Source organism: Pinus tabuliformis, chromosome 8, assembly GCF_031772625.1.
Source record: "Pinus tabuliformis cultivar Carrire ecotype Pingquan chromosome 8, CPIR1, whole genome shotgun sequence".
Taxonomy (NCBI): Eukaryota; Viridiplantae; Streptophyta; class Pinopsida; order Pinales; family Pinaceae; genus Pinus; species Pinus tabuliformis.
The window spans coordinates 741,564,974-741,637,062 of record NC_142294.1 but is presented as its reverse complement, the minus strand read 5'-3'; the positions used below and the strand labels follow the sequence as shown (position 1 = coordinate 741,637,062).

The 72,089-nt window shown below is 38.1% G+C and overlaps 1 protein-coding gene and 1 pseudogene across 1 annotated transcript; both read left to right on the top strand.

Annotated features, from left to right (window-relative positions):
* Window positions 1-35,317: 35,317 nt before the first annotated feature.
* LOC149237705 (uncharacterized) lies at window positions 35,318-35,764 on the top strand. The gene has a single exon (XM_089369359.1). It carries the CDS (start codon window positions 35,318-35,320, stop codon window positions 35,762-35,764), a length of 447 nt encoding a protein of 148 aa, XP_089225485.1.
* Window positions 35,765-37,633: 1,869 nt separating this feature from the next.
* On the top strand, window positions 37,634-39,192 carry LOC149237704 (protein NRT1/ PTR FAMILY 5.7 pseudogene; annotated as a pseudogene).
* Window positions 39,193-72,089: the final 32,897 nt, after the last annotated feature.

The following is a 72,089-nucleotide window of genomic DNA, read 5'->3' as shown; positions in this document are numbered from 1 at the left end:
TTTTCAACCTAGCCTTGACCTTTTTTGGATGCCATGGTATGTTGGGATGTTATCTAGTTTTGAGATTTGGTTTTCTAGATGGATTTTAGAATCCAATCAGAGGTTGTCTCAAGGTTCATTCCCAAAGGCCTAGCAATCCCTTGACTGGTTTTGGCCTAGTGATCTAGGTTTGGATTACAATAAAGCCTGAGAGACTAGCCATAGTTTAGGACCTAGTGATTTGGGATCGGATTGCAGTAAAGCGTGAGAGACAAGGAGACAGAAAATTCCTCAAGGGTAGTGATGGACTCTAGATGGAATTCCAAGTTTGGTTTGGTTGTGATTGGAGCACCGGTTTTGGTGTGATCACGGTTTGGTGAGGGTGGAGGTGATGTAACCTCTAGATTCCCTTAGTTGTTCTGGGATTGTTTGTTCTATGAGATCCCACATTCATGCTTGGAATATAGCATGGGGGTGACTGGCTGAAAGACAGGTTTCATTCAGCCATGTCTATGGTCAGGTGGTACGTAGAAGTCCCGAACTTGGTTGATTTGCCTATGATTAATAAAATATAAGTTCTCTTACTTTTACACCATTTTATATGTGGATTTAATGTTTTTCATATCTCTTATATTTATATGGTTTTATGTTGGTTATAAGCATGGCAATATGACTAGTTCATGTCCTGGTTATTTCATGTATTTAATTGTAATTATTAAATGGATGGATGCAAGACCTAATTGATGATATAATAGTTCAATGGAGAAGGTGGTAATCTTTCTGGTTATGTTTCATAAGTTCTTTCAATCATTCATGTTCTATCTTATATCCTAGACCTGTAGGTTGCATTGATGCTAAGTGTTTGACAGAATGCCAGTCCTGGTTAGGGATGCTCAGGTCTAGTCCCGAGGTTAATTTTTAATATTTTTATCCTGTCATCATGCCTTTAATGGATTTTGGAGGTTGTAACAAGTTTTGGTCAGAGGCCAAGATTCTGGGCTAGAAAATTGGCTCAAAACTTGGGGACGTTGGCACAAGTCTATTGAAAAGTGTCAAGGGATGTTGGAACAAAGGCCTATGAGAGTGAATTTTTCTTCTTGACACTGTCTTTCCTATATCATGAGACCAACTAGGGGTTAAAAGGATTAAAACATTAGTGGGACTCAGGGACAAGATGTCTGATTGGATGACATGTTTCCTAAGGGTGATGTTTCCATTGTGGATGGGTTTGTTTGAGGTTTTTCGTCGATTCCATTTCCTTAAGGTCACCAAGGAGGTTGAATCCCTTATAGTAGCCTCTCTCGTCTCATTTTTACCCCGACTGGCTAGTTGCTTAGGTGGACCTAGGAGGAGGGGGTCTTACATATTGGTATCAAAGCCAAGTTTCACTCTCATCTGGTGAATTTTTCATGCATGGATGTTAGTTGCATGCGTGTCTCTTACACTTGCATTCCATGTGGTTGTTGGATTGCATCATGTTGATCATGATTGTAGTAAGGTTGTCATGAGGAACTTGATGTTGATTTTGTGGGATGCAAAGTTAGAAGTATATGACTATTTATATGATTATATGCAGCTTGATTATAGCCTTGTAAAGTTAGGTTGCATTCTTGGTTGTTTTATTACATGTATTAGTCTTGTAGGTTGGTTACAAGAATTGATTTCTTTTGCTCGACTACATGCATTTATACGTATGTGTAGTTGATTAGGAATTGCTTATGCATGTTGATAATTTCATGTGGCTATGTGTACAACAAAGTAATGGTTGTTGTCATGCATGAGGTCATAGCGTTGTATTGTTGATATGGTCTTGCATTGATGACGAGACCCTTACTAAAATGATGTTTATGCGTTGATACACTTATTTGACATACCTCCATATGTTGTTATGTTTATGTTCTACATGTATCGCACTAATTTCATGATCTTGTAGGCAAGGTATCCTCCTTGAATTATACTAAGGCACATTGGTTTATGGTGATTTGATTTAGCTTACATAATATTCCTTACAGGAAATAGATCAGATGGCTAGCAAGGTTATAGACTACATAGAATCTCCCAATCCATCAGATGGGGATTGTGGTGTAGGGCACTCCTCTGACGTGGAAGACACATTGAGAATCCTGAAGGAAGAAATAAGGAATTGCAAAGTCGACAATGACAAGATCATGTAGGCACAATAGAAACAAGAAAAGGTGAATGCGATACTACTTTAGAGTTTGTCATATTTTCAATGATAGGGGCCACTTCGGATCAACCACGGATATGAGGACAGAACTAATGGAGGATATGGTAGTAGGTCTCCTAGTAGACATAGGTCGGATAGATCTGACATGATCAGAGAATGGAGGTTGTTGGACACTCCAAATAGAAGAGGTGATAGACAGGTATTATTCTATTTCTGTTTCTGACAAGCATCATGATCATCATCGTTATCATCCTTACAGGAGGAGTGATAGGGGATTCTTTCTGGATTACTTTTATAAGGAAAAGCTACCTACCTTTGATGGAGAGATGAAGAAATCGCCGTATGCAAAGGCATGGTTGCTTGGTATGAAGAAATTATTTCGATTGCACGATTATTCCAAAAACATGAAAGCAAAGATAGCCACTTTTAGTCTCAAAGGTAAAGTGGATTTTTGGTGGGAAGACATGAAGAATGTCAAAGGGATACATAAGGAAGATTTGAATTGGCATGAATTTAAGAGGATCTTCAAGAATAAGTACTTGTCAGAGAGGTATTATGATGCCAGGGCTAAGGAGTTTTATGAGTTGCGAATGGGTTTTATGATAGATGAGGAGTATACTAGCATATTTTTGGAGTTGTTGAGATATGTGCCTTACCTCAAGGGGGATAAGGCCAAGGTTCAGAGATTCATCAGTGAATTGCCAGTAGCATATAGAGACCATATTTATTTCGATGAGCCTATATCGTTGGAAGAGGCCATCAAAAAATTGAAGCATTGTTACGAGAAGTCGAAGCGCAAATTGAGCCTAAGCATGACTTGAAAAGAAATGATAAAGCTAAAGGAAAATGACTACCAAAGAGAGGAAGACCTCAAGATGCAAGTGAGAATGAAAATATAGTTCCTTACAAGAGATTCAATACAACTGAGAAGGGACATGGCAAGTAGAAGGTTAGAGGTTGTGTTAAGGAACCATTGAAGTGTTGGATATGTTGTAAGGATCATCATAAGAGGGATTTTTTGCAGCATTAGAGTGGTGGTAGACCCATATCTACAGTGCTCAATAGACGCATACAGTTGGTGATGTTGGTCATAGCATTCCTTAGATCTATGCAACTGTGGAAAACATGTAGGTGGATCATCATGCGTTGATCATTGAGATGGATGGTAAGCTTTGTGATCAAGTTGTTTCTAGTTTGATTGATTATGGATCTAACTATAGGTATATTAATCCTGACATGGTGGATAAATGTGGTTTGAGAAAAGAAGTGCATGAAAAATATTGGTTGGTACAGTTGGCTACAAGTACGAAGAAGAGAGTTCACCATTTGGTGAGAGGTTGTGCATTTGAGTTAAATGGTATGACTACAACAACACACTTGAATGTATTTCCATTGGGATCATATAGTATGCTTTTGGGTATGGATTGACTATATCTTCCCAGAACCAAAGTGGATTTCTTCAACAAGGCCATTGAGTGTGTGGATGATAGTGGGGAAAATAGGACTTTGTAGGCGAAGAAGAAGCCTACATAAGTGAGGATGTGTTGATGGCGCTGGATCTGCCAACATTCAGTGGATCTCCTCGGTATGAAGTCCAAACTAGACCTCACATTGTTTGGTGTAGGAGTCCCATATGGTATGATGGCTCGCTTACCATTATCTTAAAGATTTGCCTTAGATCTTGCTTGTCATCACATGGGAGTGGTTTAATTTGTCTTTGAACAATGAGGTTCATGTGCCTAGTGAGTGCTTAGTGTCACTTGTATCAAGGTTCTTTCACTACAAAGGGAGAGGGTGAGAGTGAGTCTCAAGTTGGAAGGGAATAGTCCCAACTCTGTTAGAGACATAAAACACAACAAAACATGTGTAGCTTCCAGCGGAGTAGTCCACACGAATGTGGTAGTGTTATAGACATTTTTGTGCCTTACAACTCCAAGCATGAAATGTCCATAAACCAAGGGCTCCTAAGTCCCTAAAAGTGTTGTTCTAACCCCTAAAGGAACAAGGTCAACAAATTACAGCTTCTCCCAGAAGTTCTCCACCAGAAACTGCTCAGAATAAGTCAAAACAGGATCATTTCAGCTGCTCCACTGGCTAGGTGCGTTGCATTGCACCTAAATACACTGGCTAAGTGCATTGCAACGCATCTAAATGCACTATGAGGGTGCATTGGGCGAGAAATGACAAATGGCAGTGTCATTCCGCGGGGTGGAGAGACAATGGAAGCTTCCAAAATCTTCTCCTATGACACTTGCCTCACTGAATTCGACCAAGGATGAGTAAGAGGCCTTCAGTCTCCAAGTGGAAGCAAGAACTGACAGAGAGAAGACACTAATCAAATCACAAGCTGACTCATCCTCTTTACACACATCTATATATGGATCCCTCATCTCAGAGATCCAGAGGCTGGAATTTTGCACAAGTAAGGAATCGCTGTTGGTTTTGAGACAAACATTAGAGTATTGGGTGATCTATGCTTTGTTGGAGGTGAAGAGGGGCTTCTTTGCTGGGAGGTTGATGCTAGGTCAGGAACCATCGGTTGTAACTCCTCCTGGATCTTCTTGTTTATCAATAAAAACTATTTGAGTTTTTCCTCCATGCTTTTGTATCATTGATGCTTGTTACATTTGTATGGTTAACTTAAATCTGATCCTAAGTTGTTTATGAATATAGATCCATGTCTTTGTATAGTGTTCTTCTTCTGTGATCTTACAGGTACTTGGTGAAGCTGGGTAAGTAAGGGAGCAGGTAGCTGGAGACTGTCAAAGAAGAGAGGGATTGGATCAAAGGATTAGCGCAAGACATAGGTCGGTTCTTTCTATTCCTCTCTATCTATAGTTCATAAAGGAAATACAAAAGTAGTTTTTCTCTGTTTGTTTCTAAGGCAGCTGTCACACCTTAGTGGGATAGAGCAGTTCTAAATAGACACTTTTCCCGGTAACAAAATGGCGACTCCACTGGGGAGAATGTCTAATTAGTTTGTTTGTATATTTCTTTGTTGTTTGTTTCATAAACTTATAAGTAGCATTCGAACTGCATTTGCCATATCAAATGTAAAGTAGACATCTGCTGCTTCAATCCATTCACTGGATTTGTTTATGATTTGAACAGCTAATTCACAAACTATCTGATTGCCCTTGTGATAGCTCTTAGACCCTCCTTAGATCTACCACTGATTGTGCATTACTGGTTGCTTTTACTCGGCCAAAAACCAAAGACTGAACTGCAAACTGTGACCCAGAACCTGGACAGATTCTCGTTTCTGGCCCAGCGCAGGTACTATTAAGAGACCCTGCATTTCAGCGCACTTCCCGAAAGGGAAACCTGCGCTGCAATCCAGTTTCTCTGTGTTACAGGTGCGCTGATCAGACTAGCCCTGTGCAACTGAGGTTCTTGTGCTTCATTCTTTCTAGTTCTGTCTCTGAATTTCGCTGCCTGTGATCAGTATATGTCTGTTTAAGACCCCTTTTCCTTGCTGTTATTCCGCCTCCTTTGTACAAAAGAACTGTAGATGTTTTTGTGTGTTTGTTGAGTCATTTACAGTTTTCCATTGCAAAAGTAGAATAGTCGTACTGTCGTCCTTTGATTTAGATCTATCGCAAGTGTCAATTTCGATCATAGGAGAAAGTTTGATTGCTGTTGATGGTCGATTATACTTTTACTATTGCCTTTGGTCTGAATTTGTGATTTTCTAGTGTCAAAATGAGTATTCATTTCAAAATCGTAAAGTGTCGTAATCATCTCTATCTTTTGATTTCGAAAAGAAGCTTGTTTGTGTTTGTCGCTTGAAAGCAAATTCAGATTTGTACATCAACTTTCTTTTTAGCATCAATACTAAGAAAGTGGAAAACAAATACATGCATGTGCATTTGCATATAGACAGTCTGTTTGGCTTGATTTAGGAAAGTGCATTTAGAGTGTGCTCTTTGCTCTTTGTGAAAAGATTGTGTCTTTCTTTTCCTCTAGTAGCTAGGATTTTCATTGCACAAAAGAGATAAAAGTTTGTTTATCATCTTTTAGATTGCATTTTAGGAATTACATCTACATCTCGTGGTGAACCCAAAAGGCAAACTTCATAAGCAAGATCAACTTAAAATAAATTCAATGAATCTAACAATGCTTTGGAACTTAACGCACAACATTTAGAGGTCTAGGCTAGAGACGTATTCCGGCGTCGTAAAGCCTGGTAACTGTTGTCCTCACTGATGGTTGGGCGATTCCTCCACTTTGAGATGATAAGTGCCAGTACAGACTTGTTCTCCCACGTACTGTCGAGTATATTTTGGGAGACCCCTATAGGCTTAAATCCTTTATCCATAGGAAGTCGTGTCTGCCGCCCTACCGATCGCAATGCACTGAACACAGCATTCGGGAAGATTGACTGCCGTACGATAAAAAGTATTCTGCAGTTTTGCGATTGGTTTGGTACTCCCTCTACCTAGATCTCCAGAGCAGTCCCTTTCATTCCTTTTCAGACTCCTTAACTGAAAAGGTCCATTTGAGCACTTGTCACTTCAGGCTCATTAAAAATCGAAGGAGACTAGAGTCATCTTTTGTTTTTTCTCGACTCTTAAAAACTGAAAAAACAGGTTGTGTCAAAGCGTCTAAAATTCATTTAATTTGGAAACATACCTTCCCTTTATTTTAGTTGATCAAGTAATCCGCAATCGTGGAAGAAAGTCAATTGAAACCCCGTCGTTCGCGGAGGCTTACGAGTCAACTGTCTTTGTCTCCAGAATCGAAACCAGTACGGACAAAGCGAACTCGTTTAACCGGTTCCAAATCTCCTATCAAAGTTTGAACAAGTGTTCCAACGACATTAGAGACTCTGGTTACTCCAAACATTTCTAGAATCCCTGCCTCTACAGAAGAAGTTCAACGGCCACAGAAGGACAGTGATACTGATCTTAGTTTGAGAATAAACACTTGTGTTACCGAACCAGTTCCATCCACAACTGGTTCGGAGAGTCTTACTCTTCAAACATCTATCGCTGCCGATTTCACACCTTCTTCGGCACCAGAAATATTTTACGGACCTGATGGTCTTCCCCTTCCACCTGGTCTGATTGCAATAGAAGAAATTGTAGAAGATCCTCAAACAAGTACTCCAACACACTTTGGAGTCGGGATCACTCTATATCCTTCTTCATCAAAAGTTAGTCTACCACCAGCGAAACCTCCTGTAGAATCGCTAGGTAATATTTTGGATAGACTACAAATGTCTGAACAACCGTCAACATCTAGGACTGTGTCATCTGACACAGCAACGACAGAACTCCCTGCTATCACTCTGACAATGTTCGCCGGTATACCATCTGTCTCGACTAGCTCTCGACAGTATGGCCCGTTCCTGTTTATTCATCCAGAATAATATTCGGAAACTCTTATGTTGAGTCTTGACAAACTGATCCATTTGGAGGTCAATTTGGGCAGTCCGTTCCCCAAGGGCAAACAATTCCCTTGAGTTCTGGATTACCACCGTATGGGGGGCAGTATGCCCTTTCATTATCCCCTCCGGGAGGATATCCATACGGAAGTTCACAACAACATTCAGGTTACACTGGAATTACCTCAAGTGGTTGGGTACCTATACTACCTCAACAACCAAGAATTGTGTATTCGATGCAACAATGCATACCTATGTCGAATATCCTGACTACGCCAACTATTTTGACGATGTCGCAAGTTCAAATGCTGCCTATTGTATGCCAACCTCAAGTTTCTCAGGTTGTAATGCAACAGCCCCTTAACCCTGCGACTCAACCACAATCGCCGACTAGTGGAGCGACACAGGTCCAGACGGGTACAATTACCCCTCACCTTGGTCAAACGGTTAGTATCACGTAACAGCACATGGCTTCAAAACCATGGCTGGTGCAATACCAACAACCGCAATTCCAACAAATATACCAAGGTTCTGAGCAGCAAATCTTTGCGAACAGTGGATAGCCGTACATTCAAAACGGTCAAAGTCAACCATTTTACAATGGTCATGTCCACCAACCTTACCAAACATACCAGCATCAAATGCATTATGTCGGTATGCAAAGACCAACTGCTTAGGCAATCCCATCTTATCTTGGGTATGCTTCACCTAACCTGAATCAACAGTTACCTTTCGTGGCAACCTTAGAGTTACCTGATTTAAATTGGCTAAAAAACGATCCAATTGCTTACGCCCCTTGGTGGCCAGCGATTCCGCATAAACTTCCATCAGATATTCCTAAATTTAATGGAAATCCAGGTGAAGATCCATCAAATCACATGATGACCTTTCATCTATGGTGTTCATCAAACACCCTAAATGATGATTCGATAAGACTTCGCCTCTTTCAGAGCATGTTAACGGGTCTGGCAGCAAAATGGTACATTGAATTGCCTAGAGCTTCGTTCGACAACTTCAGTGCCTTAGCCACAACCTTTTTAACCCATTTTCAATTACCAATAAGGTACGAAATGGGAACAGAACTTCTTACCAACTTCAAACAGACAACGGCCACTCACATATCTGATCATATACATGAGTGGCGACGTCGTTGTAGGATGGTAAAAACATACGTCCCCGATCTGCTCTTAGCTGAATGGTTTATCAAGTCATTACTACCTTCCATCACGGAAGATGTGGCAAAGGGGGAGTCGTAACAGAAGAGCAAGTTATCGCTCGTGCACAATATCTGGACTTGATTTACACTCAGTCCGGCACGCTCTACGACAAAATACCTGACGCCCCTAGACCAGAATTCTCAATTCCTCCTCCTCCTAAATCAAACAATGACTCTCATGCCAACGATGGCGTGATTGGCACGACAGACACGAAATCGACAAAGGCTACATCCAAAAAGGCCCGTAATATTTCAAGTCAAATGCAAAAGACGAGCTTCTTGCTTCGGAAGTAAATTCCGTATCGACAGACAAAGGAAAAGAAACCAAACAACCAGGAAGCAATAAGAAAGGCAAAGGGAAGAAGAAGAAATAGGAGGAATCATCACCTGAAAAATCTTCTCCAAACCCTCCTGGAAATAGGAAACAAAAAACTCCATGCTTTATATGCGATGAGGATCATCGGACCATAGATTGTCCACACAAAGCTGAGGTTAAAAAATTCTTCAAGAATTCAAAAACCTCCACAGTGTTAACTGATCCGTTTCCAACTCCAGGAACGAATCTGGTTGAAAGTGAAGATGCTTCCGGGTGTCAAGTGCTAATGTTTTCGGTTTCAAAACAACAAAATGATGCTTTGATATCGACAAGGAACAAGGATTATGGGAATCCACAACTGTCGAACAACGAGGATAAAGATCAACCAAGTAGTTCGACAATGACTTCGACAGAAGTTGTGCCACCTGTTAGCGCTTGAAATTTCACCTCAGGTTGAGAAAGGTAAACCTCAAGGCAACATCAAACCATTTAGCCTCGTAAATAGCCCTACGGGGCAGGAGAAGGCTCTCTCCGGTCTATCTCGGTAAAATCTTCAATGGATGAGATGACCAATATGTTAACACTGATTTTAGGCTAGTAAACTGATCAAAAAGGGTGTTTTGGGATTTTTAGGGTTTTTGGTGGCAATTTGAGGGGATGGCAATTTTGGGTGCGGGGATTGGACACAGTTTCTGCAGGGGGTTCTTTGGGGCGAGGTAGGAGACAGTATTGATGCCTTTGATTGAGGTGGATGATCAGGAATGACAGGTGAGGAGCCAAGGAGAGCAAACAATAACTTTGAATTCCCCTTAGACAGTAGAAAACATTGAAATTAAACAAATTTAAAAGCAGAGCATGGCAAGCATGAATTCTTACTTTAACACTTCATTTGTTTAATGTGCAGAAGTAAAAGAAAGGAAATGATTCACATAACACACTTACAAGAACATTGAGAAACACACCATCAACACATGAGTCCACAAGAATCCCAAAAAGGACTGCAAAACCCTGGTCTTCCTTAGCCAAAAATTGCAGAGATACAATGAAATAATACAATGATAGCTTCTCCCTCAAGAGTCCAACCATGAAAATGAGCAAGAAAGTACATAATATAGATGATCTAACCTCTTTCCCTGCCTCCATGGGTCGAGCTCTCTATCCTAGGAGCTGTTTCAACCACTTCTAAACTAAGCACTACAAACTAGGCAGTCAAAACAACTTGCCTCTATAAGCTAGGAAACCAATTCATTCATTTAATATTTACCCTTTTCATGAATGAATCTTATAGAAATGTTACATAAGAGTAAAAGTGTCTAAAAAGTACAATAATTACATCAAAGAGGATCACAATTCATCCCAAAAAGTCAAACTGGGTCAAACTGTGCTTTTCCGAGCTGTACAGTGCATTTTTGGACAAAACTGCCTGACAGGTCACGCGCCCCTGCCTGACGGGTCTCGCGCCTTTGGAGCCATCTTTGGGGCACTTGTAGGTGGACAAATTGAGCAAAAGTAGGCTTGTTGGAAAGGTCCGTGAGTCTACTTTCCAACCCAACTAGAATTTCGGAATTTGGAGTTCGTTTGCCCTGTCAAAAATCAAATCTCCCAAGACTGCTTTCTGCAATTCAAAAAAGTGGTAGAAAGTCAATTTTTACTAGTTTTTTGACTTTCTGGAGGCCCAAAACTTCACCAAATCTCAAGTCCATCCATGAGAATATGTAACTTTGCATGAAAAATCTGGAAATGCTAAGTTTTGGTCAAAAGGAGTTGCCCTGATGTAGGGTCGCGCGGGGGGTGAGACCCGTTAATGGGAAAAACCTGCAAATTGCCAAAAAATGCCAAAATTCTCAAAATTTCTTGGGATTTGTGCTGTGGCTAGGCTATTTAGTGCCTTGATCCTTGAGTGAAGCCTCAGCCAAGATACGGAGGGGATTGGGCCTCTTTCTCTGTTTCAGTGCCTCGGTCAACCGCCTTTGAAACATTTTCATCTTTGGCTTGCACACATGCATTCTTGCCCAGTAATGGTTCTTCATGTTCCTCAGAAATTTCTTCTCTTGGTTGGCCTTAGCCAACAGCCTCTCCATGTGTGCATTTACTCGGATGAGCATGGACTCTCTCTCAGCAGGCAATAGGTCATCGGGCCTCCTTCTGTTCAAGATTCGGTCTCCTCGAATCCTCCATAGCTCATCAAGGACTTTCTCATCCTCCAACTGTTTGTTGCGCTACTCTAGGTATGAGATTGTCCATTGTGCTCCCTCTAACCTCCTCTGCAAGGCATCATTTTCAGCTCTGAGATGCTGAATGATCTCCTTTGCCTCTCGGCTAGGAGAACTGGCCTCAAGATCCACAAGCTCAATATCTGGAACTCCTGATGGCCCCTCATGAATCATGGGCTGCTTGCCCCTTCCTGGTACCTGTGCTGGTGAAGAAAGCGAGGCCCCTTCCACCTGATGTGGAGATAACAATCGCTGAGCTGATGATGAAGGCGAGACCCCTTCCACCTGCTGTGGAGATAGTACTCGCCGAGCTGCTGCAAATAAGGCCCTTGGGCCTTTCTGATAGGTAACCAGAGGTGAGGAGTTGACATGTCTAGTGACAGGGATGTCATGCTGCTGGGATGGTCCTCCCTCCTCATGAATAACCTCAGGATGTGGTGATGATGGTGCTGTGAAAAATTCACGAGAGATGAAGTCCTCCCATGAGATGCCCTGCTGAACCAACTGATGCAATACTACAAGCTGAATCAAGCCATAATGGTACAGGCTCCTATACTGCTGTGCCGGGCTCTTCCTCTGCAACGTGGGCACCATCCTTTGAATGTTCTAATAGAAGAAAACAGGGATGTTCATCATCCTCACTCGGGTGAAGTGCATCAGGAGGCGAATATGATATGAATATACCTTTGAAAATCTGCCCTCATAGGTAAAATAGTGCATGATGAGCCTCATCATGGGAGCATACTCGCTCCTGAGAAACCTGAATGGAAACACACCTGCCAAATGTCTCATGAATCGTGGCCGGACAAAAGGCTCAAAGTGAACATTATCCAGCACCTTGCGCTTGTTCCACACCTCCCCAACATTAGGTATCCCTGTGGCATGTGAGATCACCTCAGGTGTCAATGTAAAGTTTACCCCTGCAAGGTTGACATGTCCATCATGCAAGTGTAAGACAAATAGGCGAGCCAACTCTCTGTGGTGCTGAATCCGTGAGATCCTCTCACAAAACTCATAGCAAGACATATACTGAAAACATGTGACTGCCATAGGACAAGCCTGTAACTCTGCTAAAGAGGTGGGCTCCTCTCTCTTATGATGTCCACCCTTACCACCCTTATGAGGCCTCCTCTGTACCTCAATCTCTGAAGCTGATGACTGGTCATCACTTTTCTCATAGGTTTCGGTTTCTGACATTGTTTAAAAGAGCAAAGTGGACAAAATGTACTGCTGCTTCTGCTTTATAAAATGCTGATTTATATGCTGTTTCAAGGGGACAAGGAACATGAGGGAAATGTTAGGGGAGGGACATTTTTACAAGGAAAATGGGAATACATGTATATAACAGGGAATTTAGGGAAAAAACAATGCAAACATCACTGCACATGCATCATCAAATTCATGTGTTTACATGGGTATTATGAGGGGTAGGGTTTAGGGCTTGATTTTTTATTTTTTAGGGAAAAGGGGTAGGGTTTATTTTCTTTACAAATTTAGGAAGGAAATTTATATGGACATACAGGGAAAATGAAAAGGGAATGAGGAAAAATGAATACAAGGGAAAAAACCATTGAAACAGCAACAAACCCTAGCATCTTTTTGCAACTTTACTATACAAGCATATGGAGCGATTTCTCATGCACAATTTGATCATTAAAAACACGCTGATGATGTCCTTCACATAACCAGCAACCATTTCCAAGTTTAGAGAACCTACCTCAAGCAATTTGATAATTTAGAACGTGCTTGAGCAAATTTGAAATGAGTTTGAAGGGAGGTCGGCTTGACAGGTCGCGCACCTCGCCCAACAGGTCGCGCGGGCCTGACGGGTCGCGCCCGTTATAGAAATGCACTGCAGGAAACCCTTTGATGGGTCGTGCGCACCTGACGGGTCGCGCGCCTAGCCTGACGGGTCGCGCGCCTGTCCTGCACCCAATCTCAACCAGTTTCGCCCAAATTTTCTTGGAAGCTCACCCAATCTCTCTTGCAAGGGTTTTGGATGCACAATGAGAGTAAAAGGAGGGAGATTGGGTATTTATAAATTCCATTTGAAAAAATTTCATTTTCAAACCCACTTTCTAATGTTTCTCTTTGACACTTTATAAAATTGACTTTTTGGTTTCCTTTGTCCTGAAATTTGACTCATTTAGTGCTTTGGCTTGATTCTTTTTGCAGGGAGATCATCGGAGGGATCTTGGCAAGGGGACCAGGGTTGCATACTGTCCACTGAAGTCTTTTGAAATTTCATCACTTTTTACAAAAATTTGAAAAATGACCTTGGCTTTAAAAACAGAGTTTTTAAATCCAAGGTGAGAATTAACTGTACAAGATAAAAACTTTGAAGAAACATCTTTACAAACATCCCTCTGGCTTGCTGAACACTCATTGACTTTCAGACACATGACCTTGTAAACATATTTGACCAAAACCCTAGACCTAGGAAATTGACCTCAAGACAAGACAAGACAAGCTTGAAAGAGCTTAATGACTGAAATGACCTGATCCAGCAATGCCAAGAGGGGTATAAACACACCAGCTCCTCCATCAGGGTTATGGCATGCCTAATGGGATGCAAAAATTGACACTGATGAGACACCTACTTATGCAAATGCAAAGAGTTTTGATCGCTGATGGAGGGCTCAAGACCGACTCTAACACCACCCACCATCCCTGAATTGACGATAAAACACCAAAGGGAGTAGTACACAAGTTGACATTTAATCCCCATGCTAGAGCGGCACAGCATTATAATATAGTGGAAGATTTGGCCCAATCGCCATCTGCTATTTCGACTCTTGAAGTACTACAAAATTGCCCATCCCAAAGGCAGGCTTTATTATCGGCCATTAGTGGGATTGACCCAAAGGATTCCAATCTTGTATCCTTCGATCATGAAGGATACGATCCTCAGTTACCAGCTCAACTAGCTTTCCTTGTTCAAGTGAAAGCCCTCAACAAAACTGTTCATCGAACAATTATTGATGAGGGGGCATCTACATGCATTATGTCGATGAGTTGCTGGAAAAATTTAGGATCTCCAACCTTGTCGCGATCTTCGACGACATTAAAAGCATTCGACGGAAGGACATATACCCCATATGGTATCCTAAATAACTTGAAAGTTGAACTAGGAGGGAAAACGGTAGAAATAGATGTTGAAGTCATCGATGGGAATCTTGATTACAACATCCTACTAGGACGACCATGGATATATGCCATGGTAGCTGTTGTGTCGACCTATTTTAGAAAGATTGCATTTCCCTTTCAAGGAGGGATTACAATCGTCGATCAACAAAACTTCCTCCCCAATGGTTCTCAAGTTACTGGAAGCATTCCCATGATCCATGGAAGCACCCATTCGCTTCAGAATATTGGAGTAGGCCTACTAAAAGATCCTACACTAATGGGAACTTTCTCTCTTCCACCTCCAATCAATCTGGCGGAAGTAGCATCGATAGGAACCTGCAACATGATATCTTCTACAAAGATCTCAAAAAACAATATCGACATGGATCATGCAGTGGTTTTGCCCCCAAGCCCAATAGAAATATTATAGCAATCAATGTTCCTAGCATGGGAGGCAAACCCAAATCAATGCTCATCAAGCGTTTCGATAGATAGGTCTAGAGAATATGGTACTCCTTCAGATCCTTGGTCACGAGTGCATGTCACCGACGAAGGAATTGTCCAATCTATGGTAACTGAAGGAGCACCATGGAATGATTCCCACCATCGTTCTCTTCTTCCGGATTGTGGAGAAGATACTCAAAATGACCTTTATCATCCTTCAGTCTTTGATTTTCTGTCAAATACTGTAAATACGATGGATTATGAGTGAAACTTGTCCAACATTGAAGAGACTATACCATAAATATCTCGACCAAAACAAATATTGTAGAGAATATTTATGTTGGCAAATGTTGTTCTCCATCAGAACTGGAAATATATAATGCCCTTTTTCACGAGTTCAGAGATGTCTTTGCTTGGTCATATAATGAAATGCCAGGCATTGACTCGAGTATCGTTGAACACGAAATTAAGATGTATCCGGATGTCAAACCAGTACGACAACGGCTACGGTAGGTGCACCCCAAGAAAGCCGCTGCCGTTAAGGCAGAAGTTGAAAAACTTATCCATGCTGGTTTCATCTACCTGGTTCCTCTAACCGATTGGGTATCGAATATTGTCCCTGTTATGAAAAAACAAGGGACAATTAGAGTGTGCATCAATTATAGGGATGTAAATCAAGCTTGTCCAAAAGACAACTACCCTAAACCCTTCATTGACCAGATAATTGATGAATGCGCCGGATGCGAAATCTTTTCATTCATGGATGGATTCTCCGGGTATAACCAAATAAATATCCGCCCACAGGACCAGTCAAAGACTGCATTTATTTGTCCGTGGGGCACATTCGCATATCGAAAAATTACCCTTTGGTTTAAAGAACGCAGGGGCGACGTTTCAGAGGGCAATGAATTATGCCTTTTATGACATCAAAAACATCGTTCAACCATACCTCGACGACCTTCCGGCTCATTCGCGAAAGCGGACTGATCATCCGCGGCATTTAAGAGCGATATTTCTACATTGCCGACACTACAAGATACGACTCAATCCGGACAAATGTGTATTTTACGTCAGTTCTGGTCGTTTACTTGGCTTTGTAGTCTCCAAGGATGGGATTCGCCTCGACTCGTGTAAGGTCCAGGCAATCATAAATTTGCCTCCACCTTTGAATTTGCTTTAGATTCAGAAACTCCAAGGGAAAGCAAACTTTCTGAGGAGGTTCATTCCAAATTATGCCGAACTTGCTAAAGGTTATACACGTCTTTTGAAAAAGGAGGTACCCTTTGTCTGGGATCAGGTTGCGCAAGCTTCCTTTGATGCTTTAAAAGATTCCCTAATGAAAGCATCATTAATGTACGCCCCTGATTATCAAAGAGATTTTAACCTGTATCTGGCTGCAGAAGATACGACCATCGCAATGGTTTTAGTTCAAGAAGTCGATGGAATTGAGCATCCTATATATTATTTAAGTAAAAACTTAAATGATACAGAGAGCAAATATTCTTACGTTGAAAAGCTAGCGCTTGCAGCTGTTCAAGCGATACAAAGATTTCGACACTATGTCCTCTTTCGGAAAGCTACCATTCTGTCATATTGCAACCCCATGACTTATATATTGTCGCGACAGTTACTGGGGGGCAAATACTCAAAATGGATAGCAATCCTATAAGAGTTTGATCTGGAATTTGTAAAATCCAAGTCAAAGAAAGCTCTAGTTTTCGCAGAATTATTGTGTGATCTCCCATCGTCATCCAACAATGAAACATCCGAAGAATCAATCGTGGATGAAAGTTTGTTTCTGATATCTACAAGCAATGAGTGGTATGGGGATATAATCATTTATCTACAAACCCAGAAATTTAGGCCAAACACCTCCCACTCTGAACAAAAACGTATTCGATACCAAGCAAAAGACTACATGATCGTCGGTGATACACTTTACCATCGTGGTATCGATACAGTTATGAGAAGGTGCCTCGCCCATGAGGAGGTCGAAAAAGTCCTGAATGAGTGTCATTCAGGCGCGTGTGGGGTCATCAATCTGGATATGCTACAGCACTAAAAATTTTACGAGCAGTATACTTCTGGCCAACAATGTTCAAAGATTGCATAACCGTAGTCAGAAGTTGCCATGCTTGTCAAATTTTTGATAGCAAAACCAGAAGACCACCCGCACCTCTACAGCCAATAGTTGCTGTTGGGCCATTCGCCAAATGGGGCATCGATTTCATGACATGCAACCCCACCTCGACCGGGGGGCATGGGTATATCATAGTTGCAGTTGACTATTTTACCAAATGGTCCGAGGCGATGCCTACATTAGATAATACTGGTGAAACAGCTGCCCTCTTCTTTTTCAATCATGTAGTCACCAGATTCGGTGTACCACAGGCTATAGTCACAGATCATGGATCGCATTTTCGCAATCACATGATGGTTGAATTAGCTGCCAAACTAGCGTTGTCTCATGACAGCTCTACTCCATATTATCCGCAAGCCAATGGACAAGTTGAAGCGATCAACAAGGTCCTGAAACGCATGCTGCAAAGGATGATCGGAGTTCACAAAAGAAGATGGCACCTAATCCTGTACTCAACTTTGTGGGCTTACCGAACATCGGTAAGGAATGCAACCGGGTTCACACCCTTCCAACTGGTATATGGCCTGGAAGCAGTCTTACCAATCCAGTGTGAAATCTCGTCTCTCAAACTTGCAATTGATCTCCTCCCCAGAACTTCAAAAGAAGAGGCTCGTTTCTTGGAATTAATCCAATTGGATGAAACCCGTCGTGATGCCACTTTGGCTAACGAAGCCCATAAGAAACGAGTCAAGGCGCAGTTCGACAAAAATGTCAAACCCCGTGTCTTCTCAGAAGGTGACTTGGTCTTGCTTTACGACCAAGAATCCGATAAATTGGGAGCAGGTAAATTTAAGTCTTTATGGATGGGCCCCTATATTGTTAAACGAGTGTTAGCAAAAGGAGCCTACAAGTTAATGGATTATGACGAAATTCCACTGGCGCAACCTCGTAATGGGTTGTACCTCAAGCGTTACTATGCGTAATGGTAACCAGTGTGCTTTTGTTATGTTTTTGTTTTCGCTAAAGTGTTTATTTTGGTCAAGTAATCCACTTTTTACATTTATTGCAGATGTCAAACCTATTGGAGCCATGTGTTGGATATGCCGACGGAGCGAGTCGTAGTTCGCGGAACCTGTCCTCCGCAGCCTGGGCCATTTTTGATCCAAGCGGCGAGTTAGTAAGTTTCAGAGGTGTATGTATTGGTCGATCAACGAATAACATCGCTGAGTATAGCGCGTTGATAGAGCTTCTCTCTGATGCCATCACTCATGGTATACACCGACTAATTGTCAGGCTAGACTCACATCTCATAATACTACAACTCAATGGTATATATTCCATCCGAAACCCAACTATTTATCACATGTTCCTAAGGGTTAAGATTTTGGAAAGACAATTTGATCTTATTCAATATCAACATATTTCCAGAAACTTAAACAAATTAACTTACTCATTAGCAAACTATGTGTTAGATAGACATTTGCAACATTTATAAAAAGAAACACATCATCAATGTTTTGCATGTGGATCATGTAGCTAAACTAAAATAAAACTCCGAAAATCAAAAATATAAATAACTGTTTATGGTTTACACATAATGTTCTGTAACCAAGACAAAATCGGTCAAACGACCCAAAAACTCAAAATGCTAGGGTGCACCCTAGTCTAATGATGCTCGTGATAGAAAGTCACAGCCTGTGCGATCATGCGTAGGAGACGAGTCCATCGTCTGGGCACACTAGTAGTATGCCGCTGTAACTGCAAAGGTAGCTTGTCGGTCCTCACATCTGGAATACCGAGAGTGAGGCCCTCAACCTGCTCCTGCAAAGCTGTGAGAGTCTCGGCCACATCGAGGTCACGAAAAATAGCCCTTCCGACGGGCTCTCCTGCTGGGGCAACAACTGGTACTCTCAGGTGAACTACTGGATGAACGGGACCAACATCTGCATGTACACATGAGTTTGATTAAAGTCTTGATAGAATAAAGCACAAGGACATTATAAACAAAAAACGATAAACAACAATATGGTCAAAGACTTTACCAATGGCGCCCCACTGCTCGCCATCCGGCAGTACTAAATTTGGATCACCCCGGAAGTCCATGCCAGCGTATGGATACTCAGAATAAACCATCTCTTGACGATCAAACCACCTGAATAAGGTATCAGAAAATGAAATCTGAGACTGGCCAGCATGCCTAGACATATGGTCAACCCATCTCTGCATACGTGGTTCAGTAGGAGAAGGTAAATCGAGTGCAATGTATTGCAGCTGCATCAGTGGTATCTTCTCCAAGGCAAAAGTGGTCAAAATAGAACCATACCCAAAGTTCTTCAACCTCCCGTTCTTTATCTTGGTCAACTGTTCTTTCATCACAAGAAGTACTGTGTCGCACCAGTTGAACACCTTCGGTTGGAGGCATTCCAAGGCATGCTGCATATAAGATCGATTGGCTACATGAAGAGACGCACTACCGGCCATCCTACCAAAAGTAAACAGAATAGTCCTAAGGGATCTGTCAATGACATCACGGATGATGATCTTGCCGTCTTTACTCGGCTGCGGTCCTTCTCTGCAGTACTGGTGGACATAATCTCTCACAGAATTGCCTCCTCGGGCCGAACCTGACAAAGAGATGGCGGCACCCTGCCTCGACAAGCCAGTCAAGAAATAGATGTCTACTGCAGTCAAGGGGATAGATTTTCCCCTGATCTGGAAAGCCTAGTTGGTAGGATCCCAAGCATCAAGCAAATATTGCAGTAAGTTGATCTGCTGTCTCATGCTAGAAATGCAGAAGAACTTCAGCAAGCCACAATTCCGCAGCGCATTCACTGTAACTGGATCATGTAGGGCAAGCATGTCCTCTTCTTCATGCTCACGTTCTCGCCATGTAATGGTCATCTTACTCCAAAGATCTCTGAAAAACAAACAAGAGAGGAGTTAGGTCCTGATTTTGGTGAGAAACAGACAAAAATTCCATCAAAAATTGTGCATCAAATTCCCTTTTTGTGCCCAACGCACCTGCAGCAGTGTTTTAGGTGCGTTGAATGTCAGATAGCCTTTAGACAGGCCAACATTCAACGCAGGTTTCGATACACTGAGGGTGCGTTGATGGCAGAACGAGTTCCTTAAACCCCAGGGGCTCAGAAAAGCTAGGAATCAAGCTCAAAATGCAAAATGGAAACCATGAAATGAAAGAGCTCAGGTTTAGCTCCTACCTGGTCCAGACGGCGCCGAGAATCGTCCACAGAATCTCCCGAAATCAACTGATGAAAAACGAGGGGGAAAAGCGCCTCCAAAGCTCCAACAAACCAAGTTCAAATGAAATGGTAAAATGAGAGGTAAAAAACACTTTTTCATTACTTGTACATAGTTCAAAGTTAATATTAGCATTTTAACTCATTTTCAAGCAAAAATTGTTCATTTCTGACTAGTTTGATGAAGCAGTTGAAAACACAGTACGATCTCTGAAAGGACAAAGCTATTTATGGTAAAATCAAAACAAGACCATCTAATCGAGCAGTGTTACCGCAAGGTTCAAGCTCATTAAAAAATAAACCCGCACCGAGCAAATGTTTCCACCCGCGTTTAAGCTCGTTAAAAAATGAACTATTCCCTGGTAAATAACCACCGTGAATGTAGTACTTCAGCCATTAAAGCCTTGGTCGTGTTTGCACTGTCACCTCCACTTTTTCATTGGCCGATCATTCACCTCCATTTGATTATTTACCCATTTTGAGGAACAGCTACGAAGAGTGATTTCACTAGCCATCCTTGTGACACTACCATGATTGGAAAATTCCAAACCTTACCTGGAATCAACTGCTACCCGTTTTATCACTCGTTCCTCAAAAGATGAGTCTTCTTTAAGCTCTTTTCAACTGACTCGTAAAATATGAAAAGATTGCCGAGTCCTTCGCCTTCCAGCTCATTAAAGGGACAGGAAGTGCTATCCCTCATCTAGATTTTAATCTTTTTGGACCTGAGGGATTATTGCACAAAAAGTTCGAGCGCTTGTTTTGTTCGGCTCGTTAAAACTATCGAAAATTCATCCCTTCTGTATTGTTTTATACTTTTTCGGACTTAAGGGATTAGATGACGAAAAAGGAATTTTGGAGTTACCTTTACGTACCTTTTCAGAATCTCTAAAAATGAAAAGGACCGAGTTATCTTTGTCGTTAAACTCGTTAAAAGATTAATAGCGACAAACTTGTCTTTAGACGAGAACGAGTTTCACTGTCGCTAGGCTCGTTAAAACATAGCGATGGGTTTGCCCAAAGGGAAAATTATAGAACAAGCATATGTTATCCTCCTCAAGCTTGACAAAAATAAGGAGGTACTGGTCAACAATGACTCGGGAAAAATTGGGAAGAAAACTCAAAGAATCTTTATTGGTAGCAAGTCGCTCTTGAACATGACACTTCCACTCTGTGTCGGAGTCGGGTTGGGTTGTTTCATTCACCGGTCACATCGCCATGGTCACACCATACCATCCACATTTGGGGTTAATGCTACCAATCCATCACATCAGTGTCACCGACATGTTCAAGAGAAGTCATCCAGAGAAGCCACCTGTGTCCCACCCACTACCATACATTATACTCCATTCTTTCATGACCGCCACCCTGAACCGTATATCATCAGATCGTTTTCACCTCCATCAAAATCATTTGCTCCGTTTCGTGTCATTGATGTGGGATTCATTAAGGCCCTCCTGTGACGGATCACTTCTTGTCGACATCAGCTCATTATCCAAGAAGTTGGTCTAGGAACACCCCATTCAGTACTTTGAAGCTTGCATGCCTCAATGGCAAGTTTCTCACTTCCGGCGACAAGTTTACATCAATGACCTTCCACCGAAATATTTTGCGTTGTGTTCGACACCAAGTCCTTTATTCACACCACGTGAATTGTACTGCAGTACCTTGAGGATCATTATCATTATCGGTGATTCCTCTTGCGCTTGTTAACAGTTTACATCATTGACTGGTAATCAAGCGATGTCTTTCCATGTTCGACTCCAGAACATTTCTCACATGGATCGACTTGTACTTCGAGTGAAGATCGGAAGAGATTGAAGACCCCGGATCTAGTTTCATCCATCCGGGCTGCGATATATATACAGGGAAATAAAGACATTAAATGTACAACATTGCAGCACAGATAATCATCCTACCAAAAGGATGATGGCTCTATCAGAATCATCAGTCTACAATCAGACGATTGTTTGTCCTATGTACATAAAAATGAATTTATAAAGCTGAGCATGGGAATGCCCGCCTCAGCTAGATCATGAAAACAGAATGAAGATAATGTATTGTATTGTATCTTATTACAGGTCTCCTCCCAGCATTGAAAAAACTTCGGATCCTCATAATAAAGCATTTCACCTGACACCAAAAGGTTAACGGCCTCATACTTTAGGGGGCAACTGTTATAGACATTTTTGTGCCTTACAACTCCAAGCATGAAATGTCCATAAAATAAGGGCTCCTAAGTCCCTAAAAGTGTTGTTCTAACCCCTAAAGGAACAAGGTCAACAAATTGCAGCTTCTCCCAGAAGTTCTCCACCAGAAACTGCTCAGAATAAGTCAAAACAGGATCATTTCAGCTGCTCCACTGGCTAGGTGCGTTGCATTGCACCTAAATACACTGGCTAAGTGCGTTGCAACGCACCTAAATGCACTATGAGGGTGCGTTGGGCAAGAAATGACAAATGGCAGTGTCATTCCGCGGGGTGGAGAGACAATGGAAGCTTCCAGAATCTTCTCCTATGACACTTGCCTCACTGAATTCGACCAAGGATGAGTAAGAGGCCTTCAGTCTCCAAGTGGAAGCAAGAACTGACAGAGAGAAGACACTAATCAAATCACAAGCTGACTCATCCTCTTTACACACATCTATATATGGATCCCTCATCTCAGAGATCCAGAGGCTGGAATTTTGCACAAGTAAGGAATTTCTATTGGTTTTGAGACAAACATCAGAGTATTGGGTGATCTATGCTTTGTTGGAGGTGAAGAGGGGCTTCTTTGCTGGGAAGTTGATGCTGGGTCAGGAACCATCGGTTGTAACTCCTCCTGGATCTTCTTGTTTATCAATAAAAACTATTTGAGTTTTTCCTCCATGCTTTTGTATCATTGATGCTTGTTACATTTGTATGGTTAACTTAAATTTGATCCTAAGTTGTTTATGAATATAGATCCATGTATTTGTATAGTGTTCTTCTTCTGTGATCTTACAGGTACTTGGTGAAGCTGGGCAAGTAAGGGAGCAGGTAGCTGGAGACTGTCAAAGAAGAGAGGGATTGGATCAAAGGATTAGTGCAAGACACAGGTCGGTTCTTTCTATTCCTCTCTATCTATAGTTCCTAAAGGAAATACAAAAGTAGTTTTTCTCTGTTTGTTTCTAAGGCAGTTGTCACACCTTAGTGGGATAGAGCAGTTATAAATAGGCACTTTTCCTGGTAACAGGTAGTCACAAAACACAAGGTGGATAAATAACACATACATGATTATGAGCTCAAAATTTGCTAAAAAATTCAAAGTGTCAGAATCTTGATAAGCTTAGCTTCAGATCGAGGAGCTCATCATTCTGAATCCAATGGTGTAAACAACACTCAAACCCCAGCTCGTATCCAAAAGTTAGAGCAAGTCAAAGTTCATATTTGACTTGTCTAGGTGGCAAGATTGGATGGCATGGAAAAGGTCCCAGCAAATCGGGAGGTTCCAAGTGGCGAGCCACCATTGGCCCCTGCATGTCACAAATCATAATCGTAGGTATGTCGACATTAAAAATCAGCCCCCGAGTAAGGAAGGGTGTGATGCGATAAAGGCAAGAGAGAAGGTATTTGGAAATCGACTAGAGTTGCGATTGCGATGGATCAAAATTGCACATCAGAGAAGGGAACAAAATGAAGAATTGGCCCTGACACAGACAAGTTGTGATGCGATTGCAAATTGTAATCAAAACTTGTAGGAAAACAAATTCAAGCATAAACAAAACCCTAGGGCATCCACTGATTATGATTTGCGATAGGGTGTGGATGTGATAAAGTATGGGCTAAAATTTATAATCCCCATCGGGTCCGTTAATACTGATACGATAGAGCACCGATCCAATATGAAATAGGATTGTGATTCAATGTTCTGCTATCGATCGACGATCTACGATCACGGTTTCCGAAAATTGTTCCGTCCATCTCTCAGTCGATAGTCGATTACGATTGTGATATCTAATAGGATACGAAACCATTGCCTTTACTACCGAAAAAGGCACTTTGCATGTGACCACTTGACCCTTAACCATGATATAGGCGGGAAAGATGGTGGGGCTGCTGATTTTAGCAAAACTTCCATTTTTAACTACGGATAACGAATTTAATTGGCAGTAAGCCAAATATGGAGGAGAAAATTGTGGAAAGACTGACAGAAGTCAAAATTTGCCAACAAATTCAAAGTGTCAGAATATTGATAATATTAGCTTCATATTGAAGAGCTAATCATTTTGAATCTAATGGTGTGAACGACACTCAAATCCAAGCTCGTATGCAAAAGTTAGATCAAGTCAAAGTTTAGGTTTGACTTATCTAGGTGGCAAGATTGAATGACATGGCAAAGGCCCCAAAGAATCATGAGGCACCAAGTGGCAAGTCGCCATTGAACCTCGCATGTCACAAATCAAAATCACAGGCATGTCAGCATTAAAAATCGGCCCCCGAGCAGGGAAGGGTGCAATGCGATGAAGGCAAGCGGGAATGTATTCAGAAATCGGCCAGATTTGCGATTGCAATGGATCGCAATTGCACATCAGAGAAGGAAACAACATGAAGAATCAACCCTGACGTAGAGAGGTTATGATTTGATCACAAATCTCAATCGAAACTTGCAGGAAAATAAAGTCCCACATAAAAAAAAACCCTAGTACATTTGCTGATTGCGATCTGCGATAAAGTATGGGTTGCAATTTATAATCCCCATCGAGTTCGTCGATACCGATGTGATAGAGCACCAATGTGATATGAAATAGGATTATGATTGCGATGTTCTGCATTCAATCGACGATTAACGATTGCATTTTCTAAAAAGTGTTCTATCCATCTCTCTGTCGATAAGCGATTGTGATTGCAATATGTGACAGGGTGTGAAACCATCGCCTTTACCACCAAAAAATCCACTCTGCATGTGACCACTTAGCTCTTAACCATGAGATAGGTGCGAAAGATGGTGGGCCATCGATTTCATCGAAACTTCCAGTTTTAACTATGGATAATGAATTTAACTAGCAGTGAGCTAGATTTGGAGGAGAAAATTGTGGAAAGATTGACAGAAGTCATAACTAAGGCAATTTTCAACCAAATGGGATGCAAAAAGGGGCTAGATAGACATTTTTGGGAATTCTGAATTGAATGGAATAGGTTTTAGGATCAAAGGATCACTTCTGGATAGGATTTTTGCAAAGTGAATCCTATGGGTGCTCTGGTCAACTAGAGTGTTGATTTAGTTTATGGAGGAATGTGAAGATGGAGATGACCTTGCAGGGGTCTTCCAACCTCCATGTGGTTTCTACAGTAGCCATTACAACAATGTTGTAGCTTTATTTATTCTTTTCTCTATATGTGTATGGATAAAGAGACTTGTTTAAGTACTTCAAGTGGATTGTAGTATTGTCTATGCTCTTGGAAGTTGGAGTATGGGGTCTTGATTTGAGAGCCATTAACTTGCTAATTGTTTCATGACTAACTGTAGGTTTTCATGTGTTTAGAGTGAGATTTATTTGCAGAGGAATGTTTGATTGAAGGGAAAACTAGCCACTCTTTTTGTCAGCACACTTATGTACTCTTTATTACTGAATAATTTTTAGTATAATGAGAAGGGATCATGCCTTTAGAGCTGATCCAAGGAGATGTAGTCAAGGAGGGGTGAACTCCTTTAACAATGGTTGGTGTATTACAGTTTGATGCATGTTTCCATTCAGTGTTTTGGTTTCATATTTTAAGTTTTCTTCATGAAACTAACTTAAGTAAACACATATAAAAATTCATTTTTTTACTTGCTATTTTGGAGTACAAACCCGAGGATCATTTATATATTCTGAATGAGGAAATAGCACAACATTACTAATCTGATCCATTTCAGATCAGTACAACACTGAGCAGAATAGTCCACACAAGTGCGAGGGTCATTATAACAAGTTTACGATAATGAACCTATTGAGTGTCCGGTGGAATAGTCCACACAAGCAAGACAACGTTAACAACTGATACAACACATTTCCAATAACATATGCACTAAAACAACCAAAATAGTTCAACTATATTAGTACAGGTTAAAGCAACATGCATTACAAGCGTCCAAAGAATACTCTTACAAACGAACATAATACATGTGTGAAAGCATGTTGGCCTATTAATAGGCTTCTGAATTAAGAGAAAGTTCCAAGACACATCCATACACCATATATCACCAACCTCAATAGTGGGGCATTGGAGTCACTTGTCGCTCCTCAAGGAAAATGACTACTGACTCTCAAGATTATGTGGGAGGAGCCGAGGTGAATTTTTTTTTTGATGTACAAATGAGGGGAATATATAGCCAAGGGTGAACTTGACCCTTGTGACTCTTCAACTTCCCTCATGACTGTTTGACATACATTAATCTTCAACTGACATGAATCTTCAACTTTACATGTGGATCTCTTGGACTTAAATGTTACATTACATTGATTACAAAAATATGGCCCGCAATAGTGATGTGGCCGAGATGCCTGATAACATGACTGAACATGACAGTGCCGATATGTTCATGCTCATGGTGGTGTCCATGTTGAGATGTAGTGGTGTTGAGTGATGAGTCTGCTCTTAGTGTATCATATCTTCGCCTTCACATGGAAAGATGTGTGGAGTCTTCGATGGTCTTGGTGCTCACTTGATGTTGCATGTGCATGTATCCCCTTCACTGATACTTGGCATGCTTCATGTGTTCATTTGTTCGCGAACAAGTCTCCTCGCATGCCCTCCTTGTTTATCCCATTTGTTGTGGTGCCATGTCTCATCCATGTACCTATATCTACAATCACTCATGATGAGATGACATAAAATCCAAAAATCACCTAGTCTACTATGATGCATCATCTTTCTTTTTCAGGTCTAGGTGATCGGGAGAGACGATAAGGCTCTAAAACTGCACAGAGCACATTTCAAGCCGGGATGCGGGCTTCGGGGTACTATCAAGGAAAATTGCATAGAAGTCACAGGGAGGCTGAGATGAGAAATCTAGGACGACAATGACATTATGCAGGATTTGGCTCAGCTAGGAGGTAGAACTACAAAAAAATTTCAGGGAGGCAGTAGGGAAGACACTGGCAGTGAAAACTGCGCAGATTCTCAATGGAAGTCGGGAGTGGGTTGTGGGAACTTGCTAGCCAAAATTGCACAAAACTGGGAGGCATGGATACAGTACATGTCTACATAGTTTCCAGGCTGAGCAGGGTGTCAAGCAACAGGAGGACAATATAAGAAAACTGCGTAGTTTTTAGGAGGAGTAGCAAGCTGAATGATAGGGCAATTGGCTGATGGAACTCCATAATTTCTAGAGACAGTGTAGTGACAAGCAGTAGGTGTTTGTCCCTCTTGTTTGTGCAATTTATTTAGTCAATGGAGGCTTGCATACTGACAGATTCTACACAAATTTTTGGAGGAGTGAAGCCCAGGGTCACTATTCGGTAAAACTCTCTGGTTGACCAGTAGTAAGCTTGATAGATGGGCTTGCAAGCAATGCAGATTGAGATGGCTTCTTGGGCAACTTCTACATTGTTATGGGTGACAGTTAGTCGGGTCAATGCTAGGATTGTGCAGTGAAGACTGCCTAGGAGGAAGCCTCAAGCTTTGCGCAATTTTGGGCAGTACTACTTGATCACTGAGTGTTGAGACTACGCAGTGCATCTCAGCAGAGGTCCGGCTGATGGAGGGTGGTTCGGGCGACAAATTTTCTGCAAAATAACTAAGTGTGTGAGTAAGTGGGGTTGTGTATTCATGACCTCGTGAACAAACACTCAACATGACTTGATGATAAGACACCTTGAACCAACAAGACAACATATGCTTTTTCTGATTGACCAACAGGTGGAAGCGACAAGTGTGACACTTGAGATAGATCGTTGAATGACCATGACGACACTCGCGTGACATTGCATACAACATCATGTATGAGTGTGACAATTGCTTACATAGCAAATAAAACTTGTACACATGAAGACAAACCTTCAACATAGCCAAAACATGACTGCAAGCATGACATTGTGACCAACACGCTAAAAGACATCCAGTGAACGGTCAAGTGATGAGGGTGTAAGGACTCAACACGAGCTCATGGAATGAGCCCCAGTGTTTGCAAACATCAAGGAAGAAAGCAAGGAAGGCTCTGAAATTGGAGGTAGGCCAAAATTTTGGAGGCTGTTGTAGCCACTGCAAAACTTGGTGACACACTGATTGAATACAAGCTTCTGTGTTTTGGTCCATTGACATCGCAGGGCCTCAGTCTTTCATGGAGTATTGAATTGCTATGCGGGTTACTTCGGCTTCCCCACTTACACCATGGACAAACATGGTTCACCTTTTTCCAACTCAGTCAAACACAACAACCAGTCCCATCTTGATCACATTGTTTCAAAGTTAGGAAGGGTAGTTTGGCTCGTGAGTTTAAAATTTTCAAAGTATAAGTTTTCATCTCTAGTGTTGCTCCACTGCTAGTAGGCTTGGAGAGTACTATGATAGAGTCACACAGGAACACACGCATTGCTCCATTGCCAGTGAGCTTAGTTAGTACGCCAGTGAAGTTGCATGCTTCACCTCTCTACGCAGGAAGCCTTTCTCTTCTTTTGCTTTATGTTTTTTGGAAAGAGGACTTTGCATAGGCACTTATTTATTTTTGGGGCAGAAGAGGGATCCTGACTTATTGAGAACAAAAGAGGTTGTTCCTTCACAAAAGCATGTAAGACCTCTGATTTAGGTTTTCTCGTTTAGATTTTCCCCTTCTCCATTTCTACTAGTTGGATGAACTTGAACACACAAAGCAGAAGACTGAGTATAGGCATGGGGTTTCCTAGTGTGGACATAGGTTCATGGTTGGACTAGAGCTTCCCGTGCAGACGACTCATATTTTCTGTCAAGACTTCATTGGCTGAAGGTTATAATCGAGCACAGAAAAGACGGCCATGACCAAAATTTTTGTGACATGTTTATCTATATATATATATATATATATATATATATATATATATAACTTATTCTTATAATTAATAATAATAATAATTTAAAATAAAGGTTTAATTTAGTCAATTTTTCTATTTTTTTAATTTTGACAATTTGAAATGTATCATAAAATGAGTATTTTGATGCTTATCATAAATTGATATCTATCCACATTTATATGGATGCAATAATATATATTTTAATTTTTATATATTACACTGAATCCCCTTATATCATGATTATGTTAAAGGAACTTTTATTGAATATATTATCAATTAAATCTGAAAGTAACTAAATATATTACACATTTTTTTTATATTATATGTTTATTTTATTTTATTTTTTATTCTTTTTTTATTCTAACTTTTTAACTTTTTAAAATTTAAATAAATTTACAATTATATATATATAAACTACTACTAGATTTCTACGCAAATTTTTTAATCTTAAAAATTATAAAAAATAAAACAAAATTATAATTTAAAACATTTAAATTAAATTTTAAATTTATATTTATACAAATTAATAAATTGAGTTAATTTATTTAAATTAATTAATTTTAAAATAATATTAAATTTATGTATTGGCAATAAAAAATAATAAAAAATCATTTTCAATAATAAAAAAAATTATTATATCAATTTAGTATCTAATTTATCTACAACCTTAAAAATATATTATTATTATAAACATTTTAATAAATTATTATTATTATACTTCATAGGTATCTATATATATATATATATATAAACTTTAATGAAAAGTGTAATCCAATTTGTCTCCTATCTCTGATTAGATCTATGAAAATATCCTCTATTACATGTAAATTTTAGATTGGTCTCTTACTTTAATTATTTATATTTAAATAATTTATTTTTTTATTTAGAAAAAAATAATGATAATAATATTAATATTAATAAGGGATAGTGTACGATTTTATTTATTTTTATTTATTTTTTATTTTTTACTTTTTATTTTTTTATTTTCTTTTCCGCTGCTGCTTAGGATCGGAGCTCTGGCCCGCGCACGCCCCCCTGAGACTGCACCTTCTCTTCGGCTTCACGACCGCCTGGGCCTTGGCCTCCTGCCATGGCCCCTTCGGATTCTCCTTGAGAGGGAGTCAACCCACAAAGAGCCTTCTCAGATCTAGTGAAATCCCTCCCTCCGCAACACCCCAGACCTACACTATCGAAATTTGTTAAGAAATTGGATGTACTTCAGGAAGTTCAACTACCTCCAGCCCTGACTCACATGGCGGCCTTATCTCTTGCTGAAAAGGTCTTATAGGTCAATTTACAGGCCTTTGGCCCTCTCCTAGAACAGTTCAAAGATGGGTTGAAAGAAACTGGTCTGACAAAATCCAAGGGAAAATATCCATTAGGTTTTGTGGAAAAGGGTATTACACATCCCATTTCGAATCCAAAGAGGATAAGGACTTAATCTTCAGAAATGGGCCCTATCTCATGGACTCCAGGGGCCTCTACCTCAACAAATGGACCCCTGACTTTGACCCTGAACTGGATGTCCCCAATATTGTTCTGGTTTGGGTCCATCTCCCTCATCTCCATCTCCATTGCTGGGGTGATGAGTCTGTTCGTGCCATTGGGAACGCTGTTGGCAAATATATTGATCGTAGCAAACCGAAGGACAACATGCAGGCTTGCGCAAGGATCTGTGTCGAAGTGGATCTTGGCAAAGGACTTCCCGAAGCAATAAAGCTGAAAGTGGACGAATGGAGCCATGTCCAGCAACTGGACTACGAGCAGATACCATTTAAATGTAAGGTATGTCACGAATATGGACATTTTGCCAATAGATGTTCTAAACTTGTTGATGCAGAGAGCGGCGAACAAGAAGGCCATTGGGAAACAGTCAAAAAGAAGAAGTCTGCCCCTCCTTCCAAGCCACCCTTGGAATCTGATCCTCCTGCTCCCTCTGCATCGCATCCCTCTACTTCCTCCCCTTCTCCATCTACCCTCCCCCCTCCTGATCCACCCCTCCCCCCCTCTTCTAACCCCTTTCTAGCCCTTTCTTCCCTAGAACCTCCTTCAGAGGACCCCTCCTTGCCCCCCTTGGTCTTATCCGAGCCTTCTGATCCCCACCCTTCCGAGATCATCTCATCGCAGGCCTCCCTTGAGCCCTCCCTCTCCAGGATAACCAGAAGCTCTTCTAAAGATCATGGAACTTCCAATAAAACTTATAAAAAACCCGGACCTAGTAGAAAATCAGCCAAGCAGCATAGAGATGAGTACGCTCAGAAAGACATAGCCATGGGAACGCAAACTCCAATAGAATCTTTCATTTTGGGGCATCAAGAGAAAGAGACAAGTCACAAAGACCAAGAGAGGCGAGCACCTCTCACAATGCCAAGTACCCAATGATGAAAATCTTGTCTTGGAACAACAGGGGTTCAGGGCACCCCTCCAAAGTCGTAGCCCTTAGAGACTTAACTCATAATGAAAAGCCAGATATTTTGTTAATACACGAGACAAAACAAGACAAGCAAGAAATTAGAAGAATAATAGATCAGCAGAAACAATACAAAGGATGCACCAGTGACTCAAGAGGAGCCTCTGGAGGAATCACCACCATCTGGGACCATAGTAAATGGAACTGCACTTCAACAAATCTTCACTAGCATTGGATCATAACCACTCTAGACAACAGAATAGACAACCATACTGTAATCATCTATAATTTTTACGCCCCCAACCATTACAAAGAAAAGGAAATTTGCTGGGATGATCTTAAGGCTAGCATCGATGGGGAGTTAAACTTAAATATCATAGTGGCAGGCGACTTCAATATTGTCTTACATGCCAACGAAAAAAGGGGAGGATGTTTCACTCCAGATCCCTTCAGAGGCCGATTGGAGGCTATCAGTCAAGAATATGAATTAGTGGATGTTGCTCCTAAAAATCGTAGGTACACTTGGAGTAATCGTAGGATTGGCATTGGCAATATAATGGAGAGGTTCGACAGGTTTTTAGTCAATATTTCATTTCTATCTTCTTTTTCAGTATGTTATGCCAGCATCCTTACTACCTCAGCCTCCGATCACTATCCTATAACTCTCACTCTGGAAACTCATTGCCCCCTCGGCCCTATACCGTTTAAATAAAGCCCCTTCTGGAATTGGGTACCAGCAATCAGAGAAATTGTTCAGGGGACTTGGAGCCAGCATGTAGAAGGCTCACTAGGCTACATTTGGGAAACTAAACTAAGAAGAACCAAACAGGCGATTAAGGAATGGAAAAAAGAGAATTATGAGGAACTTGAGGAGGCTAAAAAGAAAATCAAGAATGAATTAGAGAGCGTCCAACGAAGGATAAAAGAACATGGCCTTTCTCGGCAAAATAAGGAGCAAGAAAGTGCTCTCTATTCACAGCTGAGCCACATAAACAGGAGGAAGAAACCAAATGGCGTTTAAAATCTAGGCAATTATGGCTCCAAGGAGGAGATAAAAATACAACCTTTTTTTCACAAACAGGCCACTGCTCGAAAGCTCAGGAACAATGTAAGCTCAATTTTTGATAATGAAGGAAATCTGCATAGCACCCAAGAGGCCATTAGAAAGGCTGCCTCCGAGTATTACAAAGACCTCTTAACTGAAACTAAAGGAGAAGAGGATTATGCTGATTTGCTCCAACACTTACCTAAAGGAATCACTATGGAGATGAACGACAGCCTAAATAAGGAAATTGAAGAAGAGGAAATCAGAAGAGCGATTTGGAATTTGCATCCTGATAAGGCTCCTGGGCCTGACGGATTCCCCATTTGTTTCTACAGGGCGTTTTGGGGTTTAATAAAAAATGACCTGATCAAGATGATCAAATGGATTCAGAGAAAGAGTAAAATAGGTGGTTACACCAATGCCACCTATCTCGCTCTCATCCCTAAGGAAAATCAGCCCACCTCCTTCTCCCGATTCCGGCCCATCTCCCTCTGTAATTCCTCCTATAAAATTTTGTCCAAAATTTTAGCATCTTGCCTTAAACCCCTCCTCCCCTCTTTGATCTCTGAAAATCAAGGAGGTTTCTTGCCCAATAGGAAAATCACCGATTCCATTCTTCTAATGCAAGAAGCCATTCATTCGAGCCTCTCTAGGAAGAAGAAAGGGTTTATCCTCAAACTTGACTTGGCCAATGCCTTTGATAGAGTTAGGGATTCCTTCCTTATAGCTGTCCTAAAAAAGATGGGGTTTGAGTTGCCCTTCATTAGTCTTATCACTGCTTGCATCTCTGGGCCCTGGATTTCTCCCCTGATCAATGGTAGACCTGGTGAAGCCTTTCAATCCTCCCGGGGTCTTAGATAGGGCTGCCCCCTTTCCCCCTATCTCTTTATCCTTATGGCGGAATCTTTCAGTCAAGCTCTGGATTACAACAAAAGAGTGGGCCTCATCACTGGAATCAAATTTGGGAATGGAGCTAAGAACATCAATCACTCACAGTTTGTCGATGATACCTTGTTAATTGGAAGAGCCTCCACTACAATAGCAAGGAGGTTCAAGAAACTTCTTGATCAATTTATGGGGTATTCTGGAGGCTTGATTAACCAGCTTAAAAGCCATATATATGGATGGAACACTTCAAATCAGGTCATTCACAATATCACAAATATTTTTGGTGTCTCCTGCAATCTGGATTGGACCCATTTCTCTTATCTGGGCATGCCAGTGAGCCTAGGACCTTTGAAGGCTGGAACTTGGGATAGTATCATTGACAAGGAGAAGTGGAAGGTGCAGCAATGGGGATCACTGTGGCTCAACCCAGCAGGCCGCCTTATCCTCCTCAAATCAGGTATCTCTTCTCTCCCCCTCTATCGTTTCTCTCTATACCAAGCCCCAGCTACCTTCCACCACAAAATGGAAGTTGTTCTCCGCCATTTCCTATGGCAAGGAGGGAAGAACGACAAAAGGAAGTTCAATTTAGTTAGCTGGAAACATGTCATTCAAACCCAAGACAGAGGAGGTCTCGGTATTAGGTCTCCTAAGTTCTTAAATCTAGCCTTTGGTGGGAAAATTGCTTGGAGGCTCATAACAGGTCCCTCTTCGTGGTGGAAAAGGGTGCTACAAACCAAATAATTAAATTTCCCTAGACAACAATTACTCGACTCTGATATTCCCAATAGAGACTCTTCAAAAATCTGGCGATTATGCAAAAAAGCTATTCCATTCATGATTCAGAATACATCCAAAGTCCCCATGGAGGGAGCTAGTATCAATATTGGGGCTGATAAAATCCTGGGACAACAACCAATAAACAGGCATGAAGAAACCATTCCCATTCTAAATTTTTTCAACAACAGGGGTATCCATTATCTGGACCAAATCTCTAACTTGGATCCACAATCTCATATCTGGCTAGGGTGGTCCTTCCCGGTTATCCCCAGTGAACTTAATCCTAGTCTATGCTCTCTGCAGTCTCTCCTTCATAGTAAAGCTCCCATTAAGAAGAATGAGAGGGATGGTTTTCGTTGGGATTTAACCGGATCAAATTACACAGTCCAAGCAGGCCACCAGTATCTCTGCAACAGCACCTTCCCCATGACTTTATGGAATCACTGGAAAATGGTTTGGAAGTCAGAGGCACTTCCAAAAATTAAATTTTTTATATGGGTTCTGCTAAAAGAGAAAATCTTAACAGCATAGAATTTGCAAAAGAGGGGTATCAATGGTTCATCTTGTTGCCCCAACTGTTACAACGCCGAAGAAACGATGCATCATATTTTTGTAGATTGTCCCTTTGCTGTTGAATGTTGGAAAAATTTGTCTCTCACTGATAACTTACCTTGGAACTCTCAGCATTCTATAGTGGAAGTGATCCACATCTGGAAAAAAATGTTGTCCCTGGAAAAATAAAAGGAGCAATCTAGTGAAGAGAGTATGGAATACTCTCCCCTATACCATGCTATGGCGTATTTGGCTAGCAAGAAACCGGAAAATCTTCAAAAACAAGAGCTCAGCTACAAGAATAATTTGTAATAAGGCCAAAAATCTTGCCCTAGAAACTATCTCTATCAAAACCCAACGCTGTATAGATGCAGCAATGTATAGTGTGGAAGAACGAGATTTCATCAGTTACATCCTAGACAAAAATAACAACGCACAGAAAGGCATCATGGCGAATGATCAAAGCAGTCAGGAATCTCACTCTTGGAAAATCAGGCTAAAAGAGGAAGAGTTTGTAAACTGGATGCAAAAATGCAACAACTTCTATCTTTTCTTCGATGGGGCATCTAAGTCAAACCCAGGAATCGCCGAAGCAGGGGGATTTATCCTGAATGCTAATGGGGAATGCATCCTATACTATGAATGGGGTCTAGGGAATATTTCGAACAATAGGGCGGAAGCGTTAGCCCTATATCAGGGACTAACTCAGCTAAGCAGATTGGGAATAAGAACTGCAAGGATCTTCGGAGATTCTTCGGTTGTCATTAACCTTATGGTTCATCAGAAAGAATCGCCCAATGTTCTTCTCCAGCAAGTCATTCGGAGAAATCAATTGTTGTATCAAACAATGGAGAACCTGCAATGTTACCATATTCTTCGCACTCTCAACAAGTAGGCCGAGAGACATGCCAACAGGGCTTTCGAAAGGACAACAGGCAGCTTACGTTGCAATGCCGAGGAGATCCAACAGCCCTTGCCATGATCCGAATCAATCCTCCCTGCACCAAATCAGACAGTTCTGACAGAAAGGAGTGGACTCAGAATTCTCAAATCTACAGCAGGATCACTATCCGCATAGGGATTTGGCACAGATATTATCCCCTCAAAATTCTACACATACTCAGTAATCCCACCGGTTTCTATCTTTTCACTCTTGATTATCAGGCTTCTCTGGACAGACATCTGACCTTCCCACGCCTCTCTCTGGATCCCCTCTCATTCCTCGTGACTGGTCCTCATCCCTCCCGCCTCTCCTTATATTCCCCCCCCTCTTCCTTCTTCCTGCGCTCCTCTTCCTGTCTGCTTCTCATTGCGGCCTCTCTCGGCACATTATCCCCACCTCAATATCCCGTCGGATCCCTGTTGCCCGCGCTGTTGTCCAAAACCTCAGGAAGCTCCATTTTTCCCTTATCCGCCCTCTAAATCTCCCTTCCCTAGCATCTGCAATGGCTCGCAATGAGGATTGCTTGCACTGCTCGGACCTACAAGTTGAGCTGGAAGAAATCAGAGCCCAGCAGAATATATTAGACAATCAACAGAGGATTTTGGAAGCAAGAATCGACAACCAGAACCGCATCATCAACGACAAGTATCGAGCAGAAATTGATTTGTTCTTGCACAGGGTCTCTTCTCTTCATGAGCAATTCAACCATTTGTCAAACAGGTGCAGCCATGCGGAAGAGTCCATAGCGATTCTGAAATACATGATGGACAAATGCAACAACGTAGCCCCAAGCTCTTCAAGCGCCAAGCAAATAGACGGGGATGAAAAGCCGGAGGAATCCACAGCAAGGGACATTAGTCACATTTACATAGATTAGATATGTTTTGCAAATGCTAGTTTCTATTGCTTCAATATGTAAGAGTTTACTTTAGTCAAGAATTTCAGAAAATTTTGTTTTGTAACTCCATTGATCCTAGCTGTCCTCTACACTTAATGTACCTCAAGAGTCCAAACTCCCTTCTTTTTTTCAGATATTAATACAGCAACCAACTTTGTGAAAAAAAAATATTAATATTAATAAAAAATACTATATTTTTATTTGTTAGAACTTTTATTTGTAAAATAAATAAAGAAACAAACCATAATTTTACTATATATATATAATAAAAATAAATAATAATAAAAACATTATAATTAATTTTATTTATAATTAATTATAATTTTTACTTTCCTACATCAATTTCATAAATATTATGTTTTAAGCCCTCTTTATATATATATAAGGATGATAGAAGTGAAAAGCATCTACACTGTTTTTGTAATTTTTTGATATTTTTCAATCAATCTCATTCATAGATACAGGACTAGATACAAGACTTTGTCGCGTTTAAATGAATTATTAAAATATTTGTTTATTTTAAATTTTAATAAAATATTATTAAAATTTACGAAAATATATATATTTTATTATATATATATATATATATTATTTTTATTATAAAAATAAATGATAAAAACAAAAATTTATAATTAATTATAACTTTTATTTTCGCACATCAATTTCATAAATATTATGTTTTAACCCGTTTATATATATATATATATATATATGAGAGGATGATAGAAGTGAAAAGCATTTACATTGTGTTTTTAATCTTCTAATATTTCTCATCAATCTCATTCATAGTTACATACGGTTTTGGACTTTACCGATTAATATTTATGCATTCAAATCATTTATTAAAATACTTAAAATTCGTGTAGTTAAATTTCAATTAAGATGAATATATTATTATTAAAATATTAAATATATGTTACGAGATGAAAGAATTGCTCTTACGGTTAGAAGTGGTTAGAATTTTGGCAAAACAAATTCAAAAAATCTTGTAGAGGCAATTTTGAATTGAGTTTGAGTTTAGAATGCTTAAAATTTTGAAGTTTAATAATTATAACTTGGATCTAAAATGCCTAAAATTTTCAAGTTTAACACCTATAATTTTGATTTACAAAAATCCTTGCCAAATATTCTCTGTATACTACCAATATTTTTATAACTTTCTGAATAACTCCTCACATCTTTAGACTACGCATTTATAATTACCTTTTAAAATCTGTGATCGCTGAGTAATTTTTGGTAATTGAACACTGAGATACTTTTCTGATATGCTATCAGGTGGTTGGACAAAGCAGCTATAGCAGTAGAAGCCGACGATAATGCCGATGATACCACAGGAAGAAGAAGCATTAGATCGCAGGAACCAAGTCCCTGGAGAGTTTGCACAGTGACCCAAGTAGAAGAAACCAAGCTTTTACTGAGAATGGTGCCTATCTGGTTGTGCTGCCTCGTCTTTGGAAAGAGCTTAGTTTAATGAGCTGAAGAGTTTTGGAATGAGCTTAGTTTATCTAGGTAGAGGAGTTGTTCAAAAAGTTATGGAAATTCAGGTTATATTTAGAGAAAATTTAGGAAGGATTTTTGTAAATCCAAGTTATAGTTGTTAAATTTTAAAATTTTAAGTGTTTTAGACGTTATTGATGGTGCTAAATCCATTTTCTTCGTGAAAAACGTCATTCAAACACTACTGGTATATGATTTTTTGAAATTTTTTTAATGAAGATTCCGACATTTTTTAAGGTCAGGACAATTCCTCTACCGCGTTAGAGGAATCCTTTCGAATGTGCATATCCCAGCCAACAACATTCTTCGTGAAGCAAGGCGTTACCATGGACAGAAGAATGGGATCCCATTTCGAAATCCCACCAGCTTCTCTCCTGACATTTTCTGCTGGTTCTATTATTATTTTCGTGGCAATCTACGACAGGTTTCTGGTTCCAGTGGCAAAAAAATCACAGGCCATGAACGCGGAATAACTCTTCTCCAGAGAATTGGAATAGGCATGTTTCTATCTATTCTCTGCATGGTCAGTGCAGCTCTGGTGGAAACAAGAAGAGTGGATATGGCAAAGAAATACCATGGAGTTAAAGGGGCTCTTGTAAGACTCCCTATAAGTGTTTTCTGGTTGGTTCCTCAGTTTGTTTTGCTTGGAATAGCATATGTTTTTACACTGGTAGGGTTGCAGGAATATTTTTATGACCAGGGCCCAGATGGCATGAGAAGCTTGGGAATTGCCTTCTATCTCAGCGTTGTTGGAGTTGGGAGCTTTCTCAGTACTCTCCTCATCACCATTGTTGAGAAAGTTACTGTAATTGGAGGACATGAGAGCTGGTTTACTACCAATCCCAAGGGACTTCACTGGGATTATTTCTACTGGCTTTTGGCTGTTCTGGGTACTCTGAATCTGTGTGCTTACGTCTGTGCTGCACGAAGATATACATACAAGAAAGTAAAAGCAGTAGAAGAGAGCGTGACTGCCAAAGATTGAAGCCATTAAGAGAGGGCAGAGGCCGATGCAAATTATATAACCAGGGTGAGTATAGAATATGCAGCTTGCAGCTTTGTTTTGGCTATTGATTATGTAGTGTGATCTTAATAATATTGAGACCCAGAGGCATTTGATGATGGTATCTTGTAAGTGTTTTTGGTGAAGTGATTTATCACAAGGGGTGTTTTGAATCAGTGATTTATCACACGAGTGTTTTGAATTTCTAATTTTTAATCAGAAGTGTTTTAACAATACACTTATTTATAATTAATTTAAAATTAATTAAACTAATATCCTATAAATTTTTATTTTGTAATTTTGTTAGCTAAGTGACTTAACCTAAAAAGTGCTTTGAATTAGTAATTTATAACAAAATACTTTAACAATGCACCTATCCATAATTAATCCAAAACACTATAAACAACCTCCTATAAATGCATGGCTGAAAATAATTGGAGTTCAATTCGTTTGAACGAAAAAGTGTCAATCTGAGTGTATGTGATCGAGCATAACTGCAAAATATGTTTGATTCTCAACAATTATATTGTCATAAAAATACAAATGAATATGGAAAGGAAAAGTTGAAATGATGGGAAAATGTTGAAAAGATAGAAAAAAGAAAAAGACTTTTAGTTTTTCATTATGAGATGGATATTCCGATAAAGTTGAAAAGCTAAAAGAGTAAATGAAAGTTGAAATTTGAAAAGACAAAAGGGAAAGTTGAAACGAATGATAAGAAGTGTCCGTTTGCTCGGTTAAAATGAATGATAAGTTAACTCGGAAAATGCCTGTGAAAGAAGGGTATAGCTTTTAATTTTATCGACCATTATTGATGGGCCATTTTTAAAGAAGTGTGAGTATATATATAATTTTTTATTAAATTTAATAATTTTTTATTTAAATTTGAATTTATAATTTTATTTAATTAATACTAATATTAATCCTAAAACTTTAGAAATTGTGATATATTATAAATAACTCGTATTAACATAATTTTAATTAAATAACATATATTAACTTTAAATTTTAGGTAAAAGATTTTTTTAATAAGAAAATAAATTTTCCTGTACATTATTTTATTCTATAATAGAAAATATCCTTTAAATATATATATGTTTGGTATATTTTCTTAAATATCTTAACATACTTTATGTAATGATCTAGAGCCATAAATAATTTCTTGAAATATATATATTTCTCATATAAAATATAATAATAATTTATATATATATATATATATATATATATTTAATTTAAATAATAAATAATTAATATATTTTAAATTAAATTAAATTTTAATAATGGTCCACTATTAAGTCATGTGAAGGCCATTTGAATTTAGACACAAAAATAATGACTCTTTCAGAATTTAAAATTAATTTTTCCATTTATACAAATCATTAACTTTTGTTTGTTGTATATATGATTGCGGTTATTATAGCTATTGGTTACACACTATTATAACAAAGCTTATTTACATCACATGGGATGAATTTGCAGAGATAAGAATCTTGTTACATGTTTTTTTAATGTGTATATTTTAAAATTAAATATTAATTTTTTAATAATTAGTAATGCTATTGATTTAAAATAAAGTTTTAATCTAATTAACTTTTAAGATTTTTTTAATTTTCACATTATAAGATGTATCGTGAAATGAGTGAGTGTTTTGATATCTATCTACTTTTATCAGTGATTTAATTTATATCGTTACACTAGCTTATATATATATTCTTTATCTCAATATATATATATATATATATATATATATATATATATATATATATATATATAAATATATATAATATATATATATATATATATATATATTCTTTATCTCAAATTTATATTATGATAGCTTTAATTAGATTTGTTGTGAATTTAACTTTTCTTAAATTATTTTAAGAAATACTTGTTATCCTTTCACACAAATTCAATTCTAACAAACAAAATATTAAAGATATTATTGTAATAACTTTACATCTTATTAAAATAAAAATAACTAAATATATTACACATTTCTTACACATTCATTATATTAGATTTTTTATTATATTTATATTCTAAATTATAAAATACATTTAACTTTTTTTAATAAAAAGCAAATTACAATAAAATATTGATATCATAAAAAAAATATTTATATAATTATTTTTCATTCATATATAATTAGTATTATTTTTTATATTAAAAAATATCAACATTAAAATATAATTATAAATTAAATGTTTAAATTAATTTATACAAATTAATAAATTACTTTAATTTTTTTTTAATAAAGTAATCTTAAAATAATATCAAACTTATATATTATTTAAGAAATATAAAAAATAAAATATTTTTAAATTAAGTATTATGCAATAAGTTTAAAATAACATAGCTTAATCCTATGGGCATAGTTGTTTGACCTCGTGGCTTCCCAATGCCAAGGTGCTTTTATTTCCTATCATCATGTCACTCACAAGGAATTGAACATAAAGGGGATATAACAACCATTCTACCCAACCACATGAGATAACCCCAATTGATTTTTTTATCTTATATATAATAAAAAATAATGTTATAATAAAATTATGCTTAAAATTAGGTACTAAATCTTTTTTTTGATAATGAATTTACCTTGATACAATGTTTTAATTGAATCTTTGAAAATACACATATTTTATCTCTCTAGATTTCACCTCACTTATAAAAACATATATTTTTAACCATTAAACTTATTATACACACATTTGTATTATAATGAAACACCCCGAGTCATTACAAATTTTGTTGAATTACTTTTAATTATGTTATTGTTTTAAAAACTTATGATTGTATGACTAAATGAAAAGTCGGATATGAATATTGTAAATAATAAAAAAAAGAGTAAGCTAACAAGTCGATGAAGCACCCTTCATCTTTTGTGCCCACTTGCCATTGGCGAGGCCCTTCTGGCAACCCCCTCTGCGATGTGGATCCCTATGTCCCTTTCATCTTCAAACAAAAACTTCCAAACTTCTTTGTTTCCCTCTCCATCTGGGTCCCGTCATTGTCAACGTAATGCCAATGACCATTTGCCAGCCCGTTCAGCGCCAGCTCCTTGAAGTGACTATTGTCAGAGTTCATCAATGACAACCCACCGAATGTTTACGGAGTAAGGGAGATGTGTACAGGTGGTGGCATAAATTTGAAATTTGAATACCAAAATTTATGGCTTTGTACAGTCGATGATTTGGAAAGATCTACTGTGCGTGGGAGGACAAAGCTTCTCCTAGAGCTTTTTTCCACCGAGATTTTCTCCAGAAGGCCCATTTCATTTCGTCGAGTGCCCAACAAAAGACCCATTTAGTTCAATGATACCATTCTCCATTTTCAAGAACTTGCCTTCCATTCTCCATTTTCAAGAAGATGCCCGCAATTTCCATCTACAATTAGAGTTGTCATTTTCAGAGAGGAAACCATGCATGGATTCTTGCCGCATTTTCCATCTACAATCGGAGCTACAATTTTCAGAGAGGAAACCATGTGCGGATTCTTGCTGCAATTTCCATCTACAATCTACCATGCCCTGGAAGCCCTGTTTCATTTTGTCGAGCTTTTGCCTACTATTTTCATAAATTTCTTGAGTTCATTTCTCCTCTGCCGAGCGAGATAGAGAAAATTTTCTTTGAATTTTGTAGAGTAGGCTCAATTGATGACAGTGTTATAGTTTTACAGAGAGGGTTATTACTTTCAAAGGTAAATTTACTATTTTTAACAAATTATTTGAACTTTCTACAAATTATCTACAATTATCTGCATTAGTTTTGCTCCTGCTAACAAATTTGTGGGATTTTGTTCCATGAAGTTGTCACATTGGTGACAAGCGAGTTTCCGCAATGGTGACCCGTGAGTTTCCACAATGACACTTATCCGGATCGTTGTTGCAACAACTCACTAGTCACCATTGTAGCAATTCGTTTGTCACCATTGTTTGCAATTTGTTGGAAAATTTTGTTTGTAATTTTATTATTAAATACAAAATTACAATCCAACAAAGTTTGAAATCATATAGGTATTTTTTATTTATGTTCATTGAGCCATGTAAATGTTTGCAAACACACACTTACACCATTGCAACATTGCCCCCATATTGGGAAGCACACGTTGACTCAATTATGATGAGCTTATAATTAAATTTTATAATTACAATAACGTAGTAGTCATAACATTATCAAACGAGGTGTCAGAAGCCTCAAACTAAACAAGATGACATGTCCATGTTGACTGCATCATGCAATAAATAGGATTTTGGATGGTGTTTAGAATGGGATATTTTGTTCCATATGCCTTCCATTTGATTCTTAGATGGTATGATTTGACCATTAATCCCATCACATGAACCATCATGCCTAAAAAAGTGGCATATGTTTAAATGGTTCATTCATCAAGCAAAACATTATGCATATAGGAATAAAGAATGGTTGGTTTCATGAATTCTTCGGTATTGCTTCCAAGTTTGTTTCGTCTAATTTACTTAAAATTTATTGTTGGTCTATTCCTTTTCATTGTCTTGTTTGTTTGGTTCAACATCAAACTTGGGTAGGAAAATCCAAACTACAATTAGGGAAATTCATGTGTTAATCTAGGAGGCCTCTTTCAAATTTTTCTCTCTAAGTGGGTAGCTATCGTCTTGGCTCCACACCATCCCCCAACCATTATGTTTTTCCCTCATTATCACCTCCCCTCTGTAGCTCTTATCTAATGTCCTCAAATTGAAATGTTGAACTCTAGCAATGAACTATGATCCCAACAAATGCTAGCTGAAACAAGTGACCAAAAAATCTCCCAGTGATCCCCAACACTAGAATATACCTCATCACATCATCTATGCTTTGTGATGCCATGAATGTGACATATAATTAACACTATTATTTCTATACTGCTACCAAGGAATAAATTTCCCATATTGAAAAATTAGTTAGGTGTAAAATGAGTAATTTCTCCAGTCAACATATTGATGTAGAAATGGGGGACTCGATTTTGAACATCGTGTTCCCTCAATCCAAGGTTACTATTATTTCTATACTGTTATCAAGGAAGACATTTCCCATACTGAAAACTCGATTAGGTATAAAATGAGTAATTTCTCTAGTCAACATGTTGAAGTAGAATTGGGGGACTCGATTTTGAACACTGGTTTCCTTGAATCCAAGGTTACCAAAGTTTTCAATCTCAAATTTTTTTTTTGTTGAAAAATTGTTCATAGCACATACTACGGAGGAAATAGATGATCAATAACAAGAAATTCTCCATATATTGTTTCTAATGGATAAAAAGTGTGAGATAATTTGTATAATAGTTTATAACATTAATATTTTAGTGAAAACGGCAAAGGATATTAAGCATAACTCAATGTAAAAACAATACTTCCTCATGTGTCTAAAGATACTCCCAAACCCCATCTTCAATGATGAAGATATAAAGGAATATAAGGATTACCAATAATAGTAAAAATAAGAACAAGTCTACATGCATTGGGAATAAATATTTTCATTTGGCTAGTTGTATAGAGGGGAATTATGATTCCCCTTTTTGTTATGTCAATTATATTTTATGTTTCTTTTAAAAATATATATACACAATTTTACTAATAAGGTTATAGATGTAAAGGACACTACGTGGTAATAATGAAAGATAAACATTACTTTTTTACTCTTTGTGGTCTTTGTTTCCCTCAACAAAGGTCACACTTCATCTTCACTATATTCTAATTTACCAATATAAATATCATCAAGCTTAGAATGAAAAAAAATAAGGTGGTTATTTTTTTAGCTTTGGTTTATTCATAAAGTGATAGTGGTGTTGTTCTATTTCCCATTGTTATAGTGGCTATTATCCTAATGTGTGTGGGTAATAAGGATACTCATTGTTACAGTGGATGCAACTCACTATTACAGTAGTGACAATTCACTATTATAGTGGAGGAAACTCCCTATTATAGTGGAGAAAACTCCCTATTACAGTGGAGAAAACTCCATGTAAAAGTAAGTTTCTTCCACTGTAACAAGGAGTTTCCACCATTGTAATAGGGAGTTATCACTATTGTAACAAGGAGTTGCTACCACTATAACAGGGAGTTGTCGCCACTGTAACAATGAGTTGTCACCACTGTAACAGTGAGTTTTAGCAACTGTAACAATGAGTTTTAGACACTGTAATAGTGAGTTGTCACCACTATAACAATGATTTGTTGCCACTGCAACAATGAGTTGCTGCAACCTTGTTTGAACAAAATCTAACAATATTTCATTAAATTGTTTTTTCATTAATTACTTTTTTGTTTTGTAGACAGTGCAAAAGTGGACATTGATCATTCAGGTTTGTGTCATCGAAACCCAGGTCAGGCATGGACTATATTTGTGCTTCAAATTGAAGCACTAAGCCAAGTCTATAAAAATAATAGAGAAATTCATGGGACAACCACCAACAATGAAGCCTATTATCTTTCCCTAGTTGATGGGCTAAGAGAAGTAAGGAATTATGGTGCAAGTGACATTGTCACTTGCACCAATTCAGAATTGATAACTAATCAAATGATTGGAACTTACCAAGTCAGACAAAAAAAATTAAAAAATTAAAAAAAAATTAAAAAATTAAAAAATTTTAAAAAATTAAATTAAAAATTAAAAAATAAATAAATAAAAAATAAATAAATAAAATAAAAAATAAAAAAAATAAAAATAAAATTTTGAAACCCCTCCACAAACAAGCAAAAAACATTGCTTTACAATTTCAAAGCTTTAACATAACTTACCAATCAAATTTCCAAAGGGTTTTTGATGATATACTCATTGAAGCAACATCCAATGGATGCATATGTGTAATATATGTGGAGGAGTCAGCATATCTTCCACCAATTGTCATTGACAGGCATTGTTATTTGTGGCCTGTTAATGAATGCATTATTCTTTTGATTGTTATTGGCGTTATCATGGTTGGAGTCCTATTATGGTGTTCTCATTTCTTGTCACTGATTGTAGCAACATAAACAACCATTATGTCCATCCATTTTTTTTCTTTATATGAGGTTTGTTTTTTATATCTCAACACAATGTGTATGTAAGGAATGTATTTTCCAATCAATGCTATTAATGGAATTGCATTGCTATTATAGTTCAGATGTCTCATTTTGATTACAGTTCAATTGTGTATAACAGTTCATTTCAGTTCAGTTGTGTCATTTTGATTATAGGTAATTTTTGTCTTTTTGTTGGAAAGCTAAGAGGGGTGGCGGGGGGTGAATCAATATTTCCTTTTACAAATGTTATTTTACCAGGTAAGATCACTTTTCTTAGAACCCAAAAATGAGCAGCATCTTGTAGTACTCAACAACCCCCATTATTCTTAGATGTAAAAGAATAAATAATGGTGACCCTTTAATTTTTTAGGAAAGGATCCTTTCTTTTTTTAATAAAATAGGACAGGTTTCATATTTTTACCTTTTAATAAATAAAGAAATAATTCTTTCAAAAATATATATAACAAAATGTAATTTTTTAGGCTTAAGAGCCTTTCCACAGTTTCTTCAAAAATAATATGGAAGTCTAAGAAAACCCTGATAACTATGTTTCCATTAGAAAATCGTTGAAAAACATTATCAAAGTTTTAAAAGGCCTTTTACACAAATAAATGAAAATATTATAAAAACTGGACCCACTAAAAAACCGCACGTGAAGCACTAATTGGCTTATCGACATCGGTGATTTCAATGTAAGTACCATAAGCGATTTTTCGATAGAGATATCACATTACATCAAGTAACATCAACTGATATCACATTCTATTAAGTACCAATTTCCAATATCATGTTCTATCAAGTCCCAACACTCCGATATTGGACATTTCGCATCCCGATTTGTGAACAATCAAATGAGTTGTGATATCAGATTTCACAAGTCGTAAGGTTATATTCATATTACCCAATATCAAAACATCGATAATTTTTTTCTGAAAAGATATTTGTCGATACAGTGACAAGTCTCAAAGCCATGTGAACAAACATTCGAAAATTAAATGGCCACCCTGTGTGATTTATAGTTTCGAGGTTTTAAATAATTTGTTATGATTTTGATATAATGTAGAAGGATTTCTTCATTAAAACTCACATTCAATTGAAAATACTATTTTCATTCATGAGTTCTTGTCGCTCATTCTTTTTTGTTTTTTAATAAATAAATTCCAATAAACAATAGTTAAAGGAAATGTCAAGGATTATCAAGGCAAAGAAGAAGTTTGTAATTCATTCATAGACAGTTTCACCTCCTGAAGAAGTTTATGATATGTCACCTTTATTTACGGATACTGCATGCACACCAGATGTAAGGTCCTCCTCTTGGGAGGTCATATACAAACTATTCGAAGATGAAAACCCACAGGTAATTGAGAAGAAAAGTGCTACTGTAGATGGTCCTGCTCTGGATGTTGGCTCTATATGGAATGATGTGGCCAATTCATTTTTGCATAGAATTATCGCTCGCCCCAAAATATTTCCCTACACACATATGGTGAGATGTGTCATTGACCATCTGGATATTACCAACAAAGATTTAGTAACTCCGAAGAAGATAATCATAGGATCATTCAAGGCTGAGGATTTTAGGAAAGTGTATCATTTATCGCTACCATAGAAAAAGTATGATACTCAATTTGTCCATAGGCTTACGCATGAGAATCAGAACCCAATAGAGGTTATTAGAGAATGGAGAAGGGACCCAAGCAAGTACAAGCTCGAGGATAAGGGTATGTATTCATTAGCTTCTATTGTTGGCCCTTTCTCTCATGTCGTTGCTATGATGTGTCATTTATATGGTTACCCTAATACACAAAAGTTCTCAGAAGAATGGGTACCATTAATAGAGGTTGCTTCTGATGGTTATATTATGGATTGGGCAAATATCTTGTCTAATAATTTAACTACTCAATTCATAGTTATAGAGAGAAGCACAATGTTAATGATATAAGTCCTCCTCCTTTCTTTATGAGTTCCTATGTCATGGATTCTATTTGTTTTTCTTATGATTTTCCATCTATAGGATGGAAGTGGACAATTCAATACCCTACCCCCATCCATGTTTACCTTGATATCTTGTGGGAATCCAAGTATCATTCTCATTTTTATAAAATTTGTCATGAAATTATCCTCCCCATTCACCGAGAGGTATTTGGTAGCAAAGCACCCAGACTCTCTATAGAAGCTAATAATGACTTAATTTCATAAGGAAGTTGGTTCAAGGAAGAGTCATTTACTTATATTCAATCGTTTGGCAATCTTTCCCATCCTCATGTTTTGCCTCTTTTTGTCCTTGATAAATTATTGGGTAGAGAAATTGCATACCAAAGAGTTAGGAATGCTTTTACTAAAGTGATCAAAGATGCTAATAAAACTACCTGGCCTTCTTTTCCTATCTCTTGTGGTATATATGCATTGGAAAATTCTATACATGCTCTTGTTGAAATCGACCAAATTAAAGCTTTAATTTTTCCAACCATCCCAAATAGACAATACAATCCCAATGGGGTTGCAAAATATGTCATGACACAAGCAAGAATCAGGAAATTTGCAAGCGAGCCTGATAAATTTGATGATTTATTTGAGATGGTTCCAGAGTTTTCCATGGTTGAAAAGTTAGTGGCAGATTGACTAACTCTTGAAGAATTTATTGAGTTCAATCAATATTGTAGTCAAAGAATAACCCATTTGCCAAAAAAATTTATAAGACATTCTTGACAAAATCCTAAAGTTTGAAATACATCAGCCTCCTCATCAAAGCATCCAATTATTTCTCAAGTCTCTGATATAAAACTGTAGTTATTGATCAAACGAGGAAAGTTCAAGAAGAAAATAAATCGGATGAAGTTTGGGAGGAATTTAATCATGTCCTACCAATTGAAGAAACTGAGGATGTAAACACCATAGTCAACAAAGAAACAATGAAAATTCCACAAATTGAAGGGACAACCTCGTTAACTACTGAGGCTCCTGATATTGTTGCTAAAGATTCTAAAATCATCCCAACATTTCCTACGTCAAAAATAGTTCTAAAAAATTAAGAAATCCCTCCTTTGGATGTGTTTTATAGTCCAAAACAAAAAGCAGTTATGAAAAGGTTAAGAAAGAAGAGAAAGTTGGAACATACACAGGCATTAGTTTCAAATGAGACTCCTTCTAAAGTTCTCTAGAAAGTAGCCCAAACAACCCTTGACAAAGAATTAAAAAAACTCTCACACTTTGCAGGAGCTTATGCTAGTGATACTATTGATAAAGCAATAGAAATTCAACTACTTATGAAGGAAAAGGACCAAAGGATTGTTCAATTAGAACAAAGTCTCCAGAATGAAAGGCAAGTGATTGAGCGAGAATGGGAAGCAAACTTTGCCAAATTACAAAGAAGTTACAATGACTCGAAACTACAATTTGAATTTGAAATCAAAGATAAATATACAGAGGTACAACAACTACAGCAAAAGATTAACTGGTTGAAAGAAAATCCATAAATAAATGAAGTTTGAAAAGAAGTAGGAGAACTGGATACACTCCTTGCTAAGCAACATGTTATATTTTGTCACAAATTAACTTTAATTCATGATTTGTGTAAGACCATTGATTCTTTGGTTAACGAGTTGTCTGATCTAAGGACATTCTATTAAGAAATTGATGGGAAAATCTCTGAGCATATACATTGGAAAGACAGTGTTGAAGGAAGATCAATGGATCTTCCTCTAATTTAGGAATCTAAAAAAGATGTCGTTTTTGGTGACTGGGGCATAAAGATGAAGCAAGTATAAATGGCTATCATCAGAGCCAGAAATCTTGCTTCTAATTTCACTGAATATATCATCAATACCTTATTGCAGGCCAATCTAATATAGGAATGCCCAAAGGATACCTTGCCAGATTTCAAAACTCTGAAGTAGTCATGGAAGGAAATATCAAAGAAGAAGGTTGAAGACATCCAAAGATTATCAAAAGTAAACACCGAAAGTTATTGGCATTTCTTGGTAAAGACACATAGTCAATGGTTTGTGCTGAGGTGTCTTTCTAATGCAAGAACTCAACTTCTTCCAGCACTCAGGGATGCAGTATTTACGGGGTAGATGTACATGCAACTGATTCATCCCCCCCCAATTGAAGTCAATGACTGACATATGTGGACTCAGAGAATGAATGAAGAATCATCTTGCAACATAATCATGAATTTCTTGTTACAACAGAATATTATCTTTATCTTTGCTTTATCTTAGCTTAGTTTGTTGGATCTTTTCTAAAGAATTTTATTTTATTTTACTATTTTTGTAATATTATTAGACTATTTAGACCCCTCTAATGTCTTTAGAAAGGGGTTCTGAATTTTTGATCGACAGCTTTGAACTTGCACTACTGTTTATTCCAAAGTTATCTAATTAAAGAAGCTAAATTAGCCACGATCATTTTCATGAGCAGGGTCTTGATGTATCGAGTACTATTATCTTTATAGAGAGAATTTTTCGGCGAAAATCACAAAGAAAGTCATTTGTCGATGCGTTTCGAACCAACCAGTGTGGTTCATCGTCAGGACAAGTTGTCCTGACGATGAACCACACTGGTTGGTTCGAAACGCGTCGACAAATAACTTTCTTTGTGATTTTCGCCGAAAAATTCTCTCTAAATTGATATGGATCACAGAAGCCTGAACTCTATTACTATTATCTTTATATTGCTGCTATGTTTTATTGAGATAGATAGTGAATTTCTTATAAGTTGTTTCATCATGTGAATGCTTTTGCAAACAGTCAGGCATTGCCACTATTGATGTGCAGGATTGTATCATTTGTGATTGTACATGAAATAATCAGATCTTATATATGATTAGTTTTAACCAACTAAATTAATTAGCTATTTAATTAATTTAGTTTATCTTATATGTTTTATTTTCATAAAGTGTTTAATGATCTATATTATTCTATGCCTTGTGAAATATTTTTATGAATCACATGTAAAGAGATATTATCCTCAGATATAAGTAGAATAAGTTTATTTATTAATATCATCTTTAGATTTAAATAACTCCATTATTCTCATTTTATTTCCATTATTCATTTATATTTCTTTAATGGGAAATGGTCCCTTTATCCCTAGCCAGAGCCACCAATTCCAACGGAAACAAAGTTGTCTTAAGTTCTCAGCTAGGTGGTATTCCCCAGTGTTGAGGCAAACATTTTCCAGCCTTCAAAGTAAAAAAATAAATATGTTTATTAACAAATAGTGAGGACTCCAAAAGATGTTACAAAATGAGACCTTAGAATGCCTTCAATACTTCTTCACATTTCCAACCAAGGTTTCCATCAATTTACTGCTCTAGAGGTTATGTCTATCACAAAATTTACAACACCCATGATTCCACATATCTGAGGGTACAAGGGTTTATTTTTGGGCAGGTCCGAAATGTACTGAGATGGCCCTGGATGCAAAGAGACACCACAGTTTGATAATTCAAAATAGAGTTCAAAATTGCAAAGGATTACTATAGTCCAAAATTTAGTGACTTTTCAGATGCCTTGTTTTCAATCCAGATGGAGGTCTCCCACATGTCCCTTATAGAACAAGGTATTCTCTTTGTATCTTAGAATTTTCTAATTCATGAGTTGTGAAGAATCATGCTCCTTCCCCCTATGTCTTTTTATATTTTATATGTGGTTTGATATTGCATAAACAAAAATATCCCTTACTAAAGTATAACCAATGTAATATTCCACCAAGAACCTTAACTCTCTTTCTCTCTCAAACTTTTCTAGTTCACGAGATGTGAAGAATTATAGGGGTATCATCTTTACCAATGCAACGGTTTGCACCTAGGGTTTTTCACTCAGCGTTTTCTACTTGAAAATGTACCTAGGTTTTTGCACTTAGGGTTTTCTTTTAAACAATGCACCATGGGGTTTACACCTATGGTTTTTCACTTAGCGTTATAAATGTTTTTCTAGGGTTCATAACTTCACAACAACAGCTTCAGACAAAGTCCCACTATCACCATAGGCAGCTTCACAGCTAGTCTAGGAATTTTTACTTAGTTGGCAAGATTAAATGGAGCTTAAAGGATGCAATTTGAAAAAAAAATTCTAGGAACATTCATTCATTCATTATCCATGAGTAGCACATGAAAAATTTATACAAGTCTATAATAAAAGTCTAATGAGCTTGAATTCTTAAAGAAGCCCCTAACATAGCAAATTATGTGAGATACCCTTGGTTACAAGACAACCAACATAGCTTATAGATCAATCGTTATTATTTAATTTGTCCTTTACATATTGTTATATGCAAAATCCAATTGTGATATCTTTCATTTTTCCAATTCATAGATCCAACCTCATTTAAGAGGCAAAATTGTATAAATATCCAAACAAACAATTCAATTGCTATAAATTTCTCCATTATCAACATCTTCAACCACAATATTAGATGATTTGAATTGAAGCACATTCTTTCATACATGATAACAACAATAACTAAGCCTAAAAAACAATGAAAATAATATGAACAACGTGCAAATCAATGAAGTTAACTTGATAATTATGAAAAATTATAATATGCATTCAAGGATAACTAATAAATTGTAACCAATAATTTTAAGGAAAGTAATTCAAGTAGTGAGTTTACTCGTTCATGGGCCCACAATGTTGCACCTAAAAAAGCTTTAAATTATTATGATGGAAAATCAGGGCTGCCATAAATCAATTGCATAGATTATGACAATTCGCCCTCCCATTCCAATGGTCACTGTTGTGGCAACCTTTGACTGCATACAACAGAAATATCTTGTGATCACGACAATAATGAACAATTGTTTCCAAATGGTTGGAAACTCGCCCCCCCCATTCCAATTTTCATTGTTGCGGAAACACCTAACTGCGTACAAGGGGAATATCCCGTGTTCACGATAGCAACGAGCGGTTGATGCCAAATGGCCACCGCAATAGATGATGCCACATGATTACATTATTACTGGATTGGTTATTACATGCTTACACTCAACTCTTCATTTGCTTGTCATTCTCCCACATTCAAACTGTTTCACTTTCCAAACACAGCCATAAACACTCTAAACTCTGACTAAATATGGGAGGCCCAAGAGTTCACAGAGAACTTGTCGAAGAATTGCTAAAAAAATTCCATGTGTTAGACCATTTTTTGAACAAGCTGGCTAGATGCAGTATATTCGTAGGCTGAAGGGGTATGACAACAACATAGCTCTAGAATTTTCGATGCATTACAAGGAGGGTAGATGTGAGGTAGTAGGGATAGTGGTGCATGTAATAAAAGAATCAATTGTGGAAGTGACAAGGTTACCCCAAATTGGATAACAATGGTTTGTGCCCTAAAAACCCCAACCTGATGTTATGCGACAATTCCTTGAGGAAAATGAAAAATTGTCGAAGATAAGCATGAGGAGGGAATTATCACAACCCTAGAGAGATGTATTACTTATCCAGAGATATTTCACATGTGAAAGAAGGTATGTTTTTATTTATCACTAGCACCTCTAGTTGTTAGACCACTTGTGTCATGGTAGGTTGGTTAACATGCCTTTTTGTCTTGCAAAAACCCTGGAGCATATGGCCTTATCGGTGCATAAATCAAAGAGTACATTCGAAATCCTATCCCACCATCTCATCATTAAAATTTTGGTGGTTAGTGCGCTGCAAAGGGAAGGGAGAACTTGGGATGAACTAGTTGGAAGGCCATTGTATGCTGAAGCTACTACCTAACCAGACGATGCCTTGGTAGCTGCAACTCCACCCCATAACCTCCCAACTGCAACTTTGCCTCATGATATCCCAGCTACAACTCCACCCCACGACCTCCCAGATGCAGAAATTCCCACATATCCTTTCCATATGGCAGTCGAGCTGCCAAGTGTTCAAATTGTGAGGGTTTTGAAGGATTATGCTACTAAATCTCCATAGAAAGGAGACAAACAAGATTATGATGATGAATTACAAAAATTAGTGAGTAAACCTACCACCAGAAGATTGAGAGGATACAAGTAGCACCTAGTAGTGGTGCCAAAATCCAAGTAGAAACCCTCCCCATTGTTACAAAAGAAACAATAGAAAGAGCAAGAGAAAGAGCATCTACAAGATGTATTGATGGATGAAAGAGTCACAACGAAAGGATGCATGCAACAATGATTAATGGAATAAGGATTAGGCCACCTTTCTGACACAAAAGAACAAGTTGAGAAGGTTCCTTCTCCTGATTCTAACTATGAGTACATACAAGGAGTAGCTGAATGGAATGAAACAGATGGCATTACCTTGATTTCAATTTTATATGGGGATGATGAGGAAGACCAAGCAATTGCCCCACCAGAATTAACAAAGAAGCACGTGAAAATAGTAAGTACCCCTTCAAATCTTCCTCTATACATTTCATTGTTAAGGAAGAACATGATTATCTAGATGAAAAATAGAAATATACAAAACAAATTTAAAACCCTAACAAATGAGCTTAGACAAAAAGAAAGTTTTGAAAGATTAAATTGATTGGCCCAAGTTGTAGATTTCCTACCCATTGGTGTCATAGATGTACCTTCTCTTGGGGTACAAGAAAATATTCCCCTTGGAAAAAATGGACTGATGACATTGTTGTGCAAATAGAGGACCATAAACCAGAGATGAAATTAACCAAAGGCACAGTTGTGCAAACAAAGGAACAAGAACCAAAGATGAAACTAACAAAAGAAATAGTTATACAAATAGAGGATTAGGAACCAGAGATGAAACTAACCATAGAAATTGTTGTTCAAATAGATGATCAAGAACTAGAGATAAAACTGACAAAATAAATTGTTGTCCAAATAGAGGTTGAGGAACCAAAGGATAAGTTAGCCCTGTGTATACCCTCTTACAAGGGAAAACTCATACCTTTCAAATTTCATGAAAAATTAATTCGTGACCTTTAAAAGACTTGGGCAGAATATAAAACCAAATTTGAAGGAAAACATAAAAACATAGTGGTTGAGTTGTAAAGCAAGGTGTCGAAGATGGAGAATGATAAGAAACAACTCGAACAAATAATGGATGGTGTGCTTAGTTGTAGGGATCCTTCAACTAATTACAATGTGTACTTGGAAGAAAGATCACTTATGTTTAAAAATAATGCTATCATAAACAATAAGCCTTTCAAGGTTGAATATAAAAATGGTTTCATAGAAGCATACAAGGCTTGTACAAATCTAGAAAAATACTTTCTTTATGAACTGTACCAACATAATTTTATGTTGTCTCTTGACAAAAGATGGAATCCCAACCTTTATGTAAGGGATGTCCAATGGAGAGCCTTTATATTGTATTTGAGAAATCAGGCCAGTTGGGTGGAAGCTCTTAAAATTTTTAAACATAATTCTGAGAGCATTTTGTGGGTTAAAGGAGAATATGAAATACTTGCAGAGGTGATAGAAGAACATCAATAGTTGGCGAGCTTGTTAGAGGAACCAGAGAATATCACCAGGAATAGACAACAGACCATTGTATATTGTGCATCCTTGATTCGAATATTGGATACACCAGACAGGAAGGATGTAAAGAAAGGTGGGATGCCTTGGGAAAAAAAACCTGAAATAAAGATCCATTTAACTACCTAAACTTAAATATAGCCTTAACAAGGGTTGCTCAATATATTATTTCCATGGAATAATGTGGGAATAACTGGATTGATCTTAGATTTCACTATCCAATGATCTAGCTTCCAACAAGGATATATAAAAAGTCTTATACCCTGAGAAAAAAAAAAGAGTTTGAATGTTGGAATGAAATTATGGAAACAACAGGGTATCTTCGTCCTGATGAAGTAGGACATAGTGATTATTGTATCAACAGTATTCATGAAAACCCCCCTTCATCCTCAGATTCAGAGTAACCCCTGTCTTCTTGTTGATATTCACTTCCTCACTGTTGTTGACATTCTCCCACTGACCTTTGCTGACACACTCGCTCACCATTGCTGACACTCATTACAACTGGTATGGAAACTCATAGTCAGCAAACAAATAATCTTTGATGTTGTAATATTTATTATTCTCCAATAATATATCACCATTAGCATTGCGCTGTTATAAAAAAATGGAAAATTTGTGTTTTACATGTTTTGTTACAATTTTGTTGCATTTTCGCTACAAATTTTGTTACATTTATGTTGTTTTTATTCCAAATTATATATCAGATTCATGATTAGACACCAATCTATGTAAGAATAATGCATTTATGGAACAACCCCATGGAATCTATATTCCATAACATACAAAATAATAGTTTTTTGGAAGACTAAATGTAAATGCATGTAGTTATTTACTAACCTTAAATGACAACTTAGACAGATGTCCCAAATCAGCAAACATATCCTCACCACCTATCAAACATAGATGAGAATATTCAACAAAACAATAATACATTAAATACATGTAATACACTAATAAATATTAAAATCAATTTGAAAACAAATGTATCACAACAAACCTGGAAAACCATGCATTGTTGGAGTGAGGGCAACCTCACTTGTTGAGTTGTTCAAACTCAAATGGTTCATCTTCATCTATAGTGACATTCAACTTAATTTCCAATCTTACATTTTGTTTGCTTGTTATTCTTCTCTTTTTGGGGCTTAGGAAACTCTTCTCCCTCTTCAAATATGACTCAAAAGCACCCAACCGACACGTGAATTCATAATCCATAATATGTATATTGTTGGTGTCATCCAACATTTGTTTAACCAAAGAAATCAAATGTTTAGTCCTGGTCAAAGTAGCAGGAGGATTGTTTCGAACCAGGTCTATGTAGCCAAATAACTCCTCTTTGGCCAACTCAAGTCCTTCAACATTTACATCAACATTGTGACTATCCATGGAAAATGTGTTTGCATCTTCACCAAGATCCTATATTGCCTCTATATTTATCTTAAGAGGGTCATTGTATGAATCAATTATGCTTTGATGATTTAGTAATTGGTTTAAATCCATTGAACGGGAAGACAATGAACCCACCTTTATGGCATGCTTCCAAATGTTGCCACAAATAGACCATGGGAAATCACAAGTTAAGAAATTTGTGTGATGACAAGTGACAAGCTATTTCTTATTAGGTTTAGATTGACTCCTCACCCAAAAAGCATGATACATTTTCTCATGAGTGCTACAATAACTATATAGAATTGTTTTTTCTTTTTCCATTAATGATTCAAATTGTTTCTCTTTCCTGTAATTATTCAAAAATACTTACTTTTTTATAATTTCCTTAAACTGATGACAGGGTTCAACATTTGTTAGAAGAACATATATCAACCAATCCATCCTACGAGAAAATTATTTTCTTCTATCAGATAGAAAGTTTGTCTTTAGGTAATAGTGATATGACTCCACAACATTGTTTGTCTCCTAATTTGCATGGGGAAAATCCTAACAACCTTTTACCCACATCCCTAATTGTAGAAAATTTGGGTTAATGAAGATATTTCACCCATATGAAAACCAAAAACAAAAATGTAAGAAAGAGTTTGTCAACTTACAAATCTTGCCACCAACAACCCAATTCTTGTGTAAATAGCCTTGGAACTTCTCTTCATTATCAAATTTGTTGAAGAAAGTATTAATTGCGTTGCTCACTTCAGAACTAGAACAATAATTCATAATTAAACCCAAATCACTAAACATCTCTTTTTCTATTTTTGGACTATTGGCCAATCAATTCGCATTTTTTAGCCATGCTCGATGTACGTCCCAAACACACAAGATAACATTGCACCTTGTGATTTTCCTGCCACATTCAATTCATTTCAAGAATGTTCGTTTTGTAAGAAATAGAAATTATATTGTAAAATAATAAGATTGAAGTTACCTCAAAGCACTAATTTCAGCCAATGCATCATCAACCATGAAGGCATTAACTTTCCAACTATGATCAACTTGGTGACACCTATGCATGAGGTGCTCCAACCATAGTGAAATGTCATGTGACATGTTATGTGATGCCACCTCCCATGCAACTGACACCCTACTTTATTTCTCATCAAACACCATGAGTGCGTATAAATGATACTATCACATTAAAAAAGCATATCAAGTCAACTTCAACTCATTAATCATTATCAGTCATTACAAATCAATTTATTGTACTAGATCAATCATTCTTAATACACTCACCCCATATTTATTTGTGTTGAACGTTGAATCCATGGCGATTAGGCTATTAGCCTATAGCTTCACCATGGTCTCCAACATCCAGTTCATCTAAATTACAACTATAAATCTCTCCACCATTACGCTTTTGATAAAAGAAAAAAGCATCTTGGTGTTTTCTATCCAAAGGTTCACACTCATCTCATCCTTTTTATGCAACTGATACTTTCCTTTCATTATATGATTATATATGTTAACAACAACTTTCCTACACAAAAACAAAGTTGTATCTCGAGTTGTGGCATCCAAGTCAATATATTTTTTAAGAAGAAACAACTCTCTACATAGGAAACCATGTCCCTTGATAACTTTGGTTCATGTAGGGACCTAGCATGACCCAAAGTGTCATATTGGCCATGACAAGGTCACCCTTGGCTATCTTCATGCTCATATTTGTTATACGTTATTATCGTTATCTCAGGGATTTGAACCATAACTTTTACAATGAAATGGCATTAGAAACCCCTCTTTTTCACAAATGAGCATCTTTTCTTCATTTCATTTTGTCATCTTCTGTCCTCAGGGCATATGAACATGCATAGTTCCATAAAAATGTTTGAAAAGTAAATACATATGAATCCATGAAAAATGATCGAGCATTAATAATACCAACATCTAAACAATGCATGTCTAAAAAAATTACACTTCATATCACAAGGAAGTAGTAGGCCTTGAGCCTCGTTGTTTATTTTGTACCTAAGTGAAAGAACATGGAGCATTCGGGTTCATTTACTCTCCTCTAATAAAGTCTCCAATTCTATTAGAAGGTATTTTTGTAATCCGATCAATCAACATGTGTTTTCCATGTACTTTAGACAAATCAAAATCCTTTCTAGAAAATATGATATTTTCTTTAGGGTCTTGCACCAGAAGGGAAATGATTGCTTCTCATTTGAATTGCTTTACCATTTTGTGACCCAAGGAGTTCTTGCAATGGTAAGCTCGAAATGTGTCACAATAATGACCCAACGAGTTTCCATGATAGTGACCCAGCAAGTTTCCACAACTATAAAATAACGAGTTGCTGCAAAGTTGAATCAATGTGTTGCAACAATGGTAAACCAATGATCTTCTGCAACAATCAAACAGTGAGTTACCGCAACAGTAAAATAATGAGTTTTCGCAACAGTTTACCAGTGAGTTTCTACAATGGTTAACGAAAAAGTTGTCGCAAGGGTTAACAAGAAAGTTACCACAACGATTAACAAGAAAATTGCCACAACGATTAACCAATGAGTTTCTGTAATGGTTAACCAACAAGTTTCCACAATGGTTAACCAATGAGTTTTTGCACCAGTTAACTAGCGAGTTGCTGCAACAGAAAAATAACAAGTTGTCGCAATGGTGAAACACTTTTTTGCTGAAACAATGAACCAGTTTATTTTGTGCAATCAAGTTTGGTGCTTTCCTAACCCTTAACAAGAAACAACTAGTTGCATGTTCTAGTATTTCTGCTAGGGAAGTCATCAAACAATACAATATTGTCTGTATAAATAAAGAAAGTAATCGAGAACAACATTTCCTTTATATAATAGTTTGCATAAATTATATAATAGTCTATTAATAAATTATATAATAGTATAAGCAGAGAGATAGATATTGAGATTTATTTGTAGAATCTAAATTAGTAATGTGGAGGATGAAGGGTTTTACAAATTGTTTTTTGACCACCACAATAAAAAACAACAGAAAAATAAACATTAATCTTATAACCAGAGCTAGAATTTGCATAGGTAGGAATATACATAGGTTTTGACATGCAGAAAAACAAGATTATGCTTATGGAGTATTCTTATAACCAGAACTGGAATTTGTGTAGGTAGGACAGGAAAGGAACTACAGGTTTATGAGCCTTCTTCCATTTCAACTTTTCTCAACAAAAATTTCCTATTTTGAACTTACAATATGAGCGACTCCGAACTTCGTTGCTCATGTCCTAGGTACAAAATAAATGTTTTTCACCTTTTTTTCATGTTCTTTACAAAATCAGTACAAATTTTCATTGAACATTGGAGAGATTTTTGCAATTCAATCAATGAAAACACTGTGTCGAATCTCAATTTTCTCCGTTTGAGGAGGCTTGGTTTCAAAATGATCAAGGAGTAAATGGAACTTAGAATAATGAAGGTGAGAAAGGAAGGCTCGCCATTAATTCATTTTAGCATGTGTGGCTATGTGTGGGGCGAGTTATCATATCATAGCCGGCGAGCTTACAAACGGAACTCCATGGACGATAATGACAACAATGATGCTAACTAAGAGGGAGGTGGAGAAGTTGGAAATAGAGAAGTTTGGAAGTTTTTTTTTAGAGACGGAAGGGTTCTGTTGACAGTGTTGGACCCACTAACATTCAAGGGATCTCCCTGGTAAGAAGTCCCAACTAGACCTCAGACCATTTGGAGTAGGAGTTCCAGCAGTTGGTGGTAGTGTAATCCCTTGACCGCGATATCATGCAGAGATAAGTATGATAACTTTGGGTTGAAGCAAGTGTGTGACCTTGCAACGAGTCAAGTGAGATGCATGGGGGTTCTAACATACGAAGGGGAAAAGGAAGTGTGCCCCTTCGAAGCCTGTAATAGTACGCACCCTCAAAGAAACACACGAGCTGAATGACATCACAAGTTGAAATGCAGAATAGTCCACAAATCAAAGTGATCGGTTATTCCAACAACACACAACCAACAAGATTCATACAATTGCATACAAAGTAGTTCATAAGAAAAAGTGTAAGTTAAACAACATACATTGCTAAAGAAACCAAAATAGTCCAACTTCAATAACAGAATATGCATGAAAGCATGTTGGCTCTATTATTATTATTATAAGTGAAAGTTCCATCCATACATACACCATTGATAGCCACTAGCCCCAATAGTGGAACATTACAGTCAAGAAAACCTGCTTCTACAAAGAAGTATACTCACTTTATGTTGTGTAGAAGCCAAGGCTCATCACATTACTCCCAAGATTTCTCTAAGCATAAGCCTAGCCAAAATCTTGGCTCTCAAAAGCCTGTTTTATGAGTTATGAAGTTCTATTTATAACAAAGGGTGGGGTGACACTTGACATGCCCCTTTGTGACTCTTTGACTACCCTCATGACTCTTCAACTCTTTTATAAATAACTCATTACATTACATAGTGATTGTTCACTTTCTACTGGTGACACTTGGAATTTCACTTACAACATATTTATAAATAATGTACATTTTCCACATGTACCCATGTGAGACAAAATAGGCTAAAGACAACCTAACAAGACAAAACACTATGATTATGAAGTTTGGACGAAGACCAACTTGGAAACCTCCACTTGATGCTTTTGGGTCACATATTGATGCCAAGCCTGGTATTATGCGATGATGTCCCCTGTTAGGTTCCTATATCAATAGGAGTCATAATTTTGAATGACTAAGGTTAAGTCTTGTAATATTGTACATACCTTTGCTTTCTGCAAATGTTTTCCATATTAAAAAAATATAAAATGTAAAGACGTAATGTCCTAAAAGAATAAACAAAGGACAAAAATAATAATAATAAGGTCCAAAAAAATGAAAATATATGAACCCCAAAAGACAAAAGAAAAAGACCATGAAAGTGAGCAAATCAAAATGCCACTGCTATTTACTTCTATGCATAATTTAAAAAGATTGTGTGTAGCTTGTTACTCATGCCACAGTCCATGATAGTCAAAATGCTTAAACTTGGCTATTTCATGTTTTAAATTTCATGTTTATAGTCAGAGAATAAAATCTGACCAAACAGTGTAATCTTGGCAGATCATTAGATAGGTAGAGTAAATAAAAGGAGCTCATTAGTTTAATCTGAGCCCTTGGATGATATAAGGTTAGAATTAGATAGTTTACTTTGTAAAGAAAATAAAAATATTTATAAGGGTTTGCTAGCCTAAATGCACCCTAATAAAGTGAAGAAAAAATGGTAGGATGAGTAAATGGGTTAGTAGTAGAAAGGTTGCAGAAATATCATGTGATTATACAAAAGTACCTTATGTCATTGTCTTAAATGCAATTTTCAAATATGCATAAGTAGTAAACAAAGCAAAATAATGGTTCAAAATATGGTTTATTTAACACCCCCTCATTCATTTCACCCCTTTACTTCACTAATTTCCCATAAATAAGTTCTAGTACTTCAATCCTACAAGTCAAAAAGGCTCAAAGCATTTCTCTAACTTTTGGAGGGACTAGACCCTTGACTTAATGACTTAGGGGGACAAGAACCAGAACCCCCTTCATAAAAACACATTCCCCCTTCATTTCCCCTCATTTCCCTAATAAAATCACACTTTCCTATGGTTGACATCATTTACCTAGGAAAAGTGGGAACCCCCTTGTAAAACCCTTTAACAAAAAAACCCACCAAAATTTTTTATCCTAAGTGTAAATCAAAACACGCAATCGCATACACTTGACCCCTTTCCCTTAAGAAAATCCACTCCGCCATCACTTTCATATTAATTAAACTAAATTTATTATGTCAATTCCTCGAAAACCCTTTAAAGTCGTATTAAATTAAAACTCTATATATAATATCCAAACCCCTTAGTTTTAAATAAAAACTAATATAAACTACCCCTTATCCTGATATAATTTCACTTAATTTACCTAACCTCGGTAAAATTTAAGTTAATCCTGTGTCAACCTTGTCTGACTCCCTAATCCCTCATTAAACCCCGGCCTGATCACTTAACCCTGGATTAGTCCTTAAACTAATCTTGAAACCACTATAATTAAATCCCCAGGCTCCCCATCAATTCCTGTCATTTACTACTGTGCATCTTTGCCTTCCGACCACCGTCGATCATCCCTTCCCAACATCCAATGGCCCATAATCATATTGGCCATGCCCAATGACTAAACAATAGCTACCCAATAAAGTGGCTTTCCTCCTGACCCCCGATGTTACGTGTCAAACGATATATGGAATCAGGCGACCCCTCCCAAATACCGCCCGCAACACAAAAGCGGTGCGATGGCCCTCCAAAACCGCTTCCCCCATTTAACCAAAAAACTATCACTATTCATCCAAAGGTGAACCTACCAAAAAATTAACCATTTTTTTTTCTTTTCTATAAAAGCTGTGAAGCCCTCTTTTGCTCTTTTTTTCACACATTCTCTTTGTAAGCTGTGTAAACCATTGCGACCACTGTAAACATTGAAATTACCCACAGACTTCCAATTCCACCCTAGAAGATATTGCAGATAGCCAGCCAACCTTTTCAGACCATACCAGGACTACGCCAACCGCTGCAACTACTATGAACCAGCAATTTTAGAGCCAAATCACCCAATTCCAGGTATTTCACCACGAAATACCTCTTACCCCTGCAAAATTTCAAAACCTTTGGCCTGTGCAGTATTTTAAATTAAGAAATTAAGTAAAATACTGCCAATTTTAAGAAATTGTTTACCTAAACCCTCTAAAAGTCCCAAGAACCTTTGCTGAAACCCCTAGAGCATAATTCAAATCCACAAGAACTGAATTATGGCTGCCCCCATCGCCATGGACGTTAGACCAATTACAACTCCCCATTTAGACTTGGACCACCTTCCCTGGTTGATAGGGACTTCCAAATAAAAGATACTACTACCCTAGAGCCCCTGCTTAAAGTGCATTGTCAAAGTAGGGAAAGATACCTTAACCATGCTGAAGAGAAATGCCTTTGGGAGTCAAATTTTCCCAAATACCAGTTCCCCAAATTTCACATCTTTCTATAAATTGTTCATATGCGTTATGCATGCTACGTCCCAAGCCATAGAACCATAATGTCTCATGATCAGAAGGTGTTATTCAATATCATAGTTGAGTCCATTAATGTAATGTTGCAGTTCCAACCAGGGCCAAACCTAACCCCACTCTCAATTGGAGACCTGTTCCCAAGCTAAGCCCTGTAAAATTGGCCCTGTTATTCCAAACCTTCATTAGAGAGGAAAACCACATCCCTAAGGACTCCCCTCTATATGTATTGGCTATTTTCTTTCCATGGGCCCATAACATTGTAGCCATGATATCATGTGTTTTGTGTAACACCACCAGTGAGTACATTGATGAAATTATTCTTGCTTTCATGTCCATCTATACCACAGGATAGTCTCCTGCAACCATATATGACTTTGCCACATTCATAGCTGATAGAATGCATGAGCAGTTCACAAGAATGGGAAATGAGAGGGTGTTCAAATATTCCTCTATATTATACCATCTATTTCTGTATTATCAGTCATAAAAGTTTCCTTTTACCCTCCAAAAGCTTGACACCAGGGGCCAGCCCAGATCTATTATTTTTTGGACCCCACTTTTCCATGAGTTTGGATCACCATATACCTACTCAGACTTTATAGATTCTTTTGTGCATCCAGTCATGACCATGCTCACTGGGAATCCTCCACCTAGGATAAGCCCAGAAATAAAGAGACTCCTCCAGCTTTCCAAGTAGGCCAAAGTGGGTGATTGGTACCTTTACGAAAACCACACAGAAATCAGAATATATGGTTGCCTGCTTGCACCATATAAATTGCCAAGATACCTGTTATAGACATTTTTGTGCCCTACAACACCAAGCATGAAATGTCCATAAAACAAGGGCTCCTAAGTCCCTAAAAGTGTTGTTCTAACCCCTAAAGGAACAAGGTCAATAGATTACAGCTTCTCCCAGAAGTTCTCCACCATAAACTACTCAGAATTGGTCAAAACAAGATCATTTCAGCTGCTCCACTGGCTAAGTGCGTTGCATTGCCCCTAAATAACTGTGAGGGTGCGTTGCATTTCAAAACTCCCTTCTGTAGGGTGCGATGGGCGAGAAATGACAAATGGCAGTGTCATTCCGCGAGGTGGAGAGGCAATGGAAGCTTCCAGAATCTTCTCCTGTGACACTTGCCTCACTGAATTCGACCAAGGATGAGTGAGAGGCCCTCAGTCTCCAAGTGGAAGCAAGAACTGACAGAGAGAAGACACTAATCAAATCACAAGCTGACTCATCCTCCTTACAGATATCTATATATGGATCCCTCATCCCAGAGATCCAGGGGCTGGAATTTTGCATATTGTGAGGAATTGTTGTTGGTTTCTAGAGACAAACATCAGATTGTTGGGTGATTTATGCTTTGTTTGAGGTGAAGAGGGGCTTCTTTGCTGGGAGGTTGATGCTGGGTTGGAACCACTGGTTGTAACTCCTCCTGGATCTTTTCTTGTTTATCAATAAAAACTATTTGAGTTCTCCTCCATGCTTTTGTATCATTGATGCTAGTTACATTTGTATGGTTAACTTAAATCTGATCCTAAGTTGTTTATGAATACAGATCCATGTATTTGTATAGTGCTCTGCTTCTATGATCTTACAGGTACTTTGTGAAGCTGGGCATGCAAGGGAGCAAGTAGCTGGAGACCATCAAGGAAGAGAGGGATTGAATCAAAGGATTAGCGCAAGATACAGGTTGGTTCTTTCTATTCCTCTCTATCTATAATTCATAAAGGAAATACAAAAGTAGTTTTTCTCTATTTGTTTCTAAGGTAGCTGTCACACCTTAGTGGGATAGAGTAGTTCTAAATAGACACTTTTCCCTGTAACAAAATGGCGACTCCGCTGGGGAGATAATTAGTTTGTTTGTTTATCATTTTTTGTTGTTTGTTTCATAAACTTACAAGTAGCATTCGAGCTACATTTGCCATAACAAATGCAAAGTAGATAAATGCTGCTTCAATCCATTCAATGGATCTGTTTATGATTTAAACAATTGATTCACAAACTATCTAATTGCCCTTGTGATAGCTCTTAGATCCTCCTTAGATCTACCCCTGATTGTTGCATTACTGATTGCTTTTTACTCGGCCAAAAACCAAGGACTGAACTACAAACTCTGACCCGGAACCCGGACAGAGTCTCGTTTCTGGCCCAGCACAGGTACTGTTCAGAGATCCTGAATTTCAGCACACTTCCCAAAGGGGCAACCTGCGCTGCATTTCAAATTCTCTGTGTTACAGGTGCGCTGATCAGACTAGCTCTGTGTAGTTATGGTTCCTGTGCTTCATTCTTTCCAGTTCTATCCCTGAATTTTGCTGCCTGTGATCAGTATATGTCTATTTGAAACCTCTTTTCCTTGCTGTTATTCTGCCTCCTTTGTACAAAAGAACTGTAGATTTTTTTGTGTGTTTTTTGAGTCGTTTACAGTTTTCCTTTGCAAAAGTAGCATAGTCGTACTGTCGTCCTTTGATTTGAATATGTCGCAAGTGTCGATTTCGATCATAGGAGAAAATTTGATTGTTGTTGATAGTCAATTATCCTGTTACTATTGCCTTTCGTCTGAATTTGTAATTTTCTAGTGTCAAGAACAAGTGTTCGTTTCAAAATCATAAGGTGTCGTAATCATCTCTGTTTTTGATTTCGAAAAAGAGCTTGTTTATATTTGTCGCTTGAAAAGAAATTCAGATTTGTACATCAACTTTCTTTTTAGCATCAATACTAAGAAAGTCGAAAACAAATACATGCATGTGCATTTGCATATAGACAGTCTGTTTGGCTTGATTTAGGAAAGTGCATTTACAGTGTGCTCTTTGCTCTTTGTGAAAAGATTATGTCTTTCTTTTCCCCTAGTAGCTAGGATTTTCATTGCACAAAAGAGATAAAAGTTTGTTTATCATCTTTAGATTGCATTTTAGGAATTACATCTACATCTCGTGGTGAAACCGAAAGGCAAACTTCATAAACAAGATCAACTTAAAATAAATTCAATGAATCTAACAACGCTTTGGAACTTAACGCACAACATTTAGAGGTCTAGGCTAGAGACGTATTCCGGCGTCGTAAAGCCTGGTAACTGTTGCCCTCATTGATGGTTGGGTGATTCCTCCACTTTGAGACAATAAGTGCCAGTACGGACTTGTGCTCCCACGTACCGTCGAGTATATTTTGGGAGACCTCTATAGGCTTAAATCCTTTATCCTTAGGAAGCCGTGTCCACCACCCTATCGATCACAATGCACTGAACACAGCATTCGGGAAGATTGACTACCGTACCATAAAAAGTATTCTGCAGTTTTGTGATTGGTTTGGTACTCCCTCTACCTAGATCTCCAGAGCAGTCCCTTTCATTCCTTTTCAGACTCCTTAACAGAAAAGGTCCGTCTGAGCACTTGTCACTTTAGGCTCATTAAAAATCGAAGGAGACTAGAGTCATCTTTTGTTTTTTCTCGACTCTTAAAAACTGAAAAAACAAGTTGTTTCGAAGCGTCTAAAATTCATTTAATTCGGAAACATACTTCCCCTTTATTTTAGTTGATCAAGTAATCCGCAATCGTGGAAGAAAGTCAATTGAAACCCCGTCGTTCGTGGAGGCTTACGAGTCAACCACCTTTGTCTCTGGAATCGAAACCAGTACAGACAAAGAGAACTCGTTTAACCGGTTCCAAATCTCCTATTAAAGTTAGAACAAGTGTTCCAACGACATCAAAGACTCTGGTTACTCCAAACATTTCTGGAATCCCTGCCTCTACAGAAGAAGTTCAGCAACCACAGAAGGACAGTGACACTGATCCTAGTCTGAGAGTAAACACTTGTGTTACCGAACTAGTTCCATCTACAACCGGTTCGGAGAGTCTTGCTCTTCAAACATCTGTCGCTGCCGATTTCACACCTTCTTCGGCACTAGAAATATTTTACGGACCTGACGGTCTTCCCCTTCCACCTGGTCTGATTACAATAGAAGAAATTGTAGAAAATCCTCAAACAAGTACTCCAACGCAATTTGGAGTCGGGATTACTCTATATCCTTCTTCGTCAGAAGTTAGTCTACCACCAACGGAAGCTCCTGTAGAATCGCTAGGTAATCTTTTGGATAGACTACAAATGTTTGAACAACCGTCAACATCTAGGACTGTGTCGTCTGACACAGCGACTGCAGAACTCCCTGCTATCACTCCGACAATGTTCGCTGGTATACCATCTGTCCCGACTAGCTCTCAGCCGCTAGAAGGAGCCCACTTAGGGCCTATTTCGACAGTATGGTCCGTTCCTGTTTGTTCATCCGGAATAATATCCGGAAACTCTTATGTTGAGTCTCAACAAATTGATCCATTTGGAGGTCAATTTGAGCAGTCCAGCCCCCAAGGGAAAACAATTCCCTTGAGTTCTGGATTACCACCGTATGGGGGGTAGTATACCCTTTCATTATCCCCTCAGGGAGGATATCCATACGGGAGTTCACAACAACATTCAGGTTATACTGGAATTACCTCAAGTGGTTGGGTACCTATACTACCTCAACAACCAAGAGTTGTATACTCAATGCAACAATGCGTACCTATGTCGAATATCCCGACTACGCCATCTATTGTGACGGTGTCGCAAGTTCAAGCACTGCCTATTGTATGCCAACCTCAGGTTTCTCAGGTTGTAATGCAACAGCCCTTTGACCCTGCGACTCAACCACAATCGCCGACTAGGGGAATGACACAGGTTCAGACAGGTACAATTACCCCTCATCTTGGTCAGACTGTTAGTATAGGGCAACAGCACATGGCTTCACAACCATGGCTGGTGCAATACCAACAACCACAATTCCAACAAGTATACCAAGGTTCTGAGCAACAAATCTTTGCTAACAGTGGACAGCCGTACATTCAAAATGGTCAAAATCAACCATTTTACAATGGTCATGTCCACCAACCTTACCAAACGTACCAGCATCAATTGCATTATGCCGGTATGCAAAGACCAACTACTCAGGCAATCCCATCTTACCCTGGGTATGCTTCACCTAACCTGAATCAGCAGTTACTATTTGTGGCAACTTTGGAGTTACCTGATTTAAACCAGTTAACAAATGATCCAATTGCTTACGCCCCTTAGTGGCCAGCGATTCCGCATAAAATTCCATCAGATATTCCTAAATTTAATGGAAATCCGGGTGAAGATCCATCGAATCACGTGATGACCTTTCATCTATGGTGTTCGTCAAACACCCTAAATGATGATTCGATAAGACATCGCCTCTTTCAGAGGACGTTAACGGGTCCGGCGGCAAAATGGTACATAGAATTGCCTAGAGCTTCGTTCGACAACTTCAGTACCTTAGCCACAACCTTTTTAACCCATTTTCAGTTACCAATAAGGTACGAAACGGGAACAAAACTTCTTACCAATTTCAAACAGACAACGGCCACTCACATATCTGATCATATACATGAGTGGCGACGTCGTCGTAGAATGGTAAAAATGTATGTCCCCGATTAGCTATTAGCTTAATGGTTTATCAAGTCATTACTACCTTCCATCACGGAAGATGTGGCAAAGGGGGGAGCCATAACAGAAGAGAAAGTTATCGCTCATGCGCAATATCTGGATTTGATTTACACTCAGTCCGGCACGCTCTATGATAAAATACCTGACGCCCCTAGACCGGAATTCTCAATTCCTCCTCCTCCTAAATCGAACAATGACTCTCATGCCGGCGATGGCGTGATTGGCACAACAGACACGAAATCGACAAAGGCTACATCCAAAAAGGCCCGTAAGATTTCAGGTCAAAATGCAAAAGATGAACTTCTTGCTTCGGAAGTAAATGTTGTATCGACAGATAAAGGCAAAGAAACCAAACAACCGGGGAGTAAGAAGAAAGGCAAAGGAAAGAAGAAGAAACAGGAGGAATCATCACCTGAAAAATCTTCTTCAAACCATCCTGGAGATAGGAAACCAAAAAATCCATGCTTGATATGCGATGAAGATCATTGGACCGCAAATTGTCCACGCAGAGTTGAGGTTAAAAAATTCTTTAAGAATTCGAAAACCTCAGTAGTGTTAACTGATCCGTTTCCAAATCCAGGAACAAATCTGGTTGAAAGCGGAAATGCTTCCCCATCTCAGGTGCTAATGTTGTCAGTTTCAAAACAGAAAAATGATGCTTTGATATCGACAAGGAACAAAGATTACGGGAATCCACAGCTGTCGAATAACAAGGATAAAGATCAACCTAGTAGTTTGACAACAACTTCGACAGAATTTGCGCCACCTACCATTCCTGAATTGATGATAAAACTGCCAAAGGGAGTAGTACACAAGTCGACATTTAATCCCCGTGCTAGAGCGGCATAGCATTATAATATAGTGGAAGATTTGGCCCAATCGCCATCCGCTATGTCGACTCTTGAAGTACTACAAAATTGCCCATCCCAAAGGCAGGCTTTATTATCAGCCATTGGTGGGATAGACCCAAAGGATTCCAATCTTGTATCCTTCGATCATAAAGGATATGATCCTCAGTTACCAGCTCAACTAGCTTTCCTTGTTCAAGTGAAAGCCCTCAACAAAACTGTTCATCGAACAATTATTGATGAGGGAGCATCTATATGCATTATGTCGATGAGTTGCTGGAAAACTTTAGAATCTCCAACCTTGTCGTGATCTTCGACGACATTAAAAGCATTCGACGGAAGGACATATACCCCATATGGTATCCTAAGTAACTTGGAAGTTGAACTAGGAGGGAAAACGGTAGAAATAGCTGTTGAAGTCATCGATGGGAATCTTGATTACAACATCCTACTAGGAAGACCATGGATATATGCCATGGCAGCTGTTGTGTTGACCTATTTTAGAAAGATTGCATTTCCCTTTCAAGGAGGGATTACAATCGTCGATCAACAAAACTTCCTCCCCAATGGTTCTCAAGTTACTGGAAGCATTCCCATGATCCATTGAAGCCCCCATTTGCTTCAGAATATCAGAGTAGGCCTACTAAAAGATCCTATACTAATGGGAACTTTCGCTCTTCCACCTCCAATCAATCTAGCAGAAGTAGCGTCGATAGGAACCGGCAACATGATATCTTCTAAAAAGATCTCAGAAAATGATATCGACATGGATCATGCAATGGTTGTGCCCCCAAGCCCAACGGAAATATTGTAGCAATCAATGTTCCTAGCATGGGAGGCAAACCCAAATCAACGCTCATCAAGCGTTTGGATAGATAGGTCTAAAGAATATGGTACCCCTTCAGATCCTTGGTCGCAAGTGCATGTCACCGACGAAGGAATTGTCCAATCAATGGTAATTGAAGGAGCACCATGGAATGATTCCCACCATCGTTCCCTTCTTCTGGATTGTGGAGAAGATACTCAAGATGACCTTTATCATCCTTCAGTTTTTGATTTTCTATCAAATACTGTAAACACAGTGGATTCCGAGCGAAACTTGTCCAATATTGAAGAGACTATCGCCATAAATATCTCGACCAAAACAGATGTTGTAGAGAATATTTATGTCGGAAAATGTTGTTCTCCTTCAGAACTAGAGATATATAACGCTCTTTTTCGCGAATTCAGAGATGTCTTTGCTTGGTCATATGATGAAATGCCAGGCATTGACTCGAGTATCGTTGAACACGAAATTAAGATGTATCCAGATGTCAAACCAGTACGACAACGGCTACGGCAGGCGCACCCCAAGAAAGCTGCTGCCATTAAGGTAGAAGTTGAAAAACTTCTCCATGCTGGTTTCATCTACCCGGTTCCTCTAACCGATTGGGTATCGAATATTGTCCCTGTTATGAAAAAACAAGGAACAATTAGAGTGTGCATCGATTATAGGGATGTAAATCAAGCTTGTCCAAAAGACAACTACCCTACACCCTTCATTGACCAGATAATTGATGAA

Excerpts from the sequence above, each read along its gene's own strand:
- LOC149237705 (XM_089369359.1), top strand. The coding sequence starts at position 35,318 with ATGGCGAATGATCAAAGCAGTCAGGAATCTCACTCTTGGAAAATCAGG.